Genomic DNA, 72,089 nt, shown 5'->3' with positions numbered 1-72,089 from the left:
ATAGTAAATTTCGAGGACGAAATTTTTATAAGGAGGGGAGAATGAAGAGACCCAAAGAATTATGGTATTTAAATAATAAAAGAGAGAGAAAATGGAAATTGTAAAGGGGGTCACAGCAAGTCCTCGTTGACGAACACTTCGCATTCGTCGACGAAGTGGCTTATTGGGATCATCAACCGGGACACGTGTCTCATTGACGAGAAGTTACCAAGAGGCTATTTTCAGCTTTGAATTTCGTCGACGAGGAATAAGCATTCGTCGACGAACTTCCTTGTGGCCTTGTCGATGAAGTGATGTGGCTTGTCGATGAGTGCAGGTGTATAAATAGTTCAAACTCAGTTTTCAGCGCAGAATTTCCACGGAGAATTTCCCTCTCTCTCTCTCTCTCTCTCTCTCTCTCTCTCTTGTTCGTCCCTTCTCCCTTCTCTTTAACATTCTGGGTCCATTCTTTGCTGAATTGACGATCCGAAACCGCCACAACACTCTTGGGGAAATTCTCTTCAAGTATGTTGGAGTGGATCATTGGTGGGGCTAACTTGGACTCCATCCCAAGTTCAGGGTAAGGCTTTTTATTTAATATTTGGATTTCCTACAGTTATAAAATAGGTAGTACTCGAAGAAATACTGAAGTGTTTTTTGGGACAATGTTGTTTACAAGGTGTTGAATGGCGAATCTTGTGGATGCAGGACTGGTTATTTTAGGGACTTTCCAGAAGTCAAGTAAGGGAATAAACTAAATTAAGATTTCATGAAAATATATTTATTATTTTACAGCATTTAGTTTTAGATAAATATGTATGTTATAGAATTATGTTGAAAATAATGTTGTTGATCAAAAATATGATTAATACCTCTTTTGTGTGGCATGAGTGTAATTTTCCATGGAAAAATTATAATGATGAAATATTATGTTTACAAAATAAGCATGTTTTACTGCTTCCAGGAAATTGTTAAATGATACAGGGATTTTTCAAACTGTGGTTTTTATATGATATGTCGGTATACGGGCCGAGGTTTTTATATGATATGTTGGCGTACGAGTCGAGGATTTTATATGAAACATCGACATAAGGGCTGAAGATTTTTATGATATGTAATGCAAAATTATATGAAGATATTAACTTGACAGTTATTATTATGAAATAGCCATGTATCATTATTTGAAAATATATTATATGTTATCAGAACCTGGTTGGTTTGGTTTAGGCTTTCACGAAGCACGGTACTGTAGCTATATGGTCACGATCATGACTATCTTAGTGCTACCGCTTGCCGTACGGGACAATGGGAGATCTGCAGTTGATGTGATTTATTATAACATAGGCGTCCCTATGGTGTCTAGACTAGGAGGGATAGACCCTTCGTACTTACAGACTTTTGTTTGATCTAGTGTGGTCGGCCAGCCATTACTAGGTTCCGCTGATTACGAGTCAAAACTGCGTAATTGGGCATCTTAACCCGGTCTTTATGGCTTATATTTTTAATTAAATATCTAAATTTATTCAATATTTTAATAAAGTGCCAAAATCATCATTCTTGAACTTTATTGCATTATTTATGAAGTTTTGGTAATTTTTTGTTGCAGGAAAAATCTAGGAAACCAAAACTGATACCTGTTCGTATTTCATGCATAACTTTGTCGTCTGAGCTCTGATCGAGACGATTCAAATTTCTAAAGAAATAGGAGAGGATTATCTACAACTTTCGTGTTTTGAGTTTTATGAGAAACAGGCTCCAAAAGAGTCAGATTTGTGATGAACAGAGAATGAAAAAAATGAAAAAAAAATATAACAATTCGGGTTGAGTCAAGTTGCCGGGTCAGCTCCAATTGGGTCAGGTTGAGCCATCCGGGTCATGGGTTAGGGCAAGCATCCCCTCTCCTTTATTTAAATTTCCCATTCTCCTTCTTTTCCCCTGTTGGGTGCTGCCCCCAGCTGAACCTCTTGCTCTGTTTTTACTTCTTGTCTCCTTTTCTCTTCTTTTAACCTCTTTTCCCTTGCTCCTCCTTCTTCCCTAGCTCTTCCTCTTTATCTCTCACTCAGATCCCCTTCCTCTCTTAATCTCCTTCTTCTTCCTTCCCTCTGTTCTCTTTTCCTTTCAGTTCCCTATCCTCCCTTAGCCCTTTGCAACCCGAAAGCCAGCAGCTCCTTCTAGCTGTCCCAGCCACGCCAGAGTTACAGCACACCAGCAGGCCACCCGAACCACCAAGGCTTCCACCTGAGAGCCCCTTCCAACACATCCCTATTCCAAGCTTCTCCATCCTCTCCACCAACCACTCGAAACCAGCAAGGCTGCTCCAGAATTTCCCTACTGCCACAGCACCACTCTAACAGCAGTCCTCGAGCACAACAGCAGGCCCAAGAGTCTTCCTGCACAGCCAGATATCCGAGTAGCATTAGCAGTAGCTGCATCTGTTGCCATGGCCACCTCTCTCTCTCTCTCTCTCTCTTTCTCTCTCTCTCTCTCTCTCTCTATATATATATATATATATATCTTTTTCTTTAATTTATTTCTTTCTCTTTTCCTTTATTTTAGTTTTTTATTTTCTTTAGTCCTATTACTATTTGCTTGAACAATAGTTTAAATTGCTAAAGTTTCTTTTGTAGTTGACTACCTTTGGGATTTTTATTAAAGTGAGAGTTTTTATAGTAGTGTAATTAGGTTCTTTATTTTTACTATAGTATTCATTTATTTATCTATTTGTCTTTCTCTTAGAAATTAAAGTAGTTACCTTTTAATTCTTGATTGAAGTTCGATTAGTCTAGGGTTTGTCTTACCAAAGTTTTCATTTTTATTGTGTTCCATTACCGTTTGCGTATCTTAAATTGTGATGTTGGTTCGTAATTTTTGGTTCATGTTAAAGATTTGGTTTTTATTGCGTGTGTGTGTGTTTGGATGAGTTTCCTTTCCTACGTGTTTTAATTCCATGTTTAAAGTTCCCATTTTTAGTTAATGTGCTCCGGTGTTTCCTCGAGTAGACTAGGGTTTCCATTTTTGCTCGTTAATTCAGTGCGTGTTAGTTTTAGGATTTAAACTGCATGTTGTTTTAATTGGTCAAAAAGAATCTCAACAATCTCAAAATCCTGAATCTGAACTGAGTTCAGTACATTTTTATTTTCAATTGGGAGAACGTGAAATTGAGATTAAAACGCATTCCCTGACGAGACGATCTAGCCCTTGGGCTTAATATTACACGACGTAACTCCTATACTTGGGATAGCTTTCGAGCTGCTCATTTTTTGAGTGAGTCACCCGCCTTCGGGCCGCACAACCCAATCATGTGGGGGTAAGACGTGAAACCAGTTAGCTATCCATCCAGGATGTTTTCTATGTACAATTATATGAGAATTTATATGTATAGAAATCCAGTATGTTATACCATGATATGATAAAATATGTTTTCCATATATATGATACGGGTAGATTTACTAAGTATGATTTTTATACTGTTATATGTATATCACGTAATTACTCATGTTTCCACACACTGATATTAGTTTATTTTCCTTACTGAGAGGTGTCTCACCCCAGTCATCTAAACATTTCAGGAGTCCCAAATACAAGAGCGGATAAAGCTCCACAACATTAGAGTCTGTTTTACCCTGTCTGAAGGGTAAGTCTTGTTGCTAGAGCCTGATAGATTTTTGGGTGATGACCCTAGGCCACTTTTGGATGTTTTGAGATATGTGTATGTATATGAGAGTTATAGTAAGACTCTAGTATTGTGTTGGTTAGACAATTTGATATGTATATGATTTTACGTTTCCTGTTGCTTAGGAATCTGTGTTGTGTTTCAAGTATTTCCCTGGTACTCATAGGTCTAGGTTGATTATAGTTTGCCAAAATTATTATATTGGATATTATTATGAAAAAAAATGGCAAAATTAGCAGGTCGTTACAGTAGGGTCCCGCCTTCGGGCTGCACAACTCGTCTTGGGGTGTTATACATGACATCAGTTAGCTATTCATCTTGGGTATTTTCAGAATTACTAGTTATATAAGATGTTTTTATGAACAGTGAAATACAGTATGATTTAATAAAACTATGAAATTGTATGTTTACTCAGTTATGATATTGTCAGTGTTTTCAAGCATGTGACATGTACTGTATATTTATTATAGAATATAAATATTCATGTTGTCACACAACTGTATTTAGTTTATTTTTCTTACAGAGAGATATCTCACCCCAGCTTAAACTATTTCAGGAAACCCAGAAAAACAAGTGGATCGAGCCCTGTGTCGTTGAGGTAGCTGTGCTACCCCGCTTAGAGGGTGAGTCCTTTTGTACTAGGGTTAGTAGGGTTTTGATGTAAGATCCTAGTTTTATCATCTGATGTTTTTGAGGATTGTATATATACATTTATAGAAACATGGTGGAATGCAAGTAACACTGGTATATTGTATTTCATGGTTGGGTGGATGAAATTTATGTTTACTGCTACTTAGGTTTCCGCTGTGTATGATAGGTGTGTCCTCGTTACCCATGGGTTTGGGTTGACTTTGTTATGTTTTAAGTTAATTGTAACGACCTGCTATTTATTTTCCAGTTCTGATCTTTTTTCTTTTTTTTTTTTATACTATAAAAATTTATAATGCTCTGATACCTGCTAGATTAAACCAAACCATCAACCTAAGCAGCGAGAAGCTAAATTCATATAAACACAACCATATATAAATATATACAATACTAGAGTGTTAAAATATTCCCCAAAATATACATATATGACCGTTTCCCAAAATACCCTTAACTCGCTAGGGCTATACATAAATACTCCCAAAAAGACTCACTCTACTGATAGGGTGGTACTGAAGCCCCTCTACTTGCGAGCCTGACTTGCTCGTCTACCTAGATCACCTGAAAAATGTTAAAGTAATGGGATGAACCAACGCTCAGTAAGACAAAATATGCTATTGTTAGTGTGTGGCAAATGAGTTACAATACTAAGAAGATCTGTTTCTATATAATCATGTAAAACTGAATCTGTAAATATAGTATAAATAATATAACCACCACCTTTCCTATGTTGCTTAACATATCTATATTTTAGGTTTCTATATACAATACTTTTAATATATATATATATATATATATATATATATATATATTCCCTGTTTTTGTGAAATTGTACATACATAATAATAGTTGAAAACTTCCCTAGATGGATAGCTGTATGTCATGATTTAACCCCTCATGACAAGGTTGTGCGGCCCGTAGGCGGGATCTATCCTGGCGGGCCGACCAGGATAAACTATTATACTCCATCAGTATGATCAGCCCTCCTCAACCCATATCTAATGGGGAGCCTATCCACATGTGGGCATTTGATCGACCTACTTACCATGTATTATCTAAATAGGTAGTTGCAATCTATTCTGTATATAGCAACGGTACCGTGCTCTGTAAACTATATCTATATGTTCCATCAGGGTCTGATACTATATAATACATTTCTATATACAACTATCTATTTTACTATGATTTTGCAATAACCGTATTATCCATGACGCTATGATAAACTGTATCTATATCAACTATATTTCTGAAATGAATTGTAAAATTATATATCATGGTACTGTAATCTGTATTTGTATCAACAGTATTTTTGAAATGAACTATAAAACTGTATGTCATGGTACTATAAACTGTATAATCATGGTATTTTGTAATTACTATAAAACATATCCACTATCTGTATATTTTGTAAAACATAACTTTGAAAAGTATTGTAAAGCATGTTTCTGTACTATATCTTTATTCTCAAGTCATATAGTAATTTAAAACATATTATTCATAATTGATAAACTATATAAATTTCTACTATGAATAATAATCTAGTAAAAACATATAATTTATACTAAAAACATACTAGGATTTCCTAGCATAGCATATTTCCCTTACCTGATTCCAACTAAAAATCACCCTACTATGATGGGTCCTACACCCGTAGGGTTCTCCACTCAACACCATGAAAACCATATATCCTAGAACAAAATATTACTATTTCTACGTCAACAGCATTTTCCTACAACTGCTGGAAAGTCAAATTTCAACAAAAGGGTCTTACCCTGAATCTGGGATGAAATCCAACTTTGTCCCACTGACAATTTGCTCCAGAAGACTTGAAGAGAACTCTCCCACGAGCGTTGTGGTGGCCTCAGATTGTCGATTCGATGACTAACGAGGCCGAAATCGAATAGAGAAGAGGGAATGACTGTATAGGAGAGAGAAGAAAGGGTTTCAGTGAATTTTCTATGCAAGAAAATGAGTTTAGCACTATTTATATTGTAAGATTCGTTGATGAGCCACGCCATCTCATCGACGAGTCCTATAGAAAGTTTGTTGACAAACCTGCACCTTCGTCGAAAAATTTCAGACTTCCAAAAATTTTCTCTCGGTATCTTCTCGTCGACGAGGCCCTCTTGTACTCTCGTTGACGAATCCCCTGTGTTCGCCAACGAGGACCTGATAAATTTTCTTGGATCATTGCATCCCAAAGTGTAACGCCGTCGATGAACGTGAAGCGTTCGTCGACGAAGTCGGCTGCCTCCTTCTATCACTGTTTCCATTTCTCTCTCTTTTTATTATTTAAATACTATTATTCTCCGGGTCGTCACATTCTTTCCTCCTTATAAAATTTCATCCTCAAAATTTACTATTCATATAACTCATCATCCCTTAAAAGCAAAATGGTCTACTTATTTTATTACCTGCCCTCACTTATGGCAGAGGAATACGTGGTTACATAGGTAGTTCTGGGAGATTACAAGTATACAAGAAAATTCCCCCAAAACCAAAATACTACCTATGCTATACTCTACATTACAATTACATTGTACAAAACAAATTTATCACTATTTTAATTACACATCCCTGCTATAACCCACTAAACAGGTGGGGGTATTTCTGTCTAATCTCCTCTTCAAGCTCCCAAGAAGCTTCTTCTATCGTGTGATTCCTCCACAGGACTTTTACTATTGGTATCTTCTTACTGCGCAACTCCTGTTTTTTTTTATTTAAAACCTGTACTCGAGCTTCCTCATGTGCTAGATCACCACTGAGTTCCAATTCTGCATAGCTGATAATATGGGAAGGATCTGAGACGTATTTCCTTAACATAGAAACATGAAACACGTCATGAATCCTGAATAAAAATGGTGGTAAAGTTAGCCGATAGGCAATTGACCCAATCTTCTCGAGTATCTCAAATGATCCAATGAACCTACAGCTCAACTTACCCTTCTTCCCAAACCTTATGATTCCTTTTAATAGTGCGATTTTTAGAAATACATGATCACCCACTTCAAATTTCAGTTCCTAACGGTGAGTATCCGTGTAGCTTTTCTACCGACTCTGTGCTGCACTAAACCTATCTTGAATGAGTCGAACTTTATCGTATGCCTGTTGGACTATTTCTGGCCCCAAAACTCGCCTCTCAGCCAGCTCACTTTAGTATAAAGGGGAACGACACTTACTACCATAAAGTGTCTCATAAGGAGCCATGCCTATGCTAGCCTAGTAGCTGTTGTTGTAGGCAAATTCTATCAATGGGATATACTGAGTCCAGCTGCCCCCAAAATCCAATACACACGCTCTCAACATATCCTCAAGTACCTGAATCGTTCTCTCTATCTAAATGTCCGTATGAGGATGGAAAACGGTGCTGAATGCTGACTGAGTTCCCAATGCCTCCTGTAAACTCTTCCAGAACCGCGATGTAAAACGTGGATCACGGTCTGAGACTATGGATACCAACACTTCATGGGATCGAACAATCTTCTATATGTAAATCTCTGCTAACCTATTCATAGGATAGCTAATCTTAATGGGAAGAAAGTGAGTTGTCTTCGTCAACCTGTCAACAATTACCCAGATGGCATTCTGACCATGCGGCGCCAGCGGTAACCCAGTAACAAAATCCATGGATACATGGTCCCACTTCCATTCAGGAATAAAAAGTGGCTGCAACTGACTTGCCTACCTCTGGTGCTCAGCCTTAACCTGCGGGCACGCCAAGCACTGTTGTACAAACTCTGTTATTTCCTCTTCATGCCACTCCACTAGAAATACTCCCACATATCCCTACACATTTTCGTACTGTCTGGATGAACAGTGTATAGAGATCTGTGTGTCTCTTCTAGAATCGTTTTCCTGATGCTGTCATTCGTAGGCACAAACAATCTGGTGTGAAATCTCAAAGCCCCATCGTTAGAAATACTGAATTCCTCTCCCTGATCATCTTGTATTCTGGCTATCACTTCTGCCAATTCTAGATCATTCCCCTGAGCAGGTTTAATTCTTTCATAAAGTGTAGGCTATACAACCAGAATGACAATAAGCGCCTGAGGATCATCTGCTACCAATTCCACGTCAATCCTTTCCAAGTCCATTTGAATTGGGTGCTGAACTACTGCTGTTAGCTATGCTGTATCTTCTGATTTACGGCTCAAAGCATCAACCACCACATTTGCTCTACCGGGGTGGTAACTGATGGTGCAGTCGTAATCCTTGATGAGTTCCAACCATCTCTTTTGACGCATATTCAACTCTTTCTGTGTAAAGAAGTACTTTAGGCTCTTGTGATTAGAAAATATTTCACATTTCTTACCATATAAGTAATGCCTCTAGATCTTCAGTGCATGTACCACTGCAGCCAATTCCAAATCATGAGTAGGGTAGTTCTTTTCATATTCTTTTAACTTCTTCGACGCATACGCCACCACCCTACCATGTTGCATCAGTACAAACCCGAGTCCTCTCAAGGACGCATCACTGTAAATCACATAACCATCACCTCCTAATGGAATCGTCAGTACTAGTGCAGTAACGAGCCGCTGCATTAATTTTTGAAAACTTTGTTCTCATTCTTCATCCCGCATAAACCTAACATTCTTCCTGGTCAAATGCGTGAGAGGTCCTGACAAGGTTGAAAACCCCTCAACAAACCGACAGTAATAACCTGCCAGTCCTAAGAAACTTTTGACTTCTTGCACATTTTTCGGCATGAGCCAATTAACCACCTCATCAATCTTGCTGGGATCCACTAAAATACCGTCTCCTGAGATCACGTGGCCTAAAAATGCAACTTTTTCAAGCTAGAACTCACATTTGATAAACTTGGCATAGAGTTTCTCTTTCCTAAGTGTCTGCAAAACCTGTCTTAAATGCACTTCATGATCCTCAAAACTCCTCGAGTACACTAGTATATCATCAATAAAGACTACTACAAACTGATCTAGATACTGGTGAAAAATTCTATTCATCAAGTCCATGAATATAATTGGGGCATTCGTCAGACCAAAAGGCATAACGAGAAATTCATAGTGCCCAAACCTGGTTCTGAAGGCTGTCTTTACAACATCCTCTGCTTTTACCCTCACTTGATGATAACCTAATCTAAGGTCGATCTTGGAATACACCCGTGTACCCTGGAGTTGATCAAACAAATCGTCGATACGGGGTAAAAGATATTTATTCTTGATAGTAACCTTGTTTATTTCCTTGTAATCAATACACATCCTTAAAGACCCGTTTTTGTTATTTATGAACAACACTGGAGCTCCCCATGGTGATACACTAGGTCATATAAATCCCCTATTCAACAAGTTTTGCAAATGATTCTTCAATTCTCCTAATTCATCTGGAGCCATATGATAAGGAACCTTAGAAATTGGCGTTATCCCTGGAGGCAAATCTATAGGAAAATCCACCTCGCGTTCGGGAGGCAACCTTGGCTCCTCTGGAAAAACATCTGAAAATTCCCGCACGACTAGGGTATTGTCGAGCTTCAATTAATTTTCTAACGCTTCCTTTATAAAAGCCACGAATCCCTGACTTCCCTTTCGGAGTAATCTGCTTGCCTGTATAGCTGATACTATTTGCAACGGAGCATGTACACGTGAATCAACAAACCTGAATTCTTACTCACCAGGGGGTCTGAAAACTACTTCTTTCTGATGGCAATCAATACTAGCGTAATTAACTGCCAGCCAATTCATACCCAGTATTACATCAAACCCACACATCTCAAACACAATCAGGTCTACTAGTAGCACTTCCCCCTGAATTTCTATAGGATACCCTTGGAGAACCCTCTGACACTGTATCACTAACCCTGACGGTGTAGCTACTGACAATTCCATATCTAATAATTGGGTCTCACTTCCAGATAATTTAACGTAGGATGCAGAGATAAATGAATAAGTTGCAGTTGAATCAAATAAAATAATAATATAATGTGATAAAAAAATAAAAGTACCTATCACCACATCCGTAACAGTCTCAACATCACCCGGCATCAACGCGTAAACCCTTGTCGCGGCCACATTCCTCTACTGACCTCCACGAGGTGCCTGATATCCTCCCCGATAGCGCTTGGGAGCTGGGACCTGATTTGGTGGACCTGGGCATGCAGGTTCCATGTGGCCAGGTCTCCCACAGTGATAGCACACATCTCTCCCTACCCGGCACTCCCCCAAACGACATCTCTCGCACGTCTAACATACCGGGAAAATCGGCGCACCCTGATTCCCACGAGGTCCTACCATTTGCCTCTGATCTCCCCTATCACGACCTCCTCTCCATGGACCCCTAATGGAGTCAGCCTGAAATCTTTGAGGCATAGACCTCTTTCCCTTACTCTGAGCCGCCATACCCCTCTGTATACCACTCTCAATGATCGCAGTTATGTCTACAACCTCCGTAAATGTCTGAGCTCTGAAGCCAATCACCTACTCAAACAAATTCTACCTCAGTCCCCCTTCAAACTTCTTTGCCTTTTTCTATGACAACCTGAATAAAAATGGAATTTAAATAATGAAGAGGAAGGGAAATGAAGACAGTAACAAAAGGAGGAAGTTGACTTCGTTGATGAATACAGGGGATTCGTTGATGAGGGCTTAAGAGAATTCATCGACGAAGAAATACCGAGAGGGGTTTTGAGCCGACTGAATTTCGCCGATGAAGACTGAATTTCATCGACAAAATTATTAAAGGATTCGTTGACGAATGACGTGGCTCGTCGACGAATTCCCTGCTCTATAAATATCAAAATCTAGATTTTTAACTTTCCAAAGAAACTAAAAGTTTTCTCTCTCTCTCTCTCTCTCTCTCTCTCTCTCTCTCTCTCTCTCCTCTTTGGTTTTCTCTCTCTCTCTCTCTCTTTGATTTCGGGCTAAATTTATGCCGAATCGATGATTTGAAGCCACCATGACGCTCCTAGGGAAGTTCTCTCCAAATCTGCCGGAGCGGATCGTTGGTGAAAGCTAGTTGGAAATCATCCTTGAGTTGAGATAAGACTTTTTAAGTCAAATCTAGTCTTACGGTAGTTATAAGAAATGATATACACGTGGAAATATTGAAGTTTAATACTGGGAGTTTTCATTTTCAGGGTTGGTCAGGAAATCCTATGGGTGTTAGACTAGATTATTTTGGGGGCTTTCTCAGTAGCCAGGTAAGGGGATAAATTGAGCTAGTATTTTATAAAAAAATGTATGTATATTATTGTAGAATTTGATTTCAGGGAAATGAATATATTTATATATGATTTATATTTGGAAAAATACGGTTAAAATGATGATATGTTAAATATGCGGAAAATCTGTTCAGTGTGGCATGAGTATAAAATGTCATGAACTACTGTTTTCTGGAATGGGATTATAATACAAAATTTTATGATTGGAAAACCGGCGTACAGACCGAGATTTTTATATATGTTTGCTGGCGTACGGGCCATGCTATGATGTGATTTGCCAGCGTACGGGCTATGCTATGGTTTGCCGGCGTACCGGCCGAGCTATGATAAAATGTGTAATATCGGCGTATGGGCCGATGATTTTCATGATATACGTATATATGCAAAATGATATGATTGACGTGAAAATTTATGATATGAGATATCCATATATCACAGTTTCAGTATATGCTATATAATATTAGAACTTGGTTGACTTGGTTTAGGCTAGCACTTACATGGTACCGTTGCTATGTGTCCATGGTCATCGTGATCATGATATTTGTGTTAATGCCGCTATACAGAATGGTGTGAGATTTGATGGTTGATATGGTTTTTAAGAAGTGTGTGATCGCCCCTGTTGTACGAACTAGGTCAGGCAGACCCATCGGACTTACAGATTGTATTGTTGACTTGGCAGTGGTCGGCCAACCATTGTCAGGTCCCGCCTTCGGGCCACACAACCCAGTCATGTGGGGGTAATACATGACAACAGCCAGCTAACCTACCAAGAATGTTTTGTATTATACTTTATGAGATGAAATATGATTACGAAAATGCAATATGTTTTGGCATGTTTTGATATATATATGTTTTTCCCAGATTGACAAACAGTTACTAAATATGTTCTGTATGATGTATGTATAACACGGAATACTCATGTTGTCACACACTAGTATTAATTTATTTCCCTTACTGAGAGGTGTCTCACCCCAAAATTTTATAAACTTTTCAGGAGCCCTAGATAAGATAGCGGGAAAAGCCCCGTTGATCTAGTGTTGTTTATCTGCCCTTTTTGAAGGGTAAGTTTTTGTAGGGATAGTTAGATTTTGTGGGAAATGTCCCTAGATCTTTTTTTTGGGATGTATATATGGAAATACAGTGGATATAGTGACTCTGGTATTTAAAGTAATGTGATGGATGTTTCCGTATTTATAATATTATGATTGTATGTTTCCTGCTGCTTAGACTTCCGTTTGTGTTCTGATGTATCCCTGGTACCCACGAGTCTAGGTGGATTATGATTTGCTAAGCTGGAACATGTGATATTGATTTTATATATATATATATATATGGAAATTAAGCAGGTCGTCATAATGTGGTATCAGAGCCTAGGTTGTTAGGTTCTGTAGACTCTAGAATGCAGCGGAAACGATACCAGAGTCTAGGAAAAGATTTAAGGTTATTCTATACTCTAGAGGCAGGACTTCTATGGTAGTTTCTATGTTTTTCCTAAGGTGACGATTCCAGGAAAACCATGGTAAGCTATTGTCAGGTTGCGTTCCTAGAATGTAGGACTGGGTATTAGGAATGAGTTAGAAATGTTGAGATAAGTTGTGAGGATAGGTGGGTAAATTATGAGGATAGGATTACTAAGTTACAACTACTATTTTGCAGGATGGATCCAGGAGAATAGTGCCTATGCAAGTGGCAGCGATGGAGCAGGACGATCAGGTGCAGCTGGGACTGACTCTGACGCTGTATTACGTAGCGTGGCTCAGCAGGTTATAGCTGAGATCGCTAGGAGTTTGAAGGAGCAGAGTGGTCCATTTGTAGGCCATGGGTGCACTATAGAAAAGTTTATGAAAATGAATCCTCTGACATTCTCAGGTGGAGTTGATCCTGCAGCCACCAAGAACTGGATATAGGAGATCGAAAAGGTTTTGGCCGTGTTACAGTGTATTGAGGAGCAGAGGGTCCTCTTTTCCGCCTATAGATTGACAGGAGAGGCCGAGAGGTGGTGGACTATGGTGAGGCTATTGGAGCAGCAGAGGGGGACTTCAATAGCCATGACATAGGACCGGTTTAAAGATTTGTTCATATCGAGCTCTCTCATTTAGCCCCGTATATTGCTCTCGATGAGGTGAAGAAGGTGAGGCAGTTTGAGAGAGGCTTGAGACGGAGTATATTCAAGCAAGTGGTAGTGCTGTGGATCCAAAACTTTACTAAGTTAGTCGACAGGGCAGCCTTGGAAGAGATTGGTGAGCGTCTTGATGCAGGGGAGCAGGGACAGAGGAAGAGATCTGCATCTACGGGCTACTAGCAGGGTCATAGGAAGGGCCAGTGGAGGAGAGGTAATCATGGCAGAGGGCGGAGATAGGAAATGGGAGGACGCGAGGTGCAGTCAGGGCAAGGTCCCCTAGTTTGTCAGACTTATGGTAGGAGGCATTGGGGAGACTGTCGAGTCGATGGCGTGGTGTGCTATCGCTACGGTAGATCGGGGCATATGGTGCGAGACTGCCCTACCCCACCAGATGTAGTTCCAGATCCTAGACCATACCGGGGAGGTTATCAGGCGCCACGTAGGGGCTAGCAAAGGAATACAACTCCAGCTAGGGTGTTTACTCTGACGCCAGGTGAGGCTGAGATGGCAGGTGACATGGTGATAGGTATGGTTATTATGTTTTCTTTTAAAGTTATTGCATTGTTTGAATCAGGAGCTACATACTCGTTTGTATCTTCGGGATGTGTTAAATTATGTGGGGCTGAAACACAATCATTAGAGGTTGAATTGCTGGTATCTACACTAACTGGGTTAGTAGTGAGGTGTAATAGGGTGCTCCGAGGTTGTCCAGTTGATATTCAAGGAAAGACTTTATCTGTTGATTTGATAGTGCTGGACATGCACGAGTTTGATGTTATAGTTGGCATAGATTCACTAGCAGCTAATTTTTCCAGCATTGATTGTCGAGCAGGAGAAGTGATGTTCAGACCTTTGGGGAAAGCAAAATTCAAGTTCGTAGGGTTGCGAGTGCAATCCCCGCCTCAGTTAGTTTTAGCTATTCAGGCCAGAAGATTACTGCTGAGTGGTTGTCAGGGATTTGTGGCTATTGTGAAGCAGAAGTCAGAGAATGAACCGAAACTTGCTAGCACGCCGATAGTAAAGGAGTTTATAGATGTTTTCCCAGATGAGTTACCTGGCTTGCCACCCGATCGTAAGGTAGATTTCCCTATTGATCTACTTCCAGGTGCAGCACTGATTTCTAAAGTACCTTACTGGATGGCGCCAACAGAGATGGCAGAATTGAAAAATTAGTTATAAGATCTACTTGATAAAGGCTTCATACGACCCAGTGTATCTCCGTGGGGAGCTCCAGTTTTATTTGTGAAGAAGAAAGACGGGACCATGAGGATGTGTATAGACTATAGGGAGATTAATAAAGTGACAATCAAGAACAAGTATCCTCTACCCCGTATTGATGATTTGTTTGACCAGCTCCACGATACATAGGTTTATTTGAAGATTGACCTCAGATCCGACTACCATCAGGTAAAAGTGAAAGCAGAAGACGTCTCGAAGATGGCCTTCAGGACCAGGTACAAGCATTACGAGTTTCTTGTTATGCCGTTTGGTTTGATGAATGCTTCTACTATATTTATGGACTTGATGAACAGAGTCTTTCACCAATACCTAGACCAGTTTGTTGTTGTGTTTATTGATAATGTACTGGTCTATTCAAGGAGCTATGAGGAGCATGAGACGCACCTGAGGCAGGTTTTGCAGAAACTTCAGAAAAAGGAGTTATACACCAAGTTCAGTAAATGTGAATTTTGATTTGAGAAGGTTGTGTTCTTGGGGCATGTTATCTCTAGAGATGGTATTTCTGTGGATCCTAGCAAGATTGAGGCAGTAGTGAATTAGGCTAGACCGAGAAATGTCCAGGAGTTCAGGAGTTTCTTGGGGCTAGCTAGCTATTATCGCTATTTTGTTGAAGGATTCTCAGCTTTGTCAACACTTTTGACACGATTGATGAGGAAGAATGTTAGATTTGAGTGGGACGACAGCTGTGAGCAGAGTTTCCAAGAACTGAAGCAAATATTAGTCATAGCACCAGTATTGGTTATTCCATCAGGAGATGAGAGGTATGTCATCTACAGTGATGCGTCCTTGAAGGGACTTGGCTGTGTATTAATGCAGCATGGCAGGGTAGTGGCGTATGCATCGAGGTAGTTGAAAGAATATGAAAAGAACTACCCTACACATGATCTTGAATTGGCTGCAGTGGTATACGCGTTGAAAATTTAGAGGCATTACCTGTACGGCAAGCAGTGTGAGATTTTCTTTGACCACAAGAGCTTAAAGTATTTCTTCACGCAGAAGGAACTGAATATGAGGTAGAGAAGGTGGTTGGAACTGATAAAGGATTTTGATTGTACCATCAGTTATCACGCGGGGAAAGAAAACGTGGTAGCTGATGCGTTGAGTAGGAAATCCAGGGAACCAGTATTGGCGACTATGGAGATCTAGTATTCGATTATGATGGATCTGGAGAGACTCGGCATAGAGTTGGTAGAGAGTGATCTTTCAGTGTGTATTGCCAGCCTAGTGGTACAGCCTACTCTGCAAGGAAGAATTAAAGCCGCTCAGAAGGAAGACCTAGAATTAGCGGAGGTGATGAATAGAGTACAGAGTGGTCAAAGGGAGGAATTCAATATTGCAGATGACAGAGCTTTGCGGTTCTGTTCCAGATTATGCGTTCCTGCTGATACTAAGATCAGGAAGACTATTTTAGAAAAGGCTCACAGATCTTTGTATACAATTCATCCCAGTAGTAAGAAGATGTACATGGATCTGCTAGATTCGTACTGGTGGAGTGGTAGGAAAAGAGAGATCGCCGAGTATGTAGCCCAGTGTTTGACGTGCCAGTAGGAAAAGGCTGAGCACTAGAGACCGGCAGGGCAGTTGTAGCCGTTATTTATCCCTGAGTGGAAGTGGGATCATATATCTATGGACTTTGTGTCAGGACTACCGACGGCATTACATGTCCAGAATGCCATTTGGGTGATCGTTGACCGTTTGACTAAAGCCGCCCACTTTATACCTATCAAGATCAGTTATCCAATCAGCCGTTTAGCGAAGATTTACGTCCAAGAGATAGTTCGTTCTCATGGGGTGCCAGTATCCATAGTGTCAGATCGAGGCCCGCGTTTCATGTCACGGTTCTGGAGAAGTTTATAGGAAGCTTTAGGGTCTCAGCTATCTTTCAGCACGGCATTCCATCATCAGTCAGATGGGTAGACTGAGAGAACGATACAGACATTAGAGGATATGCTCCATGCGTGCGTATTGGTTTTTGGGGGTACCTGGACTCAGTTCATGCCACTAGTAGAATTTGTGTATAATAACAGTTATCAGTCCAGCATTGGCATGACACCATTTGAGGCTTTATACGGTAAGAGATGTTGTTCTCCTTTATTTTGGGATGAAGTGGGTGAGCGGCAAGTAGTGGGGCCAGAGCTTGTGCAGCAAGCGCATAATAAGGTTCGGGTTATTAGAGACAAGATCAATGCAGTTCAGAGCCGACAAAAAAGTTATGCTGATAATCGCCGCAGGAATCTGGAATTTGATGTGGGTAATTATGTACTTTTGAAGATAACTCCGATGAAAAGGGTTATGCGATTTGGGAAGAAGGGTAAACTTAGTCCTAAGTTTATCGGTCCATTTGAGATTCTAGATAAAGTAGGACCGGTAGCCTACAGGCTAGCTTTACCACTTGGATTATCCAGGATCCACGACATATTCCATGTTACTATGTTGAGGAAATACGTCCCAGATCCTTCTTATATCATCAATTATGATGAATTAGAACTTAATGATTCACTGGTGTATGAGGAAGTACCAGTACAAATTCTGGATAGGAAAGTACAGGAGCTACGTAACAAGAAGATTCCTCAGGTAAAAATTTTGTGGAGAAATCATGTGGTAGAAGAGGCTTCTTGGGAATCCGAGGAGCAGAGGAGGCAGAGGTATTCGCATCTATTCCAAGAAGTTTAAATAAATAAGATGTAAGTAGTTAGGTAGAATTTCTTTTGCAGGTACATGTAATGGTTTAATTAGTGTAGCATTTTTGTTTTGGGAGAATTTTTCTTTTGTATATGTAATCTCCCAAGACTCAGAATGTAACCACCGTATTCCTCCACCATAAGTGAGGGTAAGTAATAAAATAAGTAGACATTTTTCCTGTTGGGGAATGATTAATTATGTGAATAGTAAATTTCGAGGACGAAATTTTATAAGGAGGGGAGAATGTGACAACTCGAATAAAAATGGAATTTAAATAATGAAGAGGAAGGGAAATGAAGACAGTAACAGAAGGAGGAAGTTGACTTTGTTGATGAATGCTTCGCGTTCGTCTACGACATTGCACTTTAGAAAGAATAACTAAGGGAAATTAGCAGGGCTTCGTCGACGAATACAGGGGATTCGTCGACGAGGGCTTAAGAGAATTCGTCGATGAAGACTGAATTTCATCGATGAAGAAATACCAAGAGGGGTTTTGAGCCGACTGAATTTCGTCGACGAAGACTGAATTTCGTCAACAAAATTATTAAAGGATTCGTCGATGAATGACGTGGCTCGTTGATGAATTCCCTACTTTATAAATATCAAAATCCGGATTGTTAACTTTCCAAAGAAGCTAACACTTTTCTCTCTCTCTCCTCTTCAGTTTTCTCTCTCTCTCTCTCTCTCTCTCTCTCTCTCTTCGATTTCAGGCTAAATTTATGCCGAATCAACGATTTGAAGCCACCACAATGCTCATGGGGAAGTTCTCTCCAAATCTGCCAGAGCAGATCATTGGTGAAAGTTAGTTGGAAATCATCCCTAAGTTGAGGTAAGGCTTTTTAAGCCAAATCTGGTCTTGCGGTAGTTATAAGAAATGATATACATATGGAAATACTGAAGTTTAATACTGGGAGTTTTCATTTTCAGGGTATTGATTAGGAAATCCTACGGGTGTTAGACTAGATTATTTTGGGGGCTTTCTTAGTAGCCAAGTAAGGGGATAAACTAAGCTAGTATTTTATAAAAAATGTATGTATATTATTATAAAATTTGATTTCATGGAAATTAATATATTTATATATGATTTATATTTGGGAAAATATGATTAAAATGATGATATGTTAAATATGTGGAAAATCTGTTCAGTGTGGCATGAGTATAAAATGTTATGAATTACTGTTTTCTGGAATGGGATTATGATACAAATTTTTATAATGGAAAAACCAGCGTACGGGCCGAGATTTTTATATATGTTTGTCGGCGTATGGGCCGTGCTATGATGTGATTTTTCAGCGTACGGGCTATGCTATGGTTTGCTGGCATACGAGCTGAGCTATGATAAAATGTGTAATACTGGCGTACGGGCTGATGATTTTCATGATATACGTATATATGCAAAATGATATGATTGACGTGAAAATTTATGATATGAGATATCCATGTATCACAGTTTCAGTATATGCTATATAATATTAGAACTTGGTTGACTTGGTTTAGGCTAGCACTTGCACGGTACCGTTGGTATGTGTTCATGGTCCTCGTGATCATGTTATTTGTATTAACGCCGCTGTACGGAGTGGTGTGAGATTGGATGGTTGATGTGGTTTTTAAGAAGTGTGTGATCGCCCCTGGTGTACGAACCAGGTCAGGCAGACCCATCGGACTTACAGACTGTACTATTTACTTGGCAGTGGTCGCCCAACCATTGTCAGGTCCCGCTTTCGGGCCATACAACCCAGTCATGTAGGGGTAATACATGACAACAGCCAGCTAACCTACCAAGAATGTTTTGTATTGTACTTTATGAGATGAAATATAATTATGAAAATGCAGTATGTTCTGGCATGTTTTGATATATATATGTTTTTCCCAGATTGACAAACAGTTACTAAATATGTTTTGTATGATGTATGTATAACACGGAATACTTATGTTGCCACACACTAGTTGTTGATTAAGGTGTAATCCCAAGAGGGGGGGGGGTGAATTGGGTATTTTAAAAAATTCTTTAAAACTTATTTACCAATCAATCCCTATTTCTATATTTAATTAATTAATGACTAGAGTTTGATTTTGATTTGAATTACTAAATCAATGAAATCCTTTTTACCCAATTAAGTGCATGTAAAGTTATTCAACATACACAAGTAAGCAGGAAATTAAAATACGATGCGGAAAATAAAAAGGATAAGGGAAGAGAGAATGCAAACGCGATTTTACGAGGTTCAGCAAACCCGACCTACGTCCTCGCCTTGAGCAACCCACTCAAGGATTCCACTATAATCCCTACTTCTTAAATTGGGACTGAGCTTCCCTTACAATCTGCTACTTACAAGAGGTACAACTCCATCCTAATCCGCTGCTTACAAGAGGTACAACTTCCTCTTCACACCCGGTTCACAACCTGAACCATGTTTACAATTTAGGCTCAAATCTGCAAACACTCAATGTTGCTTCTAACAAAAGCTGGTGAGTACAATTGAAAGTCCTAGTACATTAACATATGATAAAACTTGAAGCTCATGAATGTATGAAAACGATACAATCGTTTTATGTATGATATGCTTCAACACACAAATCCCTCTTTAACCAAAACTCCCAAGTAAATAAATATTTGAAATGTTTTGGAGTATATTAGGGTTCTAGTTCACTTTGTAAAGATGCACAAATATGTCTAATATGAACTTGATAAAAGCCTTATCTTGAATATTTTATCAATCTATATCAAAAAGCTTTCTATCAAATATTTAATCACAACTCGATCTTTGTAATATGTAAATGTACATGATATGTAATTCAAAGATCAAAATACTGAGTATAAGGTTTTCCAAACAAAATATCCTTCAATAGGATAAATATTTAAGAATACCAAGGATATATATTCAAGTTCTAATGTATCTAAAGATAGATCCTTTTAGAAACCACACACTTGAATTAAACCTTTCAATCAATCACACACCATAAATCAAATAATGATCTTGTTTAAAATATCTTTGTATATGTATAGGTACTTTCAAGATCACCCTTTTAATCAAAATTAGGTTTTTCAATAATAAGTTCTTTGAGAAAATATATGTATATGTATATTCTCTTGAATCAAAATTTAATCTACCAAGTTAGATAAACTTTCTTAAGTAATGATCTCTTAGAAAATTAATTTTTGTACGAATAGGTACACTCAAGATCAATACTTTTCAATACTAGTCAAGAACAAGCAATGAATGAGATGTAAAGTTCACAAGACTAATAACTTGAAAGATCAAACCTCAATACTAGATTGAACTACAGTAGAGTAAATAAGTTCCCTTTGAAAAAATGATTTGATTTGCCCAAGCTTAAAGATTTGAGATTGATGTATATGCAATCGAATAGCGCTAAGAGTAGATAATCAACAATCTTGCAACAAGGTGTGTTCTTCTCTTTCTTGTGTGTCTAACTTCTTCTTCTAGGGTTTAGATATTCATAGTATATAGTTTATTACCCTAGGATTGATCTCAGCCGTTGGATCAATAAGATACCTCGCGTGTCTTTTTAATAAAGAACTGATTTTTAGGCTTTCCCGCGAGTTCAGGCAACCGAACTCGACTTCAGGCTCCTGAAGTGGCAACTTTAGGTGCCTGAGGTTCCAAGGTCAGGCAACCGAGGTACCTCTGCTAGGTTTTGTCTTTCCCCTTTAATTCTTCAAGCTATCGAACTTAATCTTCAGGCTACCGAAGAAATTCTTCAGGCGCCTAAGGATAACTTTAGGCTACCGAAGTCCCCTTTTTCACACATATTCATTTCTAGTTTAAAATTCTACTTTGATTCTTTGCTTTGGTCTTTTATAAAACAAGTTTTCCATGATTTTAAAAACATTTCTAAGCCCATTTATGTACTCTAATGATCTACATGAAATGTATGAATCCTAAAATCATTCTAAGTTAGATGAGCCTCAAATTAAATCATACGAAAATGTAAGTACATGAGTTCTAAATACCCATTCCCAAGATATTCTTGAACTTTACTGCTTGCATCTTGATTCTTGTACTTTTTGAGTTTCATGGTGCTTTCCAAAATGTATAAGCTTTACTTTATGACTTCCATGACTCGTTATCTTTCTGTGCATGCTTAATATAGGTCTTGTTCACAAACTCAATGCACATATCAAATACCAAGTGATTTGTCATTATCAAAACCGGATTGGACTCGTAGAGTCAACACTAGTATTAGTTTATTTCCCTTACTGAGGGGTGTCTCACCCAAATATTTTATAAACTTTTCAGGAGCCCCAGATAAGAGGGCGGGAAAAGTCCCATTGATCTAGTGCTGTTTATCTGCCCTTTTTAAAGGGTAAGTTTTTGTAGGGACAGTTAGATTTTGTGGGAAATGTTCCTAAATCTTATTTTTGGGATGTATATATGGAAATACAGTGGATATAGTGACTTTGGCATTTAAAGTAATGTGATGGATGTTTCCGTATTTATAATATTGTGATTGTATGTTTCCTGCTGCTTAGACTTCCCTTTGTGTTCTGATGTATCCCTGGTACCCTCGAGTTTAGGTGGATTATGATCTGCTGAGTTGGAACATGTGATATTGATTTTATTAATATATATATATATATATATATATGAAAATTAAGCAGGTCGTCACATTTTCTCTTCATCAGGTGTCAGATGTGGAGCAAAACGCGACAACTCGATAAACCGAGTTGCGTACTAGGATACGGTCATCTGCCCCTGTACCAAATGCATAAATTCTGCCGCCTTCGCGCTCCGAACGATAGAAGGAAAATACTGCTCGAAGGACAACTCCTTGAATCGGTCCCATATCATTGGTACTGGAACCGGCCTCTGTCCTTCTATCAATTGTATTGATCTCTACCAGCGCTTCGCCTCCCCTGTCAGTTTAAATGCTGCAAATACTACCTTCTGCTTATTCGAATAAGGAAGCACAACCAACGTCTCTTTGATGTCTTGAACCCAATTCTCAGCTACAATCGGGTCATCTCCTCCAACAAAGGATTGAGGCTTCATCCGCGTAAACTGCTCGATCGAACAGCCACACTCCCCAGAGCTCCTGGCCATCTCAGCCATCACCTGCTGAGTGATGCTACGTAACACAACATCTGTATCTCCTCCACTTATCCTCCTCAGCATTCATACCACTGCTTCCTTGATCCATCTTGAAGCAAGAAACACACTTAAGCACCTTATCTCCTACACAAACCTATCCTATACCAATTCAAAATTAACTACCTTCCCCGACCTTAACTCAATATCTAGTTCTATCACCTAGACACATGACCCGAAAATAGTTTACTATGGTTTTCCTGAATTTGTCACCGTAGGAAAAATACATAAACCACCACGGTAATCCTGTACCCATACCACAACACAAACCTCAAATCCTTTCGTCTACTTTGGTATTGCTTCCGCTGCACTCTAAAGTCTACAGAACCTAACAACCTAGGCTCTGATACCAAACTGTAACGACCTGCTATTTATTTTCCAATTCTAATCTTTTTTTTATACTATAAAAATTTATAATGCTCTGATACCTACTAGATTAAACCAAATCATCAACCTAAGCAGCAAGAAGCTAAATTCATATAAACACAACCATATATAAATATATACAATACCAGAGTGCTAAAATGTTCCCTAAAATATACATATATGACTATTTCCCGAAATACTCTCAATTGGCTAGGGTTATACATAAATACTCCAAAAAATACTCACTCTACTGACAGGGCGGTACTGAAGCCCCTCTACCTGTGAGCCCGATCTGCTCGCCTACCTAGATCACTTAAAAAATGTTAAAGTAATGGGATGAGCCAACACTCAATAAGACGAAATATGTTATTGCTAGTGTATGGCAAATGAGTTACAATACTAAGAAGATCTGTTTCTATATAATCATGTAAAACTGAATTTGTAAATATAGTACAAATAATATAACCACCACTTTTCCCATGTTGCTTAACATATCTATATTTTAGGTTTCTATATATAATACTTTTAATATATATATATATATATATATATATTCACTATTTCTGTGAAGTTGTACATACATAATAATAGTTGAAAACTTCCTTAGATGGATAACTGTATGTCATGATTTAACCCCTCATGACATGGTTGTGCAGCCCGTAGGCGGGATCTATCCTGGCTGGCCGACCAGGATAAACCACTATACTCCATCAGTCTGACCAGCCCTCCTCAAACCATATCTAATGGGGAGCCTATCCACACGTGGACATTTGATCAACCAACTTACCATGTATTATCTAAATAGGTGATTGCATTCTATTCTGTATATAGCAGCGGTATCGTACTCTATAAACTGTATTTGTATGGTCCATCAGGGTCTGATACTATATAATACATTTTTATATACAACTATCTGTTTTACCATGATTCTGCAATAACTGTATTAACCATGACGCTGTGATAAATTGTATTTGTATCAACTGTATTTCTGAAATGAACTGTAAAACTGTATGTCATGGTACTATAAACTATATTTATATCAACTGTATTTGTGAAATGAACTATAAAATTGTATGTCATGGTACTGTAAACTATATAATCATGGTATTCTTTTATTACTATAAAACATATCCACTGTCTGTATATTCTGTAAAACATAACTTTGAAAAGTATTGTAAAGCATCTTTCTATACTATATCTTTATTCTCAAGTCACACGTAATTTAAAACATATTATTCATAATTGATAAACTGTATAAATTTTTACTGTAAATAATAATCTAGTAAAAACATATAATTTATACTGAAAACATATTAGGATTGCCTAACATAGTATATTTCCCTTACTTGATTATTGCTAAAAATCCCCCTACTATGATGGGTCCTACACCCGCAGGGTTCTTCACTCAACACCCTAAAAACCATATATCCCAGAACAAAATATTACTATTTCTACGTTTACAGCATTTCCTACAACTGCTGGAAAGTCAAATTTCAACAAAAAGGTCTTACCCTAAATTTGTGATGAAATCCAACTTCGTCCCATTGATGATCCGCTTCGATATACTTAAAGAGAACTTCCCCAGGAGCGTCGTGGTGGCCTCAGATCGTCGATCTGGCGACTAACGGGGCCGAAATCGAAGAAGGAAGAGGGAAGGACCGTAAAGAAGAAAGAAGAGAGGGTTTCTGTCATGTTCTGAACCCGCGAGTGGGTCCCAAGTGTGAATTTAGTAACCTAACCTATTTCTGTATCAATTAAAACATACATGATACCACATACAAAGAGGGTCCGACCTCGCGGGGTGAACGAATGCCCTATCTACATACATACATACGTCTATACTCATCAAAATACGCAGCGAAATATGGTCTTTTATACATAACCAGTATCATACCAGAGTCTATACAAGTTAGGATATACCTTCCTATACACAAAACATGCCCTAGGTGTCTACAAAAACCATCCCGACAACCTGGATACCAAAACTCATCCCTAACAGGTACTAGCAGTAGCTAAACAACACCCCTCGCTTCCGGATGCTAGGATGCTAGTTTCAGCTACCTGAAGGACCTAAAAAACATTTATATATATTCAGGGCGAGACACCTCTTAATAAGGGAGAAAACAGGTTATATCAGTGTGTAGCATACCAATGTCATTTTACATACTTCATAACATTATACATACGTTACAGTTTGAAACAATTCGTATAGTTTCATACATTTCCATACAGTTCCAGTATTTTCACAAAAACCATTCCAGTTCATACGATACCCAAATACATACGTACACACATACATACAGTCAATGTCGTCACACTAGTTCGCAACTATACAAGGTCACCTCATCTCACAATGATTACATTGCTACATACGCAACTACGCTGCGATGATCAAGGCCCAATAGTGAATCCATTGCTACATATGAAACTACACAAGGTCACCTAGTCTCACAGCGATTACATTACTACATATGCAACTACGAAAATCTATGACTCAGGCCTAATAGTGATTACATTGCTACATACGCAACTACACAAGGTCACCCAGTCTCACCACGATTACATTGCCATATGCAAAATTACGCTGCGACGATCTTTAGCTTGTAGTGAATCCATTGCTACAAACGGTGTAGAACACACCCTTTGGTGACCAGCTAAAACATACTAGTGATATTTCACACCCCGGATATAGAGCCGGCCACTCTCGCCACGGTAACTACCTGATACCTGGTTGTTTTGCAAATCCTTGGAATCATTTTGGAACTCACATTCCTATACATTTCAGCGTACGGTAATTAGCCGCCACATAGCTGTTTCACAAATATCTGGAACAAAATACATACATACAAACATACCACACTTATTTGGTTTACGGCAAATCATATCGTTTACAAATTCAAGTATACAGTTTATGCAAATATGAATTACGGTTACCTCAATAATACATTTTAAGAAAACGGTTTTCCAAACAAAGTAGAGATGATACCCGAAATCCCTAATTTTCCCGAAAACTATAACCCGAAAGTCCCGCATTTTTACCTGATAGATTTCCCCAAATAAGTAGCCAAAACATACACATGATCGTAGCCTATAAGCTTACTGATCCTGATTTTGAAAATGAATGGATATAAACAGAATCCCCTTACCTTAACTCGAAATCCAACTACTAACTCTATGATCCTCAAAACTACGAACCGAGACTCCGAAACCAACAAACCACAGTACAATACATACTTACAATCTGTATTACTACACATATACCGAATCAGAAATGAAAACCGAGCCTTACCTCGATTTTAGCCCGAAACCTGAAATCTTCCGAAACGAGATTTCAATCCACTAGAAATGTAGAGAATCATTCACTGATCCTCGCAGTAACTTTGGATTTGCGAATCAGGCGACGTACGGCAAAGAAAACTAGAGAGAGAGAGAGTGTGTGTGTAGGGAGAGTTTTAGAGAGAGAGAGAGAGAGAGAGAGAGAGAGAGAGAGAGCTTTTGGGAAACTTAGTCCTAAAGTAATCCCAAAAACACCTTTTATAAGCCTTTGACCCAAGAGGCTTCATTAACGAATTGGTGTCTTCGTCGACTAAGTCTTCAGGGATTTCGTTGACGAGACAGCGATTTTGTCGACGACCCTGATATTTAAATTTTCCAAACCTCTTGGCTTTTCTTTGCCGGTGAATCTTTGAATTTTGTCGATGCAAAGCCTTCTACCTTCGTCGACGAATTATGGCCTCGTCGACGATGTCTGTGCAAATTCCATTTTACCTCTCTTTTACACAATAAACCCATATATCATGGTTCGGGTTCTTATAGTTTCGGTGAATTTTCTACGCAAGAAAATGAGTTTAGCACTATTTTTACTGTGATATTCGTCAACGAGGCACGCCATCTCGTCAACGAGTCCTGTAGAAAATTCATCGACGAACCTGCACCCTCGTCGATAAATTTCAGACTTCCAAAAATTCTCTCTTGGTATCTTCTCATTGATTAGATGGGTCTTCGTCGACGACGCCCTCTTGTACCCTCGTCGACAAATCTCCTGTGTTCGTCGACGAGGACCTGATAACTTTTCTTGGGTCATTGCATCCCAAAGTGCAATGTTGTTGACGAACGCTTCGACTGCCTCCTTCTATTACTGTTTCCATTTCCATCCCTCTTTATTATTTAAATACTATTATTCTTCGGGTCATCATATTAATGATAATTAATATGGTTGATTATGTAACAGATTAGGCAGGTCGTTACATTACTATTATACATCATTTAACAAAGTAGTTGGTATTTCATTTTTAAAATAGGAATTAATTTTCAAATATGCTCAAATTTTAGTATACAAGTCTCAGAATCAAAAATTATAAAATGACATTTGTTATTCGCTTATAGATGCAAAATTAGACCCTATTCATTTTATTTAGTGATTTAGATTTATTTATAATGTATTCTTTCCTTTAACATCGCTACCTTTACTAGAGACAATAATCAATATTTCTACCTAATATAGATGTATTTTATGCTATTATTTTTAGTGACAACAAATAATTGGAGTGGAAAAAATTTAAGGGGGCAATTCTTTAAAATTATTTTTATTTTTCATTTTTCGTTTTCTAAAGAATTATTAAAAGAAAAAAAGTTACCTTATTTTTAAGTTCTATCACATTTGCATAGAAAAAACTTGAAACAAAGTTTTGGCACCATTCTCTTATAGAAAATAATTTTAACTTTAATTTTTATGTTTTTAAATGATTAAAAAAATTGTCGTCTTGTTTTTTATATCATAAATTTCTATAAAAAAGTTGGAAACTATTTTCTTTTGTTTTTTAGATTTCTTATATAATTTTTGAAAAATTGTAAAACAAGGTGTATTTTTTGTAATTGTTTGGCAACCTGAAAATAAAAAATAAAAAATATTTTTCAAATTAAACAAACCCATTGTTTTTTTACTTCTTTAATACAAAACCTGGAAAAATAGACAATAAGTTAATACTTTTATAATTCAAAACTAAAAAAGTAAAAAGAAAATATACTTCCACAACTAAGCATGCTTATGTTTCTTTTTCGCTTTCTCTCATTTGGTTAGTGGAGATAATAAAAGAATAAAACTCAGGAATTGAACTCGTTTGATAATATTATTATCGAACTTATGTTAATCATGATTATATTCTACATAAAGCAAGATGATGAGTAGTAGAATGACTTGCGCTCTCCAAACTAGTTACCCAACATTTGATAGTATGAATTTTGAACCTTAAGTTGGATTTGTATGGATTTTAAAAAAAATATAGTGTAAAATTATATTAATTTTTTTAATCACACAATTCTAAATCAAAATACGAAATAAATGCTTCCAAATACTTATTTAAATTTTTTTATGTTCAGAACACAAATTGAAATTTGTGTGAATTAAAAAAATATGCATTTTAAAATTATATTAATTTTTATCCAAATTCATAAAAATCTAAATTTAAAAATGTATAACTCATATATGTATAAATCCCCAATAATTCAAATTTCATGTTAGGAAGAGTAAAGGTGAGTTAATTTGTAATATCTTTTCATTGATTTAGTCACTGCCTCCATTCACCCCTTAAAGAAAGAGACAAGTGAGGCACTGAAAATAAAAGAGGAATACTTTTCGAGCGTTCACACTTTACAGTGAGGAATACGCATATGATTAAATAGAGGAACCAGTATGAAATTGCGCTAAAACGGTTAAATACCCGGGAAATTTCGTGCCATGTTCCAAGTTAAGAAGTCTACGCCATGGCCGCTGCTCCTTCCTTTCGACCCGAAGACGAAGACCCCCACTTTACCCTTGGAAGATACTTCACTTGCTTATTAGGCTTCACGCCCACCAAACCGAAATACCCAATTGAGGTTTACATGATCTGGAAAGACCCCTTTCACTAGCTGCATCGAAATCAAATCATTCTTCTTCCTTCCCAAATCCCAGATGGATGTGGTTGCAGGTGCGGCTCTGGGAACCGCCTTCAATGAGCTCTACACAGTAGTCGTGGAGGTGGGTAAAGGCGCCATCCGATTCAAACCCACGCTCAAACGCCTTGAATCCACCCTCAGACGCATAGGCCCGACGATCAAGGAGATATCGGAGTACAATCGGCTTCTGGACCGCCCAGAGGAGGAAACGGCGCCTCTAATTTCGCTAATGAAGGAAGGTGAGACCCTTGTGCGCAAGTGCGCCAAAGTCCGGTGGTGGCACTGCTGCAAGAAGCCGCCCAACACCCGGAGGCTGCGCGAATTAGAAGATCGTCTTGAAGAGATTATTCAGGTGGATTTTATGGTCTTTCAGTGCAGAGACAACAAGGAGATTTTGCACAGCGTAAAGGAATTGGACAGGAAAGTGAGTGGCTCCAATTCTCAGAGCTCGTTTTCTACGGCGGCCGGTGGGATTCCAGAGCCGCCGGCGTTTACGGTTGGGTTGGATGTTCCTCGTGAGGAATTGAAGCTGAAACTGCTTAAAGAAGATATGCAAATTATTGTGCTGTCGGCTCCTGGGGGATGTGGGAAGACCACTCTGGCTAAAATGCTATGCGGAGACAAAGACGTTAAAGGTATGGCTGAATATTTGTGCGCCTATTCGTTTTCTCATTGTATAATTTATGCTTTAAACACTCAACCTGCTTTTATTTGATTGCTTAGAAATCGTTTGGGTATGAATTTAACATAAATTGAATTGATACGATTGACCTGTTGATCATCTAACACTCCGTTCACTTCATTAATTTAACAGCAGAATTTTAGAATCTAATAAGTATGGTTTTAATCAGACGCTCCAGTAATGTTTACTTTTATAATTCTAGGCAACTAGATCATATGGACATATTTTATATGCACATTCAAGACATTGGCTTCAGGGAATGAATAAAAGAATCTCATTATCTTCAGATTGGGGGATACTTCATATTTTGGATATCCATTTTGCTGCTTTTCTTTTATGTTGGTTTTCAGGGTAAATGAAGTAATTGTTATGACTTTATGATCAACCACGTCTCTTTTTATCTTTTGCATAGCACAATTTATACATTTCCTCAATGGTGAGCTTTTGATTTTCTATTTTGTTGGGTCCAGCCCACACATAAAAAATAAAAAATAAAAAGAAAAAAGAAGATGCCCATTAGGGCAAATAAAAGGATTCTGCAGAGTGTGTGTGAGGCGCCACACAAGAGAGGAAAATTGGAATGCCGTCCCTGCTACCGCAAAACAGTGTATGCAAAACAGTGTGTACCAGTGTGCGTGGCCGTGGGTTGTCTTCATCAACTGGACGATCGGAATGCCTTGGTGATTCAATTTTGCTGAAATTTGGATAGCACGTTCGGGATTTGTCGACCTTCGATTTGGATGGTGGAGATCTGTTTCAGAGCTTTAGAGGACCTGATTTTGCAGTATTGACATTAACTGCTTTCGGGTGACTTCTTTCTGCTTATTCTTATTTTATCGCGATTCTTTTGAGAATCCTTTTTGTTCTAAGTTTATGAGCATTTTTGATGATTGTACTGCTGTGTTTTCTTGCCTCTATTATAGTGGAAATTTTATTGGGTCTCATATGCCCAGTGGTTTTTACCCTTCACATTGGAGGGGTTTTCGACGTTAAAAATTGTGGGGTTCATTTTGTGGTGTGTGATTTATTATTGTTGGTTGGTTATTTTTGCTCGTTATAGATTTAATTTTTAGGAAAGATTTATCCGTTATGCTAGTTGTCTTGTTACTTTCCCAACAAGTGGTATCAGAGCTTGGTTCATATAAAATATTGAAAACAACGTAGTAAGTACTATGTGCAAGCTCACAGTTTCAAATTATTCAATTTGGAAACCAAAGATGAAGGATATTCTTTATTGTAAAGATTTGTTTGATCTGATTGAGTTGGGTAGTGATAAGACGAAAAAACAAACTGAAATTGACTGAAAGAAAATGCATAGGAAAACAGTTGGTATAATCAGACAGTGGGTGGATAATAGTGTTTTTCATCATGTGGCTTAAGAGACTGATGCCCCAATACTTTGGAAGAAGTTGGAGAGTCTTTATGAGAGAAAGACTGCTCACAACAAAAAATTTACAATTAGAAAGCTTGTAAATTTGTAGCTTAGAGAAGGAAAATCTGTTACTAAGCATTTGAGCGATTTTCAGAATTTGGTAAACCAATTAACCAACATGAAGATATTTTAGATGATGAATTACGAGTTTTGTTGCTATTAAGTTTTTTACTAGATAGTTGGGAGACTCTTGTAGTATCTCTTAGCAACTCAGTACCAAACGGTGTGTTGACCATATCGTTTGTTAAAGATAACTTGTTTAATGAAGAGACCAGAAGGAAAGAAAAGAGAATAGATAATACTCAGGTACTTGTTATAGAAGATAGGGGGAGAAACTAATACAAAAATGAAAGGGGTAGAAGTAAAAGTAGAAGCAAGTTAAGGTCAAGATTTAAAAATCTTGAGTGTCATTATTGTGGTAAAAATGGTCATATCAAAAAGTATTGTTACAAGTGGAAGAGAAAAAACAAAAGTAACAGTGACAAGCAAGAAAAGAAGGATCAGGATAATAATGATTGTGGTGCCACTACTATTGGAAATGATGATTTGGTTCTTACTTATGATGATAATGTAATTGGTGTTGCCTGTAATGAAGTTAGTTGGATGGTTGACAACGGTGCCTCTTTTCACGTGACATCAAGGAAGGATTTCTTCAGTTCATATACTTCCGGTGACTTTGGAGTTTTGAAGATGGGAAACAATGTTGTGGTACCGATAGTTGGCCTTGGAACTGTTTGCTTAAAGACCAACAATGGAACATAATTAGTACTCAATAATTTCAGGCATGCTCGTAGTGTTTGTCTGCATTTGATCTCTACTGGAAGACTTGATGATGATAGATATTGCAACTTCTTTGGTAATGGACAATGGAGAATTACCAGAGGAAATTTAATTGTGGCCCGAGGTAACAAGTTTTCTAAGTTATATTTTATGAATGCTTCTATTTGCTTTAATTCTGTGAATGCAGTTGATAGCGATAGCACATTAGAGTTATGGCACAAATGACTCAGTCACATAAGTGAGAAAGGACTCAATTGCTTGGCCAAGAAGAATTTGTTGTCAGACATAAATGGTGCAGAACTAAAAAGATGTGTTCACTGTTTGGCCAAGAAGCAGAAAAGGGTTTCATTTAAGAGTCGTCCTCCTTCCAGAAAAACAAAGTTACTTGAGTTGATTCACTCAGATGTTTGTGGCCCAATGAAGGCAAGGACATTTCGTGGTGTACTTTATTTTGTTACTTTCATTGATGATCATTTGAGAAAGCTTTGGGTTTATGTTTTGAAATCCAAAGATCAGGTGCTTGATATGTTTAAAGATTTTCAGGCTTTAGTTGAGAGAGAAACAAAAAGGAAGATAAAATGTATTTGCACTGATAATGGTGGCAAGTATTGTGGTCCATTTGATGCGTACTGTAGACAACAAGACATCTAACGTTAGAAGATACCTCCTAAGACTCCTCAGTTGAATGGTTTGGCAGAAAGGATGAATAGAACACTAGCAGAGAGAGTCAGATGTTTGCTTTCAGAAACAAAACTACCTAGATCATTTTGGGGTGAGGCATTATATACTGTTGTTCATGTAATTAACTTGTCTCCTACTTTTGTGCTGCAAACTGATGTCCCTGACAGAATTTGGTATGGGAAGGATGTTTCCTATGACCATCTATGTGTCTTTGGTTGCAAAGCCTTTGTTCATGTGCCTAAAGATGAAAGATTCAAGTTAGATGTCAAGGCAAGACAGTTCATTTTTATTGGGTATGGTCACGGAGTTTGACTACAAGTTTTATGATTTAGTGGAAAAGAAACTTGTAAGAAGCCGTGATGTAGTCTTCATGGAGGATCAAACCATTGAAGACATTGGCAAGACAAAAAATTCTCAGTTTCAAGATAGTGATGATTCAGTTGACTTGGATCCGATTCCTTCTGAAAATTTTCTTGATACAATTGAGATTGGCAATCAGTATGATACAGAGGTAGATGTTCAGAATGATTATATGGTGGAAGATCACAAAACTGTTGATGAGGAAGGTACTTCGACTATAGAACCACCTACATCTTCACTCAGGAGGTCTACTAGAGACTGACAGCTCTCCATAAGATAGCCTATAGATGAGTATGTTCTTCTAATTGATGAGGGGTTCTTCTAACTGATGAGGGAGAACTAGAGTGTTATGAAGAAGCCATTGAAAGTGAGCAGAAGCAACAATGGTTTAGTGCAATGGAAGATGAAATGAAATCTCTGCATGACAACCACACTTTTGAACTAGTAAAAGTACCTAATGGTAAAAGAGTTTTGAAAAATCGGTGGGTCTATAGATTAAAATAGGAAATAATTCTTCATTCCCACAGTACAAAGCTATATTAGTTGTCAAAAGCTTCAATCGGAAAAAAGGGATTAACTTTGGGGAGATCTTCTCACTGACAGTGAAAATGTTGTCAATCCGTGTTGTTTTGGGCTTGGCTGCTAGTCTTGATTTGGAGGTTGAGCAAATGGATGTGAAAAATGCTATCCTCTATGACGATATCGAGGAAGAAATTTACATGAACCAACCCGAGGGTTTTTTGGTGAAAGGTAAGGAGAATTATGTTTGCAGATTGAAGAAGAGTTTATATGGCCTGAAACAAGCTCCTAGACAGTGGTATAAGAAGTTTGAGTCTATCATGATTCAACAAGGCTACAGGAAAACGAATTCAGACCATTGTGTATTTGTTCAAAAATTCTCTAATGATGATTTCATTATTTTGTTGCTTTATGTTGATGACATGCTCATTATTGGTCACAATGCTTCTAGAATTGACAGCTTAAAACATGTGTTGAGCAAGTATTTTTTCCACGAAAGACTTGGAACCAACGAAAACAGATTCTTGGCATGAGAATCTCACATGACAGAAGTGCTAAGAAGTTATGGCTATCTCAGGAAAACTATATTAAGAAGGTACTTCAACGGTTTCACATGGAGAAAGCCAAAGTGGTAAGTACTCCTCTTGCTACACATTTCAAGTTAAGTAGTAAACAGTCTCCTTTTAATGATGAAGAAAAGAGAGACATGGAAAGTGTTTCATATGCATCTGCAGTTTGTAGCTTAATGTATGTCATGGTTTGCACAAGCCAAGATTTAGCTCATGCAGTTGGTATAGTTAGTAGATTTCTTTCTAATCCAAGTAGAGAGCATTGGAATGCTGTGAAATGGATTATGAGGTATCTCCGTGATACAACTGATTTGAAACTATGTGTTGGTTCTGACAAACCTGTTTTGGTTAGCTATACAAATTCAAACATGGCTAGAGATTCAGACTCAAGGAAATCTACTTCAGGTTATTTGATTACCTTTGTAGGGGGAGCTGTGTTTTTGCAATCCAGTTTGCAGAAATGTGTTGCTTTGTCCACTACAGAAGTTGAGTTCATTGCAGCTACTGAGGTATGTAAAGATTTGTTGTGGATGAAAAAATTGGTTCGTGAACTTGGATTCACTCAGAAGAGGTATGTGTTATTTTGTGATAACCAAAGTGCTATTCATTTCAGTAAGAATTCAACCTTTCATGGTAAATCAAAGCATATTGATGTGAGATATCATCGTATTCGAGATGTTTTGGATTCTAAGTTGCTTGAACTTGAGAATATCCACACTGATAAGAATGCTACTGATATGATGACAAAGGTGGTGCCTTGTGCGAAACTTGAGTTGTGTGTTGAGGCAGCCTATATCAAAATTGTTTGATAATCTTAACGGATGTCTCCTTCCTCTTATGGGCTAGAGGGGGAGATTTGTTGGGTCCAGCCTACACATTAAAAAAAAAAAAAAGAGGCTCATGTGGGCTAAAGCCCATTAGGGCAATTAAAAGGATTTTGCAGAGTGTGTGTGAGGCGCCGCACAAGAGAGGAAAATTGGAGCGTCATCCCTACTACCGCAAAACAGTGTGTGCAAAACAGTGTGTGTACCAGTGTGTGTGGCAGTGGGTTGTCTTCATCAACTCGACGATCGGAATGCCTTTTGTGATCTAATTTTGCTGAAATTTGGAGAGCATGTTCGGGATTCGTTGACTTTCGATCTGGATAGTAGAGATCTGTTTCAAAGCTTTGGAGGACCTAGTTTTGCAGTACTGACAGTAACTACGTTTGGGTGACTTCTTTCTGCTCATTCTTATTTTATCGCGATTCTTTTGGGAATCATTTTTGCTCTAAATTTGTGAACATTTTTTGTGATTGTACTGTTGTGATTTTTTGTCTCTATTATAGTGAAAATTTTATTGGGTCTCATAGGTCCCGTGATTTTTTCCCTTCACATTGGAGGGGTTTTTCACGTTAAAAATTGTGGTATTCATTTTATGGTGTGTTATTCATTATTGTTGGTTGGTTATTTTTGCTCGTCACGAATTTAATTTTTGGGAAAGATTTATCCACTGTGTTAATTGCCTTGTTACTTTCCCAACATATTTGTCAACAGAAAAATTCAAAGACAACATCTTCTTTGTCACCGTCTCAAATACACCCAATGTGAAGGTCATTGTACAAAAAATTTATCAACATAAAGGCTATCCAGTGCCATATTTTCAAAATGATGAAGATGCAATCAACCAAATGGAACAACTTTTCAAGGCAATAAGAGCAGTTCCTGTACTAGTAGTTTTGGATGATGTTTGGTCTGGATCAGAAGACCTTCTTCAGAAGTTTGAGTCTAGAATTCCTGAACACAAGATTTTGGTTACATCAAGATTTTCATTTCCTAGATTTAATTCTACATATAAGTTGAAATTGTTGAATGATCAAGATGCTATGACTCTTTTCACTTCCACAGCGTTACAGCATGTTGGGAATTCTTACACTCCCGATGATGAGCTTGTGAACAAGGTATTTCGTCATTCTACAACATACATGCGCATATATATGAAAGTAATAAAAAAAATGAAATAAAATAAAGAAAGAAATAAAAATAGAGAGAAAATAATAGAAGATTTGCGCAGTTTGGCAATGCACCTATATCTATGGGGGGGAGAGGTATTAAATCCTCAATAAACCAAATAACAAATGAATTGAGGTTACAAAAGCGCTCCATCTTTGTACTATGAACAAAATGCACCTAAAGAATCACATAAGCAAGCTGTGCTCCAAGAGGAAGTTTCTATACATGACCCAGCGGCCAGAATACCCAAAAAGAAAAAAGAAAAAAAAAAAAATGCCACAGGAGCATTACTCCTAAAATACATGAATATTTCATTGGTTCTTCTTGAAACTCAAAAATCCTCTAGGCCTATCAGCCTGCAGCCTCCAAGAGGTTGCTTTTGCAATACATTTTAGGGTGGGGTATGAAATCATCAAATGCAAGACATCATATTGAATGAGTCCATTTTTTTGTAACTGTGTTGTTGTAGCTGTCATTTAAACATGCCTTCGTCTTCCATCAACAAACAGTAAATTTGGATGACTAAGGTATTCAAATACATGACTAATATTTTATTTTATTTTATTTTTTTTTAAAAAGAGGGCGGCACCTCCTATCTTTATTAGAAAACGCCTCACTTATGACGAAGGAATACTATGGTTCCAACCTTGAGACTGGGGAAAATCAAACCCCAAGAATCTAAAACTAACTTAACCAACTTATTCAAAACCAATAAACCATTGATCAACAACCAAACAAATGACTAATATACTCACAAGCATTTGGTTAAAGATTAGATAGTCCTTTTATTAGAAATCTGCAATTTTTCCATATCCAAGCCGTTTGCAATTGTATGTGGTCGTGTTCATTTCAGATGGTGAAGGGCTGCAGGGGATTCCCGCTAGCCATTAAGGTGATTGGTAGTGCACTTTGTGGACAACCTGAGGAGATCTGGAAAACCAGAATGATGGAATTGTCTGATGGTCAATCCATTTTTGAATCTGACAGTAATCTACTTGATTGTCTCCAAATCAGCTTGGATGTTTTGGACAGAAGAACTATACTAAGAGAGTGCTTCCTTGACTTGGGTTCATTTCCTGAAGATCAAAGAATCCATGTCCCCGCCCTTATTGATATGTGGACTGAATTGTATGAACTAGATGATGATGGGGTGCAGACTGTTGCAAACATCCATAAACTCTCTGCCCGGAATCTGGCTAATCTTGTAGTCACAGGGTTTGCTTGCTTCCCATCTATCTGTTTATTACAAAGCTGCCATTTATTCTGATAGATCTTCTCAAATTCTATTATGTGCTTTATTGTAACCACCTTAAATCAAATGGGTAAGAATATCATTAAATATTCCTTTCTCTCATTGATGAACCAATTTCTTCTCATTTATAGTGAGGCCGATGGCTGCTACAATGAGTACTATGTGACACAGCACGATCTTCTAAGAGAGCTGGCAATTCATCTGAGCAGCCAGGAGCCAATAGAGCTGAGGAAAAGATTAATTATGGACCTAAGCGGAAACAATCTTCCTAAGTGGTGGAAGGAGCAAAAACAGCAACCCATCAGTGCTCGTCTCTTGTCCATCTCTACAGGTTTCACCCACAAATTATATGGCATTTCTTTGTTAACCTATATTTTCTCACTTGATATAGAAAATTGTTTGTAGATGAAACATTCTCAGGCTGGTATGACCTGCAACTACCCGAAGTTGAGGTTCTAGTCCTGAATTTCTGTACAAAGAGTTACACATTGCCCGACTTCATGTTGAAAATAGGCAAACTGAAGGTTCTGGTCATAACAAATTATGGCTTCTGGCCTGCCAAACTAATTAAGTTTCCACTTCTTTGTTCTTTATCAAACCTAAAGAGTATCAGATTGGAGCATGTCTTAATTCCTTCCCTGAGGGAAACCACTGTACAGCTGATGAACTTGAAAAAAGTATCCTTGGTGATGTGTGAGATTGGTGAGGCTTTTGAGAACTATGGCATCCAGATCCATGACATGTTCCCAAATCTTGTGGAAATCAACATTGACTACTGCAAGGATCTAGTGAAGTTGCCTGCGCAGCTTTGTGATATTTTTCACCTAAAGAAGCTTAGTATCACCAATTGTCACATGTTGTCTGAACTCCCTGAAGAATTTGGGAAACTTGCCAATTTGGAAATGCTCAGATTGCGTGCTTGCGCAGGATTGTTGGAGCTGCCGGGCTCAATTGGCAACCTCCACAAGCTGAGCTTTCTTGATTTGTCTGAGTGTTTTAGCATCGGGACTGTGCCAGAGGAGATGGGGGAGTTGTGTAACTTGAGAATGCTGCACATGAGAGGGTGCTCAAGTTTGTGTGAATTGCCACCCTCGTTTGAGAAGCTTGTCAGCCTAAAGGGCGTGATTTGCGATGAGGAGACAGCTAGTCTTTGGGATTCAATCCATATCCCTGGCCTACAGATAACAGTGAGTAAAGAAAATGTCAACTTGAATTTTCTGCACAATCCTCAGTTTTAGTAGCGTTTATAATGGAAAATCTTGAAGATTCATTTGGATGAAGAATTTTATTTTAAGAAATGAGAAAAAAAAAATGAAAAAAATTTATTTTTGGTTATATTTCCTTTTTATATCCAATATTGTTAAAAAAATTGTGTTTTTTTACAATTAAAAAACAAAAGAAATCAAATGATAATCAAGTGCGAAATTAAAGTTATCATTTCATGGATTTACTATATTTTTTCATTGCTCTTGATAAATGTTATGAAAACACGCCCTATGTGCAATTATGTGCGTATAGAACAATTGAAAAAGAAATAAGAAAAAATAGATAACACCCATAGTGCGCCAGCGAGGAAGAGTTAGTTAGTTATTATGGAGGGTAGTAGAAGGGATATGGATGAACATAAAATAACTTAGAATAAGATAGAGTAAGAATTGAATAACCCTGAGTTTGTTGAATGAAATTGTCCATGATCCCTTAACCCTGAATAAGGGATAAGGTTAAAAAGAAAGTCGACATAGGATTTCTAGAAGTCTCTCATTATTTCTACAAGGTGGCAAACATCATCTCGGTACCTAAGAAGGATGGGAAGGTTCGAATGTGTGTTGACGATAGGGACCTTAACCGAGCGAGCCCTAAAGACAATTTCCCTTTTGCACATATATCTTAGTAGAAGATAAATCGAGGCACGAAATGTTTTCATTCATGGATGGACTTTTGGGATATATAATCAAATTAAAATGGCTAAAGAGGACAAAGGGAAAACAACGTTCATAACACAATGGGGGAGTTTATGTTATAGGGCAATGCCATTTGGGTTAAAATATGTTGAGGCCACATATCCGAGAGCAATGATTACTTTGTTTCATGACATGATTCATAAAGAATTAGAAGTATATGTAGATGTCATGATTGAAAAGTCAAGAGATGGGGAAGAGCACATAGTGGCTCTAAGGAAGTTATTCGAATGATTGAGGAAATACAAATAACACCACAAAAAATACGGTTATTGGTGACGATTTGAAATTAGTTGTCATATCTATGGCTATTACTACTCATTAGTGACGAATTTATCAATCATCACTAAAAGTCTAGTATTAGTGACGATTCTATGCCGTCACAAAAATACTAACACTGTCACTATATAATCAACATTTTCTCGGCTCAAAATCGTCACTAAAGCCCAAGTATTAGTGATGATTTAATAACCGTCACTAATGTTACACTTTTAGTGACGGTCATTAAAACCGTAACTAATAATGTACTTTTTGTAATGACTTGAAGAATAATAGTATTTAAATAATAAAGAAAATTGGTAAATGGGAAACATAACAGAAGGAGCGTTCGTCGACAACGTTGCATACTGAGCTGGTCGATGAAGATATGCCTCGTCGACGAGAAGATACCGAGAGGACTTTTTGGGTGACTCTAAATTTCGTCGACGAAGGGGAGAGTTCATCGAGGAATTTCCTCTTGACCTTGTCGACGAGGTGACGTGACTTGTCGACGAATCTCATTGTATAAATAGTGTTAAACATGGATTTTACGCAAAAATTTTCAGCAGAAAAACCCTCTCTCTCTCCTCTACGATTCCTCTCTCATCTCTCTTCGATTTCGACCTCATTAGTAGCTGGATCGACAATCTGAGGCCACCACAACGCTCCTGGAAAGTTCTCTCCAAGTCTGCTAGAGCGGATCGTTGGTGGGACGGAGTTGAATTTCATCCCAAATTCAGGGTAAGGTCTTTTATGCATTATTTGACTTTTTAGCAGTTGTAGGAAATGTAGTAGTCGAAGAAATAATGATATTTTGTTCTAGTAAATGCTGTTTTTAGGGTGTTGAGTGGGGAACCCTGCAAGTGTAGGACCTGTCACAGTAGGAGACTTTAGTAGGAATCAAGTAAGGGAAATATGCTATGCTAGGCAATTTTATGATTAAGTACAAATCATATGTTTTTTTTAGCAAATTATTATTCAGACCACATATACAGTTTTTAGAACCTGATAATATTGATATTTAAGTTGTGTGGCGTGAGTTTAATATTGGATCAGTACAGGGTTTATATAATTTTCAGAATACCATGATTTACAGTATTCGTACAGAAACTTTACAGTATTTTCAGAATACTATGTTGTGCAAACCTCAAAACCATTACATTCAGCTACTACAGTTAATCAGATATTTCAGTTATTCAGTTACGTAGATATCTCAGATATTCAGTTATTACAGTTTATTCAGATCAATTTTTATAATGTTATGGTTATTTTAGTTATTACAAAATCATGCTAAAAGCAGTATTTTAGAAATAACAGTTATTTATATATATAGTATCAGACCCTGATGGATCATATTCAGCTAGTAGAGCACGGTATCGTAGCTATATTCAGTTCAGAGTGCAATCACTACTCAGATAGTATATGGTATTCAGAAGTCGATCGTGCCTATGTTGTGGATAGGATTCCCATCAAATATGGGTTGAGGGGGCCGATCTAACTGTCAGTGTTTCAGTTGACTTACCCTGGTCGGTCAGCCAGGTTAGGTCCCGCCTTCGGGACGTACAACCCTGTCATGAGGTGTCACGCCCCGAACCCCGAAATGGGACCCAAAGGTGAAAATGTAACTAAACTGTCCCTGTATCTGATAAAACATCCAAAGATACTGAATAATGGATGAGGGTCTGACCCCGTGGGGTTCCTAGGCACCCTAAACACATCCAAACACAATCATATACGCAGTGGAAAAAGGTCATTCTATATGAACATATACAGTACCATACTAGAGTCTATACAAGAACAGAACATGGCTCTATGAAAAACGTACAAATTGGGTGCCCAACACATCCCAAAAAGGCAACCCATCAAAATACAGTCCTAACACTTACCCAAACGCTGGCCACTACGCTCTCTACACAAGGACGCTAGTTCTGGTTACTCGAAGGACCTGTAAAAATGCACGTACAGCAGGGGTGAGACACCTCTCAGTAAGGAAGAACACATGTTATATCGGTGTGTGGCATATGAGTGTTATCATGATTCACTAACATGCATAGATCAATAGTCAAAACAATCAAAACAGTTCCAGTATTTTCACAAACCAAGCAATACAATCTGGTGTCATCACATCCTTCGGCTCAAATTTAGACTATCTAGTGGTATTTCACACCCTTCGGTAAAATCTGGTGATCTGGTGGTATTTCACACCCTTCGGCTTGAAGCCAGATTGTCTGGTGGTATTTCACAACCTTCGGCAAATGCCGGTGCCCCGAATAACCTGGCATAGCATCAGCGTTGAACCAGTGCAGATCTGGTGTTCTCATACCCTTCAGCTCAAAAGCCAGCCAATCAAGTGGTATTGCGTACTCTTCAGAAAAAACTGGATTTTCAAACCTGAAACAATTCGGAACCCCATTCCTATTTCACCAAGATACAATGTATGCATGCTGGATGCAGCCCGTCGCCCCCTTTTTCCAAAATTGTAATAATGAAAAACTCATAGTTTTCTCTGTTAGATCCCCTCAAATGAGTAGCCAAAACACATATAAGACCGTGGACCACAATTCCACCGAGTCTGATTTCAAAAATAACCGATATAAACACAGTTCCCCTTACCTTTTCCCCGAATAGCAAATCTCGAACTCCAAGGCTCCTAAACAACGAACCGAGTTCCAAAACCTACATATCACAGTACAGAATATATTCTCAAAATATTTTCCTACAAAACCATAGGATCAGAATTGAAAACCGAGCCTTACCTCGATTTTACGTCGAAACCCAAAAATCATCGAAACGAGATTCCGATCCGTAGAAATTATAGAGAATCCTTCCACAATCCTCATGGTAACTTCAGATTTTCGATTCCATTAATGATCGGAGAAAAAATCTAGAGAGAGAGAGTAGGGAGAGGTTTAGAGAGAGAGAGAGAGATATGTTTGAAGTTTCTTAGCTTGGAAGTAAAGAATATTCTATTTATAGCCCTTAGACCTCGGGCAATTTCGTCAACGAAATGGTGTTCTCATCGACGAATCTTTCACTGACTTCGTCGACGAATCGGTAGCCTCGTCGACGAATTTGGGATCTTCGGTTTTTCCGAGACTCCTCGGCTTCTCCTCATTAACGAGTCTCTGAATTTCGTCAATGAGAAGAACAAAGGCTTCGTCGACGAAATCTGGTTTCGTCAACGAAATCTGTCAAATTCCCATTTTGCCCCTCTCTTATTTATTTAAATCTTGTTATCATGGTTTGGGTTCTTACATGAGGGGTCAAATCATGATTTTCAGTTATCCATCTAGGGAATCTTTTCAGTTATTATATATATGTACGACCAGATTTACAGAAAATAGTCATACCTATAGATATTAGCAGTATTATGAGTAAATATTCAGGAAAATCAGTTTATGTTAAGCAACATAGGTATGATTTATATTGTAATAGGTATACAGGTTTGACTTAACTTTGTTATTTATGGTATTTTCTAAGTCAGATTTTACAAGCATGTAGCTCACTTGCCACACACTAGCAATAACATATTTCGTTTTATTGAACATCAACTCACCCTATTATTTTAACATTTTTCAGGTGAGCCAGTTAGGTAAGTGGATCAGGTCCGCAGGTAGAGGGGCTACTGTACTGCCCTTTCAGTAGGGTGAGTATTTTTGGGAGATTGTTTTGTATAGCCCCAGTTTCAGTTGAGGGTATATTTGAGAATAGTGTATATATATATTTTGGGGATATTTTGACACTCTGGTATTTTATATATATAATTTCAGTTGTATGAATTTAGCTTCTCGTTGCTTAGGTTGATAATTTTGTTTGAATTAAATGGTATCAGAGCAGTATAAATTTCAGTATATATATAAGTAGGAAGCAGGACGTTACACTTTTAGTAACGGTCATAAATCCGTTACTAATATTTAGCCTTTAGTGACAAATTTGGGCCGAGAAAATGTTAATTTTATAGTAACGGTGTTAGTCTTTTAGCGACGGTTTTAAAACTGTCACTAATACTTCATCCTGCTACTAGTAGTGATGGTTTTTCAAACCGTCACTAATACTTTGAAATAATTAATTTTTTTTTTAAAATTCCCATAAAAACCTGTAATTACATTTTAGCATACATAAAATTAAACCAAAATTACTAAAACAATCATAAATTCAAAATTAAAATACAAATTATTCAAAATTCAAATACATACAAATACAAATTGAAATTAAAAAATAAAAAATAATTTTTTCTCAGATAACAAAGAATACAGGAAAAGTCAAAAGTTGCGCGCATCTGACTTGACTATAGTGCCTGTCATCATTGTAATTTGTGACAGTCGCAAACCCTACTAAATAATAATTATACAAAAAATTAGTATACGATGTTTGAATATATATTTATATACTATAATTAAAAATGATTTGATAGTAAAATGATCGAACATTCGGACATGGTGTAAAAAAATGATACAATTAGTTTGATCAATCGAAATTCATCCCACTCAGTTTGGACCTCGTATGCCCGAATTGTAAGTTAAGTGCTTAAAATGAACGAAGTTTAATTACTAAGTTTATTTGTATTCTAACTTTACTTTTAAGTAAGGACAAAGCTCCCGGGGAGGAGTTTTTAAGCACTGTCAACTCCGACATGTCCAGGTCAATGTGATGGACATGTCGAGATGAACCGCATTCAGTTTGGACCTCGTATGCCCGAATTGGACACATGTGTGGAACACCATGAACTAAGGTTACTATGTTTGTATTCTAACTTTACTTTTAAGTGGGAAAAAAGCTCCTGATGAGGAGTTTTTGGGCACCATCAGATTTGACATGTCTAGGTCATTGTGATGGACATGTTGGGACTGACCAAACTCGGTTTGGAGCTCGTATGCCCGAATTGTAAGTTAAGTGCTTAAAATGAATTAAGCTTAATTATTAAGTTTGTTTGTATTCTAACATTGCTTCTAAGTGGGGAAAAGCTCTCGAGGAGGAGTTTTTATGCACTGTTAGCTCCGACATGTTCAGGTCAATGTGATGAACATGTCGGGACTGACCGCATTCAGTTTGAACTTCGTATGCCTGAATTGGACATTTGGGTGCAAAACCGTGAACTAAGTTTACTATGTTTGTATTTTAACTTCGCTTCTAAGTGGGAAAAAAGGTCGCAGGAAGGAGTTTTTGGACACCATTATATCCGGCACGTCCAAGTCAATGTGATGGATATGTCGGGACTGACTTCACTCGGTTTGGACCTTGTATGCCCGATTTGGACACCTAAGTGCTTAAAATGAACTAAGTTTACTAAATTTGTTTGTATTCTAACTTTACTTCTAAGGTGGGGAAAAGGCTCCCGAGGAAGAGTTTTAGGTACCGTCAGCTTCGACATGTTCAGTTCGATGTGATGGATGTGTTGGGACTAACCCAACTCAGTTTGGACCTTGTATGCCCGAATTGGACACTTAGGTGGTTAAATTCAACTAAGTGTACTAAGTTTGCCTTTAAGGGCATAATTTTCAATTGGCATGAAATTTTTGGGCACCGTTAGCTCCAGCATGTCAAGCTCAATGTTATGGACGTGTCGGGACTGACCACACTCGGTTTGGACCTCGTATGCCTGACTTGGATACCTGTGTGCTTAAAATAAACTACGTTTACTAAGTTCGTTTGTATTCTAACTTTACTTTTAAGTGGGGAAAAAGTTCCTAGGGAGGAGTTATTAGGCATCGTCAGCTCTGGTTTGTCTAATGCAATGTGATGGACGTGTTGGGCCCGATTTAACTCAATTTGGACCTCGTATGCCCATTTTGGACTTGTTTTGTAGGTCATACCATTTAAACTTGAGAACCGATAGCTCATTTTATGTAGCTTTCGTAAACGCTGGTCATTTTACTTACTAGTATGGTGGTGGTAGTTGGTTTGTGAAAAAAACAAGCATATTTTACATTTTTGGCACCTTGAACTCCATTTTTGACTTGTTTTGTAGGTCATAGGGAACCGTTGCCTCAATTAATGTAGGTTTAGTTCTTATGGATCTTTTTCTTAATGAAATGGTAGCGGTAGTTAGTTTGTGTAAAAAATATGCATATTTCACGTTTTGGGCACCTTGAACCCCATTTTTGACTTATTTTTAGGTCTTGTAGTTTAAACTTGGGAACTGTTGGCTCATTTGATGCAGGACTAGTTCCCATTGATCATTTTACTCACGATCACGGTGGCGGTAGTTGGGTTGTAGCAAAAACATCTAGATTCCATGTTTTGGGCACCTGAACCTCGATTTTGACTTGTTTTGCAGATTATATGGTTCAAACTTGGGAATTGTCATACCATTTGACATAAGTTTAGTTTCCACGAGTCATTTTACTTACAATTGCGGTACCAGCAGTTGGTTTGTGACAAGAACAAGCATAAATCATGTTTTGGGCACCTTGAACCCCATTTTTGATTTGTTTTGTAGGTTATACATTTCAAACTTAGGAATCGTCGGCTAGATATAGATATAGTTCCCAAAGGTCATTTTACTTACGAGCATGGTGGTGGTAATTGGGTTGCGACAAAAACATGCATATTCTAGGTAGGCGAGTAGATTGGGCTCGCAGATAGAGGGGCTTCAGTACTGCCCTGTTAGTAGAGTGAGTATTTCTGAGAGTATTTATATATAACCCTAACCCAGTTGAGGGTATTTTGGGAAACAATTATATATGTATATTTTGGAGAATATTTTAGCACTCTGATATTATATATTTTCTTAATTGTGTTTATATGAAATTCACTTCTCGCTGCCTAGGTTGATGGTTTGGTTTAATCTAGTAGGCATCAGAGCATTATAAATTTTATAGTATAAAAAGGAAAAATCAGAACTGGAAAATAAATAGCTGGTCGTTACACCCTAACACTAGAGTGTAAACATATATAGTCTTGAATGTCCTTACTCTTCTAAGAGGATAGCTTGAATATCTCTCCCACTATTTCCTAAATACAATACCTATAAAAGACAACTCTATACTCTTTCAACTCTTTCAACAATTTTTTCTTATGGAGTTCCATCATACTCCGTTCACTTATATGCCCCAAGCACATATGCTAGAGCATACTATTAACTGTGTCGATATCCAGTGAAAAGCTTTGCTGCACTATCCACAAATGTACTGCCTAATAATACATACTCAATTGATTTATACTTTATAAAAAACATAGAACCCTTTAACACCTTCAAAATTCCACTGCCTAAATTTAGTATTGTGCATGACTCCATTAATTGAACATATCCCTCAAATTGCTAATAAAATGAAGCTTTATTTTGCTAGAAAATTTGAAATAAAATCGAATAGTTTCAAATGATTAACTGAATTTTGATTAATCAAATTTTAAGTGAATATCAACATTTAACCAAACCGAACCATTGGATCCAATTTAAAATTTTAAAAAGTTACTACCAATTCATATATTTTTTCCTTTATTATAATCGACATCTAGATTTTAAATTTTAAAATTAAAATTCAAACATAAAAAATTCATAGAAATTTATACATTTTAAATTAGTATTCAACATAAACTTAAAGACATCCACTCATGAATTGAACTAAACAAAACCATAATCAAAGTCCTAACCCTACAAAATAATATAAAAGTGTCAATTCAAGTTCTAAATAGTTGAAAAAATTATTATTGAAAAATATTTTTTTATTTAAAGTACTAATATATTTATAATTTTATTGGTTCAATTCGGTTGATTGTGATTATTGAGTTGGGCTGATCCAAAACCAAATTGTTAATTGAAATATTAAAAAAATTCTAAACCAAAATTAAATAGAAAAAAAAATGATTAAATGACTTTTTTGTTGAATTTAGTTTAGTTTTATAGTTTGGCTTGCTTTTTTTTTTTTTTTTTAATTTTTTCTTACCACCCCTACTTGGAATTGTTGAAACTCAACCATGCAAAGTCTTTTCTGTAGCCTCTTAAGTAGGTTCTTCTTCGATTTTGGGACACATCTAATATTATGTAATGTTTTAACAATGTCATCAAATATTCTAACTTTTATAATACTAACTCCAATTATAGGACAAAGATGATCATTCACAAAAATTACTAATCTATCAGCACACTCCATATAGCTACTAAACTATTCTCTAAATGGACAATAATAAAAAAGAGCAATTATATTTCATTAATTTTCTAAGCATCATGAAAAGAATTGTTAGTTAAAACAACTAACAAAACTTCATCATTTGAACTATTTGTCACCAAACTTGCAAAACTTGATGGTCAGTCTTTCTTATCTTCCTCTTTCTTCCAAAGAAGACAATCCCGCTTACAATGTCTCTTTCAGTTTGCACTTAAAATATTTAACGTTTTTGGTCATTGATTTAGACTTTGATTTACCACTCTTCTCATCATTCTCCTTGAATCTCCCTCCCCTATGCTTAACCTTGGCAGCCAAGTCCTCCAGTTTATAGTTCTCCTTGTTAAGTCTCTTTTTGGTTTAATTTGACCTATAAGAGTCTCAAAAACATGTTAATAGTAAACTTAGGGTAGACTTTCAAAAACAGTGTCATAATTAATTGTTCAAAAAGTAAAAAATAAAAAAGATAGAGAAGATAACAATAACAATGTTTTATCTTCGCCTTAAATCCTCGCTTCACTTTGAGCAAATTGTTGAGAATTTGGTTAAATGGATTCATTTACTGATTTAGATCCCCATGCTAAGGCATATAAAGAAACATCGGTGACTTTTTCAAGAGCAGTTTATTGGTATTGCCTTTCACCATATGCAGATTGTTCAATTTTGTCTATAGATCTGTGCCAGTTTTCTTCTCCATTTTATAAAATATAGTAAAATTTATCTAATAAGACCGAATAATACTAAAAACAATTTGTTCTACCTTCATCATATCTTCATGATATTTTGAGCATTTATGAGCCCAAAAGGTGATTTATTTGTTTTGTTTTTGTTTTTGTTTTTGGTTTTTTTTTGTTTTTATAGTTTGGACGATAAGATATTTTGAACATTTATGAGCCCTCAAAGTGATTTTCTCAAAAAAAAGAAAAAAAAAATTGTGGTGTTTATATTTTGAAAACATATGGATATCTATTATTCCTCCAATTTAGGTCCCTGCTCTAAAGGTAATAACTTAGGTGGACCAAGTCTTTCCATGTACCTCACAATTGACCATTTAATTGGATTAACTAAAACTAATATTCTTCTAATTAAATAAGAAATTTTAAGGGTTTTGACGATATCTTTAGTATTGTTAGTAAATATGTTATGTGCACTATACATGAACAATAGAAGATGTACGCATGCACATAGTCTTGTTTAGTAGTAATTATACCGCTTTCATTTTTTTTTAAGTTGAAAAAATGCACTTTTGTAAAAAAATTTGTACCTATATAAAAGGCTAAAAAAATATGTTTTATTATTTTTGAAGTATATATATAAATCTTAAAGCAATCAAATAAATATTTTGTGTTAGAAATTAGTTCCTCGATCATGTTGATCTCTCTCTGTCTCTTTGCTCATTTGATTCACAAAATAATTAGTCCTTGAAATAAATGACAAGCAGTGAAAATTTGAGAAATGTAAGTAATAGTTATTCTTTGTATGCTCGTTATTGGTTTATTAATATCTAATTAAAAAAGAATAGACAATATATGAAAAAATTTGAGAATATATATTTATTATCTCTTTCTTATTAACTCATAAAAAATTTTACATTATTATTTGTTTTATGGTATCAACAAAATTTTTTATATATAACTAATTGAAACAAATATCTTATAACTAATATGTTTTTAAAAATATGCATTTTACGAACACGACATAGAGTTAGTTCTTAAGTTTTTAAACTTTCAAATAAGTAATAATTTATGAAATACTTTATAAGAAATTAGAGTTGGTTGAGTAGTAGGTTTGATTTGAATGAGAGATAAATATTATTTTAGGAAGTAATTTTTTCATTTTTAATGTTTGATGTAATCCACAAATAAAATAATGACAAAATCCCTAAAGGATTATTTTACCTTTTTTTTTTTGAAAAATAATGCTTTAGATTTTCATTAAAAAATATATGTATTTCCTTCCAATTAAACATCCAAAAATGAGAAAAATATTCCCTTTTTCGAAGTCATGCGAAGTCAAACATGCCTGAACGCATCCCCACAGCCAACAACTTCAATAAAAACAGGTTTGAGTTGTCTCTCACGAGATCAAGTGTTTAAATTCTCTCGGATTCGTTTCTGTCCCTAGATTCTTGAAATTTACCTCTCTTTAGAGTTGTGAGATCGACTTCAAGGGGTGCGAGATTAGTCAAGTGGACTGTAAAATGGATACGTGAAAACTTAGTGTATAATCCAAAAAAAAAAACCCCAAATAAGAGAGAGAGAGAGAGAGAGAGAGTCAAACAAAAACAAACAAAAACTTTTTAATTGTTTTTCAAAAAAGATTTTGACATTTTGCCCATGAATTAAGTCAACAAAAAAAAAAAATCTGCGATCATGATTTTGACATTGTCCCCGTCTGAATGCTTCTTTAAATAATTAGTCAAATGAGAATCCAAAACAGAAAACGCAGATGAGACCTCGCCAGTGCATTATTGAACTTTATTATTCTATTTTCTTTCTCACCGATCTTTAATTTTAAATGCTTTGTCCTCGGTCCACGCCGGAAAAAAAAAAATATAAATTCCTGCGGCCCTTCCCACGGCGGAGTCACCTTCTTTAAATAATTACTCAGAAAACGCAGATGAGACCTCGCCGGTGCATTATTAAATTTTATTATTCTATTTTCTTTCTATATTTAATTTTAAATGCTTTGTCCTGGGTCTCGCCGGGAAAAAAGAAAAAGGAAATTCCTTCGGTCCTTCCCAAGGCGGAGTCATCTTGACTCAGTATACGAGTACTGATTCGCAGGAGCTGGTAAGGATAGGTACAGATTCCTAGCTTGATTAGTAGCAAAAATTAAAAAAAAAAAGTTGAAGATAGAGATTCCTCACAAGGCAACGAGTACCACCATTTCCACTTCTGTGGGGGGCTTTGAGGAAGAAGAAGAACCCACATGGCGGATCTCGTCGCCGGCGCCGTGGTGGGTGCGGTGGTTGGCGAGCTCCTGAAAGCCCTTCTCGACGCCAAAGACAGCGCGGTAAACTTTAAGTCCGACTTCGAACGCCTCCAATGCACCCTCGAGTACGTAATCCCACTGGTCAGCGAGATCGAGCGGCTCAACGACGAACTGGACCGCCCCAGGTCGGAGACCCAGAGACTGATTCTTAAATTGGACGAAGGGAAGGGGATCGTGCGCGAGTGCTCGAAAGTTCAGTGGTGGGAATATTACAGGAAGTACCGGTACTCGAAGAAGATCCTGAAATTGGATCAGTCACTGCAGAGATTTTTCAATGTGGAGTTGAGAGTTGGAGAAGCGAGAGATGTGAAGCAGCTGTTGGTGGAGATGCAGGAGGCGAGCCGGAAGCTGGACCGACTGTGCGAGAGGAGCAGCAGCGGGGGAGGGAGTTGGTGTGGATTCGAGGGGTGGTGCGCGGCGCCGGAGCTTCCGAATCTTACTGTTGGATTGGAAGTGCCGTTGGGGGATTTGAAGAGTTTGATGGTGCGCAGAGATGGGGTGTCGCTGTTGGTGTTGTCCGGCGCCGGAGGATGCGGGAAGACGACGCTCGCTTCTAAGTTCTGTCAAGATGAGGAAGTCAAAGGTCTTGGATTTAAACTCTCCCTCTATTTCTGTTTTTCTACTAATTCGGTAATTTCCGTGATTTATTTGGTAAATGAGAAATTGAGAATGTAGGAGATTTAAGTTCAATAAGCGATTATTTAAACCGAAATTAGTGATTCTCAACTTCAATCTTTACTTTTTAAATATAATTTGATCTTGAATATGGTTGGATTCAACTTATTTTAACTCTTACATAGTTACAAAACTAGTTGACATCATTCTTGAATTAGGTTTATTTATGAATTTATTTGATGAGGTTGTAGTAGATTTAATGAACTATAGTAGAGATAAGAAGTAGACACTATCTAGCTAGATGTAAGTTTGGTTAATTCAAACTTCATAATTTGAATTTAGTGATACGGTTAATGCTCAATGTATCAATATGTTAGCTTAGGAGGGGTAAAAAAGTCTCCAAGCATTATTAATAAAAAGCTCATTTTCACTTTTTTTGGCTAATAAATCTTAAGAATCTCTCATATTTCATGAAAGAGGTTCTAAAAAAACTAATCACTCGTGAAAGTAGTTCGGTTTAGTAAGGGCTTGTCAGCGATTTGTTTGCATAAATGAACATGTTAAAACAAGTATATTTAAGGTTGGTTTGAATTTAGCTCAAACTAGAGTTTGGTTAAAATTTTAATGAATCAAAGTATGGTAAGGCTCGACTCTACTTAGCTCATAAATTTATAACCTTAGGAGAGAGAATGAGAGGAGTCTAGTCTCCTCTCTCTTGTAAATAAGAAAGACCTGCATTGCGTTGTGTGCTTATGGTATTTTGAATTAAGCCATAATGTTGTTATGCAATTATACAAATTTATATGAGTATATATAAATGTAGTAAAAAGTTAAAGCTTTAATATTGTATTTTGGAGTATGAACTTTGAGTTTTGGATTTGAAGAACTCAATACATATAGGTTTGTAATATGTTTTGTTCAAATCTATATGGATCCAAATTTTAAAACCTAAAATCCAAATTGTTAAACACATAGTAGCTCTATGTTTGAGAGCTTGAATTTCAAGTTTGAAATTTAGAATTTTTGTGTATTTGGATAAAATGTAATACAAATTTTGTCGATGAAATTTCATCTAAATCAAAGTAAATCTAAATTCAACTTTCCAAATGTCGTACTTCTAACCATAATGTTAAAAGTTTTGTTGTTAAGAACAGAGAGTGAGTTTTTCTAGAAACTTTAACGAATATAGACATACTATCAAACTATATTCTTTTAATTTTCTTTTGACACATTTTTTTTTTTTGGAAAGAGTCAGAAGTCACCCATATAGCGACTCCGTCCCAAGTTTATAATTTTCTTTTGGCTTCTTAATTTTCCTTTTGTATAACCTTAGTGCATGTTTTACAAAGTACAGATTTGTTGAATAAAAAAATTAATAAAAATTCAATGCTTAAATAGGATTGTGCACAAAGAAAGAACAAGCAAAAATAGGAATGTGCACACAAATGAGAAACAAAAATAATTAAATAATAATCTTATATTATGTTTATATCTGAGAATTCTTACAAAATTTGCATGGGCGGCCACCGACCATGAAACGGATTTGGAAGGTCACCAACCACCTTAGTTTGTGTCTCTTTAGATGACCATCTAACCTACCGTTGTTCCTGATATCCAAAAGTACATTTTCACATATGTACAATCAACTTCTGTCTCTTTTGTGCTGTCTAGTTCAAAAACATTTTTTTTTTTTCTCAACAAATTTTAAAAAAATCAGGCTATTCTTCAGTTTTTTAACATTTGTAAAAAAAAAAAAATTAAAATAATAAATTTATTTGACATTATTCACTTGAGAAAAAAATAATTTTATTTTTCAGTTATAATTTTTTAAGTGATTATAAAAAATGCCATATTCTTTTCTAATTTTCTGAAATTTTATAGAAAAATTAATATGTACACATCTTTTTAAAAATATGCCTTTGATTTTTTATTTCTTATGCAATTTTTAGAAAATTAAAAATAAGGTGTGATAAAATCTAAAAGGAAAAATAAAATGATTTTTTTACAATTATCAAAATTTTATTTTTAAACTTTTCAGTATAAAGTTTAAGAAAGCTAGCATTTTTATAACTCTTTGGAAAATAAAAATTAAAAATTAGAAATCATTTTTCACAATTAAATGAGACCTTACAAAGTGTTTTGCAGGCATAAATTTCAGAATATGAATTTAGAGTTTTACGAATTTGGACAAAATGTGATACAAAATTGTATTAAGTTTCTTCCAAACTCACACAAATCCAAATAAAAGAGCTTTGGAATCAATACCCTTATTTTTCAAGCATTGAGGGTAGCGCCCTTCCATAAATTGTTGGATAACCTAAACACCCATTAAAGAGTCTCATATTTTATAATAGTATGAAATAATTTATGGACTTAAGAACAAAATATGGTACCAACGATTGCGATTTTTGAGCAGGCATGTTCAAGGAGAACATTTTCTTTGTCACGGTCTCAAATGCACCCAACTTGAAGGGCATTGTGCAGGGGCTGTTTCAGCAGATGGGGTTTGAAGTCCCTGAGTTTCAGGATGATGAGTCTGCAATTAGTGGATTGGGAAAATTGCTGAGGCAGTGTAAAAACCAGAAGCCTGTGTTGCTGGTCTTGGATGATGTTTGGAAGGATTCGGGACTTCTTCTACTGAATAAACTATTGGAGCCACCACTGCCAGGGGACTGCAAAATTTTGGTTACCTCAAGGTTTGATTTCCCGACACTGGGTTGGACATATCGCATGGAATTGTTGAATGATAAAGATGCCATGACTCTTTTCGAGCACTTGGCATTCCCAGAAGATGACGAGAACAGTAACAAGCTGGATGAAGATCTTGTTCAAAAGGTTGATAAGTTGGCCCATTGTTTGATTATCTGCATTATGTTGTTTCCTTGCATGTTTTAGCTCTGAATGTTTTTATGTTGGTGGGGTTGATTGCAGATTGTGAGTTATTGTGAAGGACTCCCTCTAGCTCTGGTGACGATTGCTTATTCGCTCCGTCGGCAATCTAAAGTGGTGTGGCAAAATACGGAGAAGAAGTGGTCAGAAGGTCAATCAATATTTGATTCTGATCCCACGCACCATTTGCTCAATCGTCTCGAAATCAGCTTAGACTTCTTGGATGATTCAGTTAAAGAGTGCTTCCTAGACTTGGGTTTGTTCCTTGAAGACCAAAGGATCCCTTTCTCTGCTCTTCTTGATATGTGGATTGAATTGTATAAACTAGACCAAGATGACGCGTACGTGAACCTACTTGAACTCTACTCGAGAAATTTGGTGAATCTTGTTGTGAGCACTGGGTATGCTGGTTTCTTGCTACATATTTATGCTGACTAGTTTTTATTGTCAAGCTTGTGTTAGGATCCTTGTTTTTTTAGGTTTAGGTTGTTTCTGGGATGAACCGGTTTTTGATCATTTTTCAGGAAAGATGTAACTGAGATTGATGGGTATTACAACGAGCTCTTCGTTGTGCAGCATGACCTGCTGAGAGAACTGGCCATATATAGGAGTAGTCAGCAGAGTATAGAGCAGAGGGAAAGAATTTTCACAAAAGGAAACAAATTTCCCGAGTGCTGGAAGGAAAATGGGAAGCAGCCTCTCAGTGCACGACTATTATCTATTTACACAGGTTTGTTTGCTCTTTTTATTTTCAAACTCTTCTTGTTTATTTCATCTCTGGCCTGTTATTGCTACTTATAATGAAACCTTATGTAGATAGCACGATTTCCTCAAGCTGGAACGAGATGGAACTTCCAACAGTTGAGGTTCTAATCCTGAATTTTCAGACGGGAAACTACAAGCTACCCCAATTCATGGAAAAAATGACCAAATTAAAAGTTCTGATCATGACAAACTGTGGGCTTTATCCGGCAGAATTGAAAAATTTCTCGTGGCTGAATTCTCTCACCAATCTAAGGAGAATTAGATTGGAGAAGGTTTCAATTCCTTCCCTAGAGAAAATCAGCGCAACTCAAATGAAAAATCTGCAGAAGATATCACTGATCATGTGCGAAGTTGGTCAGGCTTTAAGGAACTGTTCCATTGAACTCTCCAGAGCTTTGCCAAAACTAGTAGAAATTGAGATTGACTACTGCAATGATCTAGAGGAGCTGCCTGTGGGACTCCTTAACATTATCTGGCTAAAGAAGCTGAGCATCACCAATTGTCATAAACTGCATGCATTGCCTGAAGAAATTGGAAAGATGAAAAATTTAGAAGTGCTCAGGCTTCATGCCTGCACAGGATTATCAGAGTTACCAGACTCCATAGGAAGCCTAAGTAAGTTGACTTTTCTTGATATTTCTTACTGCCTAAGCATAGTGAAGTTGCCGAATGGGATGGGTGAGTTATGCAGCCTAAAGAAGATTGACATGAGAGGGTGCTCAAGCTTGGATGAGCTGCCAAGAACCGTTGCTAATCTCATGCAATTAAAGCATGTGATTTGCGATGAAGAAATAGCTGAACTTTGGAAATGTTTCCAGACCCATATCAGAAAGGTAAAGGTGCCCAAGGAGATCAACAACTTGGATTGGCTGCAGATTTGATCTTAATAGCCACAATATGCATTTTGAGAAGAGTTTATATCCCTAAGACGGTTGCAAGAATGGTTTTGTTAATGGAGTGTCTGTCGGAGCTATTAGAAGCTTATATGTTATGCATTTTTTCTTCATTCATCTTTCATGCCATCAAATATTAAAAGATGTATAGGAGGCAACTTAAAAAAAGAGTGTTTGCTCCTTCTTCTGTGTTCAAATAGAGTTGTGGTATCAAGTTTTTTAGCCATTGTGATTTTTTTCTTTTTTTTTTGGATAATAAAAGAAGGTATATAAGATAGGAAGAAAAGGTACAACGGGTGGGGGCAAGGAATCCACCATAAAAAAACACTAACCATAGTGGGGAAAAAAAAGATCCCAATACAAAATTAAAACAAAATCAACCGATAAACCCCCTTTTCAAATCCTTTCCATCATAATTTACTCAACTCTTCAAATTTTCTAATTCCCTTTTGCACTTCTTTCGCACTTTACCACCATCCAAACCCACTTCTGTTGACTTGTTGAGTCCGATCCCTATTTTGATAATGACAAAACACAAGTATCTTATGTGTGTATTTTGTTCTTGAGCATGTTTACAATTTAGCACACATAAGATAAAGGAGAAATGGAAGCCAGGAGGAACTTAAAAACTTATACAATCTGGTGTATTCCATGGAAAAGTGAAGAGCAAAAGAAGAAAAAGACGTAGGCTTTTACTTATAATGCATTTAGTTTAGATTTAATTGTAATATGTATGTTTTGCATGATGGGATTGAATGTTTAAACACAAGACCATAGACTGACGTTAGGGAACCACAATTTTTCATGGAAAACCTTCTTATCAAAATTCCTAACTCATACACATAGGTTTGAAAAGCTTTAAGGTCAAAACAGGGTCAAAATACTATTTTTAACCAAGTCCAATGAACCGACCATTACACGCTTTAAAAGCCCCAGTCGATCGACTAGATGTTTTAACCTGTTTTCAAAAGCCTTAGTCGACCGGTCCATTTTACTCATGAAAACCCCATCCTACCAAACCACTTTTTTTTTTTTTGAGGCAAAATTCAAAGGCCTAGCTAACCTCAGCCAATCGGCCCAAAACGTACTTAAAAAAGGCCAGTCAACCGGCCCTAAGATCTGGAAGACTAGATCTTGAGCCCAGCTGATCGAACCATTGAAGCACTGGAATTCGCCTAATGCCAATCAACCGGTGTCGTCTTCAGTTGACCAGACCCCTCGATGCTTTTGAAAAAACACTAAGGCCAGTCGACCGGCGTTGTTCCTAGTCGATCGGACCTCTCGGGTTAAGTAATTTTTAAGCCAAAAAGCAGTCACTAATTTTAAATTAAACTTTTTAATAATGCCCAATAGGTCCTTAATAGCCATTTTTTTTTAGAGACTCTATAAATACCCCACTCAAAACTCTTTTATCAACTTTTGATTATCTTTAAAATCCTTTTAAATATTTTGTGCTTTATTTCTCTCATATACAAGCAAGCATTACTCTCTCTTATTCCTTTGAAAAATCATTTGTGAAAGAGAGCTTTGATTCCTTTTCTTCATTTGCAAATATTATTGCTCTTGAAAATTGTTGAAGATTCATTTTTGTGGGCATTTATCATATCTTCATACAGCATTTACTCTTGAAAAGTAAGGTGAATTCTTAAAAGAGGGGGGATGAATTGGGTTTTTAAAATTTCTTTCCTTGATTTAAATTCCTTAGTTGAATTTTACTTTCAGCAGTGTTTACTTTTAGCAAGAAATCAACGTTTAACAATCAAGTAATTTATATACTATTAATCAAGTTGAATCAATATTTAATCTCAAGTTCAAATCTTTGATGGGAAGGGACAACTAATCAATTTCAAGAATCAATTTTAAGATAGTTTAGAAATCAATATCAAAATTTAAGCTTTCAATTTTAAGATAGTTTAGAAATCAATATCAAAATTTAAGCTTTCAATTTTAAGATAGTTTAGAAATCAATATCAAAATTTAAGCTTAACTCAGAATTTATTCCTTTACTGTATCAATGAAATATGATTCTCAAAGATTTCATTTTTAAAAACAATTCAAAGTACCTTTTTGATGTTTCAATATTCAAAAAATCAAAGCTTTGATGAATTTATCAAATCAACCAATAAATTATTTTATGTTGAGTTTAGATATGCTTCAAAATCAAGATTCCAACAATCCCCAAAGTTTAGCAAGATATAAAAATCATACACACATATAATATCTTTTACGAAAATTTAAAGAGAGTAGGGAGAAAAGCTGGGAACCAAATTTTTTATAAGATTTGGCCTGCAGCCTACGTCCTTGCTTTGAGCAACCGTTGTGAGGATTTTCCTTTACAACTTTCTTACTAGGCAAAGTTACAACCTCTCCTTATTAGGTGGAGACCCCTCTCTAACAGGAATTCCCCTTCTTGTTAGCCAACGATTCAACAACCCTGAATCATCAAACAAAATAACAAGAGAAAACAAGAAACAATCTTGTGTACAAGAAGAACTCTCAACAAGAGCAAATTAGTACAATTGAATATCAATATACTTCAATCAAAATCAATATATAAAGATGAAGTTCAAGTAATAATCACCGGTATTCTTTCTTTGATTGAGTAACTCGGAAAAAGAGCAAAGAACCGTAAGTTTTTTTTTAGCAAAAACATAGCAGGTATTTCATCAAGAGTATTAACAAGATAGTTTTGAAGAATAGAAAGAATTTAGCTTGATTGCTGCATGTAGGTATGTTTAATCTTTAAGTTTAACATGTATTTATAGATAGAAAAAGTTAATTTTCAAATTCCTTAAGTTTCTTGCAGTGTTTCCCAAGTTTTCACAAAGTTTGGAGACCAAGTAATCAAATTTGGAAACTTTCCCTCACTGTTCTAAATTTAAAATCACGAAAGTCAGTCGACTAAAGTATCGGGGTCAGTCACTTGTGCCTTTTAAGTACAACGTATTTTCAAACACAGAATGGGGTTAGACGCCTGATCCTGAGAGGTCAGTCACCTGATTCTATTCTGTCTATTTATTTTTCATTAGTATAAAATGTTAGTCACCTAATCGTGAAAAACATATGTTTTTTTAAAAAAAAAAATTGTTTCCAAAACTCTTTTTAGATTTTATATTTGTTATATTGAATTAAGACTTTTGAAAATATTTTCTGAAATTTTCAAGCATAGGTCTCTAAGTCAATATTAATTCCTAAGGGCTTTATGCATCAATATTGAATTGTTTGAAGCACTTACATGAGACTTCGTAACGACTATGACTTTCTAATCACTAAGTCTTCATGTATTTGCTTTGCTCTCAATGTCTTCATGTATTTGCTTTGTTTTCCTTCATATCTCATTGACTTAAGTACATACTTCATCAAGTTCTTCTAGCTTTAAGTACAAGCTTTCAATAGACTTTTCAAGCACTTGATATTGTATTCACACAACTAAATAATATTAGGATTGAATAGTCTTAAAAAGACTCTCTTTTACAATAAGCATCAACTTTCATATATCATGAAGGCATACTAAGTCAATGTATATGTCAAAGATCAATATCATGCTTAGTTATCAAGATCAATTTTAATAGTATGCTCAGATTTTTCAATGCATTGTTGAGCCAATATTTAGCAAGTTATAGTCAGATTTATATGCTCAATCAATTTCAGATTTAATGCTCTGTTTTTCTTGTCTCAGTTTTGCTTAAAAAATTCTCCCCCTTTTGACATCAATCAAAAAGAGGGGTGTGACAATAAATACATAGAATCCAAAACATAAAGTAGTGATCAGCACAAAAACATAAAATAACATTCATCATGTTGGAATCAAGGAGTCCAAAAGTAATATGAGAAACATCCAAGAATTACAAAGCAAATGTCTAACATACACATTTCAACAAAAATATCTAAGGATTTGCAACTGTATCTTCTTCTTCTTCTTCATCATCATCGTCATTTTCTTCTTCATCTCCTTCTTCTTTAGTGCTTGCTTCACTTATCTTCATTGGATCTTTTCCGTGTGAAGAACCAGCTATATGTTGTTCAATATGACCAAGCTGTTGATCCAGTGAAGAATAGTTAACTTGAAGAATAGTAAAGTTGTCCTGAAGAGTTCGAAAGCCAACTCTCATTTCACCACTAAAATTGGTGAATTGTTGGTGGTATTATCTCATTTCTTGTTCAATACGACCAAGTCGTTGATCCAGAAGGGAATATTCCATTCAAGTTGACTGAGGTTTGACCATAACTTTGACTGGGCTTTTCGGAGCCATTTCGGATCTATTTTTCGAACGACTTTAAACATTTCTAAGGTTTTTGGTCATTTCGGATCCAACTGTACTATCTGTTTGAGCTAATACCATCTCTAGATTAGAAAATCAAGATGTAAAATGAAAAGAGCTCATAAATCGAGATGTTTGATGGCACGAACTTCGGTTTCTAGAAAATGCAGATTGAGAACTACTTGTTTGATAAGGAGTTGCATTTACCATTAAAGAGAAGCCAAAATCCATGAAGGAGAGCGAGTGGAAGTTGCTTGACCGAAAAGCTCTTAGAGCTAGTAGAATGATGTTTGCAAAGTTGGTTGCCTTCAATTTCAAGCACTTGATAACCACCAAGTCCCTTATGGATGCACTATCCAATATGTACGAGCAGCCATAGGCCACAAATAAAGCACATCTAATGAAAAGGTTGTTTACCATGAGCATGTCTGCATGTGAAAGTTTTAGCAGACACCTGAATAATTTCAACAAGCTGTAGGATCAACTCGCCTTGGTTGGAATTACATTTAACAGTGAGATTTGTGCCCTACTGATTCTTAGTCAGCTGCTTAAAAGTTGGAAAGGTATTGTTACTACAATCAGTAGCTCCGCCGAAAAATTGAAGCTGAAGTACGACGAGGTCTTCAGCATGATTTTGACGGAAGAGAACAGAATGCAGTTGAACAATGCCTCCACTTCAAGTTAGAATAGGGGTAGAGTATAGTAGTTTCAGTTAGTGTGTGGAGGTCCTAGAAATGGAATATCTTCTTACCAAACTAGAACTGAAGAATGCAGTCGAACAATGCCTCCACTTCAAGTTAAGGAGCCTGAGGAACATGTGGATGTCCTAGAAAATGAAATGCTATGTGATTCTAATCCGAGCACTAAAACGAAATATCTTCTCACCAAGGTAGAACTAGAAATATGGGAACAAAGTGAGGAGACTAGATTGGCGCAACAAGCAAAAAATCTTGGCTTAAAGAAGGGGACCAAAATTCTAAATTTTTTCATGCGATGGTAAAGCAAAAAAAGAAGAATTATGTGATTTCTAAAATGAATCTTGTCGATGGGAGTGTGTTAAACTCACCAAAGAGCATTCATCTAGCGTCAACTTCTTACTTTTAGGATTTTTTAACATAAACAAGAACGCATGAAGTGGCCGACTTATCAACCATTCTAGAGAAGGTTATTACTAAAGAGGAAAATGAGCTACTTTGTCAAGATCTATCATAGGAAGAGGTAAAAAATGCTCTTTTTTTCCATTCCTAAAAATAGTAGCCCAGATCCTAATGGTTTCGGCTCAGCTTTTTATATTTCATGTTCGGATGTGGTTAAAGAAGACTTATTAGAGGCTGCGAAGGATTTCTTTAATGGCACTAAACTACCAAGATTTTATTCCTCTTCGTATATAGTGCTTATTACGAAGGTGCAGGATCCAAAAAGTTTTGATAAGTTCCACCCCATTAGCCTTTGTTTTGTTGCTTACAAAATTTTTTCTAAGATTATTGTACAACGCATGACTGGTTTACTTAGCCGAATAATATCGCCAGTGCAAGGGGCGTTCATTCTAGGTTGAAGTATATTTGAAAATATTACTCTAGCTTAGGAGATATCCACTCATTGAACAAAAAAAAAAAATGTAGGTGGTAATATTATGCTGAAAATTATTATGGCAAAGGCTTATGACCGGGTCAACTGGGATTTTTTGCTTAGAGTAATAGAGGGTTCTTGTAGTAACCAGAAAAAAATAAAAAAATAAAAAAAAAATATTATTAATTAATTAATTAATTAAACATTATTAAATTAACTATTGAAATAAACAACTAAAAGAATAGTGTGGAAAAAGTTTGAAATAAAGATATATGTTAAGTTATATATATATATATATATATATATATATATGTATGTATGTATATATTAAAGCTTCTTTAAGAAGCTTCATCCCAAATTCAATTTTGGGATTCCAAGTCTGTGCATCTCTCTCGTGCACTCGTCTCTCTCCTCTGCCTATCTCTCTCTCTCTCTCTCTCTCTCTCTCTCTCTCTCTCTCTCTCTCTCTCTCTCTCTCTCCTAAATTTCTTGGTAAATACTCGGCCGATCGAGAAATGCAAAATACTGCTGGGTTCCTATCTTTGCCACTGACATTCCTATCAGAATGGATTTTTAGTAGAAGCGTCGTAGGCACCACTCTTGGGATAAGCTAAACCCACTCTTTCTCCTCAATTTCTCTCAAATCTTTAGTCTAATTGACAATCTGAAACCACCACGTGGTTCTAGGAGCGTTTCTTTACAAGTCTAGCGGAACAGATTTTTGAATTGGCTTTTCCAGGCACCAATCCAAGGCTAGGGTAAGATTTAGGAAATTGAGCAAATTTGTGGTTTTTGGCAATTCAATTATTTATTTGAAGTTTATGAGTTTAGAAAATATTAAAATAATATTTTATTTGGGGTGGAATTGATAAATTAGGATTTATGAATTCAAGGTTCAGGTGAATGCCGTGAGTATAATTCCGGGATCCCTACTGGCATAGTTTTTAGAAACTAGGTAAGGGGAATAGATTAAGCCAGTAGTTTTTGTGAATTCAACGGTTAAAATGGAAATTTTATGTGTTTATAAATATATATGATCAACATCTGAGTTTTAAAAGAAAAGCCAACCGTTTGAACTGTGGTTTTTGAGACTAGGGCTATAGATATTATTTTTGAAAATGGAATGATTACAGTAATGAGTTTTCTGGAAGTTGTGGGGATAATTCGATGTGTATCTTTAGTAAAATGGATGATAAGTATGGGTTGACTTACTATTTTAACGATATATAATTATGTGTATTATTTGAAATGTGTGGCATAAGTAAAATGAAAATATTGAGGTAAGTTGTGATATATATATATATATATATATATGTATGACATGTTGGAAATATTGAAATGTATTGGGATTATATTGCATATGTATTGTTAATCAGAGCAAAATATGAATGTTAAATTGTAATGTATGATTTAAGAATTCCGGTGGACCATAGTAAGGCACAGTTCTGTTGCGTATGATTTTTGGCAGAGATTAGTGCACCCACACGTCTTAGAGAGAGTGTGGAGATAGGATGGTTGATTATGCTGTGTAGGGTAGAGATTCTCCCTGGAGTCTAGATCAGTGTGGGAAAACCAATTTGACTTACAGATTGAAGAGATTGTTTTCTAATTTAACTCTAGTGGGTCGACCAGGGTTAAGTCCAGCCTTCAGGTCGCACAACCCATCATGAGGGGAAGCATGATAGTGATTATCCATCTGGTAGTGAGTTCTAAATGTATAATTATTTAATTTAACCAGTGACTAATATGAGAACAAAACATGTGAGTGCGGACATGAATACAAAGTAGCATGAAATTAGAGTAATGTGAAATGTGAATATGAATTGTGGATGATATGAAATGTGGAAGTGTGAAATTAGAGTAGCACAAAATCAGAGTAGTGTGAAATGTGGAAGTGAACCATGTGATGTGAAATACTGAAAACATGAAAAGATGAGTAATATAGAGATAACAGATACAGAGTAAAGTAAATATGTATTATATGTTGTAGTATTATATGATTTGGGGCAAAGTATACTCTCCGCCTGAGGGCTTGCTGAGAAAGGTGAGTGCCCTGATTAGTATCTGATAGCTTTACCGTGATCCCAAGAGGGGGGTTGATGGGGATCAACATGCCTTATGTATCCCTTTTACTGATATGATGACACATGGACGACCTCTCGATCTCCACTCCTTTGCTGACATGGTGACACGTGGACGACCTCCAGATGTCCACTATTGTTTATATCTATTTTGCAGGAACACATGGGATTAATTGAAGATCATCTACTTCTTTGATGGAAGACTTTTTTATGTGAAGACTTTGCTATTGTGTTAATTTATATTTTTTGTGGATATGTTATTTCAAGATTATTAGGTGCTTGAATACCGTGCTTGAAGACCCAAGTGAAGTATTGAAGCAAAGTCCAACTCAAAATCCATGTGGCCCTCACATGGCTCCAATGGGTCCCACACGGTTTTGGCCCTCCTTTTGGAATGTGTTTAAATTTCAAATTTGAATTGTAATAATGCAAGACAACTAAGCTTGACTTGTGTGCTTATGAGTTGGAGTTCCTTGTTTTTTTAGTAAGTATTAATTGTGTTAGGTTAATAGTTGTTGAAAGTTGTTGAGAGTTGTTGTTGAGAGTTGTTGAGAGTTGTTGTTAAAAATTGTTGAGAGTTGTTGAGTGTTTAAAGCTATGTCTTCTAGGCTATGCCTATAAATAGCTTTCTTATTGTAAGAACAAGGAGGAAGTTGAAGTTGAATATTGAAGAAGCATCTCTTTGCTTGAGCTTTTAAAGCTTGTTCTTCTCCTTGTGAGTGAGTAGTGTGAGGCTACGACGTTCTCTCCGGAGATCAAGTGGTGAGAGACCACTAAACTATCCAACGACTCCATCAACCCCTCCTCCATCTAATATTCTCACGGCCCCCATCAACACCACACGGCCAGCATCTTCATACACCCACACGACGATCATCATCTACACTTCATTGCTGTGTTCATCTTGTCATTCAAAGCTTGTACAAAGGACCAACGGTATGACCTAACTACGTGTGGAACAACGTCAAGTCATCCAAACCAATATCTCGGTAACTTCAATACTTGTGTTTGAATTTTTTTTTTATATTTTGTGAACCCTTGCTAGTAGATTAAAATCACATTTTGAATAGCCCATTTGATCCATAGATTGCAATATTAGTACTTGCTAGTTAAAATCACTTGTATGAATATTAGTTTGCTAACATAGAACTTTTATTCTTGAATCTTTGAAATAACAAATTTTCAGTATATAACTTGATTCCTTTGTGAAAGAATCAATCGGGACTTAATTGTTGGACAAGTCATACACCTTTTCAAAATCCTTGAACATGTGAAATAAAACATGATTTATTGTGTTTATGTTCGGATAATTAAATTCTTAAATTAAAGTGTTTAAGTGTATGTGCTTGTGTGAGGGTTGAATCGTACGACATAGGTCGACCATTCCCGTCCTACATCAGGGGTGAATTGGTGTTTTAAAAATTTATGTCCTAGGTAAGTATCCTAACAGCAGAATATTCACAACCCTATGGTTAATCTAGTGCAAGTAAAGTAAATCAATTATAATATCTAGTGGAAATTAAATCATGCACTTTAATTAACTACACATGCACCAGAAAGCAGTAAGGAAAGTGACACGCAGAAATGTTATCGAGGTTCAGCCAATTGCCTACGTCCCTACCTTGGTTAAGAAGTACAAGGATTACCACTATAATTGCTCACTTAAACGGGTGGAGCGACACCTAAACAAATCAGGTCAATTAGCACAGGGCTGACATCAACTTTTACAACCAATCCTTATTGGACTGGATTATCACCCCCTCAGGCCACACCTAAAAATACAACAACATTATCTCAATCAGACGATACAGTGATTATGCTTTCACGTAAAGCAGATATGTACCCAATACGTGCATTCACATACACATCAATGATATGGATATAGTGTAAGCTCAGTGATGCAAATTATTGTGCTATCAAAACTCAGTATAATATAATCAGTGATATTGTTGACCCCATGGATCATACCTTATTTTGATTATGATAATACTCCGGTATTTAACGTTGTCAAGTTTGTGTGCAGGACCATAATAGGAAAATCATATTGATGGAACATGACAACTTGAAGAAAATAAAGACTCATAATGTTTACTAATTATTGTAATGTTATTGGGTCTGTAATAGTTGTAGACACCCTATTTTTACCCTAACGAAATAGAACAAGGGGTTCCCTTTTATTATTTTATTATCATTATTAGTATTTTTATTATAATTATTATTATTTTATTATTATTATTATTAGTATTTTTATTATCGTTATTTCATTATTACTTTCTTATAATTATTTTTATTATTTATTAGTATTATTATTATTATTATTAATTTACTATAATTATTCTAGATTATTATTACTATTATTTTTAGTTATTTCTATTACCTTATTATTATTATTATTATTATTATTATTATTATTATTATTAGCATTAGTATCTTATTTTGGGTATTATTATTTTTATTATCTGTATCTTTATTAGTAATGTTATCATTATTATTATTAATTTTTATTAGTATTATTATTATTATTATTATTTTACTACTAATATCTTTATTATTTTTATTTTTACTATAATTATTTATTATTCTTTACTATAAGTAGTAGTATTATTATTATTATTACCTTATTGATACTTATATTATTATGATAATTAGTATTATTATTATTTCTATTTTCATTATTATCATAAGAATAAAAGTATAAAAAAAATAAAATAAAATAAAAAAGGAAATTTTTTTAGGATTTTTCCAATTTTTTTTTTATATAAGGGGGGCGCACGAGGCCAAGCGCACAGCACAGGGGCGGAGGCCAAAAGAAAAAAAGAAAAAAGTTTTCTCCTTCCTTCTCTTTCTTCTTCTTCTTCTTCTTCTGCTTCCCGAGGACTGCAGCTCCAGCCCACCTTCCCTTTCCTTGGTTCTCCTCCGTTGCAGATCACCCGCAGCCACCAACTTCCCAGCCTCCATCTTCTTCTTCAACCTCACTCTGCTCCACGCTCCTCTGGCCACCCTACACGACGACAGCAGCAGCCAGCGACCATCACAGCAGCTTCCTCCGTTCAACCCCCCTGCATCATCCTCCACCACAGCCAACCGTGAGCAGACCAGGCAGCCGGCCATCGCAGCAGCTACCAGTTGCACCAGCCAGCAAACCACCAGCAACAGCCCCAGATGCCCCTCTGCAACAGGTCGCCGGCCACCATCGCCTTCTCCATCGCCCGTTCTCTGCTAGCCACCGATGCCGTCGCCGTCGCCGCCCATTAACTCCGGCGGTAACCCCCATGGTAAGTCCCCGGTGAGTCCCTCTGTAAACTCTCTACCCACACACACATCACTCACACACCACTCACGCACAACACATACATGCACTGTACTTATAAACACAGTGCACACACACACACACACACACAATATATATATATATATAAAAGTTCAAGTTTTTAGTTTTTTTTTCTTTTCTTTTTCTTTTATTCGTATGTGTGTGTATCCTAATATAGTATTGTTGTTGTATTATGTATATATATGTATATTAATTTGTTGTAATATTTAGTTAATATTTATATCTAGGCTGTGTATATGTGTATGTTGATATATTATTTGTTGTAATATTTATGGTATAATTTATATCTATGCTATGTATGTGTGTATATTAATACATTATTTGTTATAGCATTTAATTAATATCTGTATATAGGCTATGTATACATGTATATTAATATATTATTTGTTGTAATATTTAGGTAATATTTATATCGATGCTATGTATGTGTGTATATTAGTACATTGTTTGTTGTAGCATTTAATTAATAATTGTATCTATGTTATTGTTGTATAGTGGTATGTTATTTATTTTGGTATATATTGTATATTTAGGGTTTAAATTATTACGTGTTGTATTTAGGGTTTTAATGGTATATTTAGGGTTTTGTTTATCATATGCTTTATTTAGGGTTCGATTGGTCTCTCATATTGTCATAATATATTAATGGTAAGGTTTTAAAATTATTTCCATAATTATTGTTGCGTGTTTTATTTGTTAACTCTAGGGTTTAAATTGTTTCCCATAATATTACTTGTGTAATAGTTTCCATTATTGTATATATTGCATGTGTATTATAGGGTTTAATTTGTTTCCACATTGTTATTGTACATTAATTGTAAGGCTCTAATTATTTCCAAGCTATTATTATTATTATACATATTGCCTATTATATTTAGGGTTTTGATTGGTTTCCATGTTATTAATATTTTTAGGGTTTAATTGCCTCTATATAGATTGTTTATTAATTTTAGGGTTATGAGTGTTTTCATATTATTATCACATTTCAACTTTAGGGTTTCATATGTTTCTAAATTATTAGTACATATTTTTTAGGATTTTTGATTTATTTTCATATTATTACATGTTTGATTATTTTCATATTATTGTATATATTATTGCGGGTCTGATTGACATTGTATATTTATTTTAGGGTTTGTCTAATTCCATAATCTCGTCTTATTTGTTTCCATGTTTGTTATATTATCTTTAACTTTTAGGGTTTGATTTATTGTCATGTTCTTAAATGTTTCCTTTATTGTTAACATTAGAATCTTATTAGTGTTATGTTAAAGTTTTGATTATTTATAGTTAGGGTTTTTGCATATATTTGTTAAGATATATTATCATATTGTACAGTTATTAAAATTATGATATATATGTATTATTAGTCTAGTAGCATTATTATGGTATAATATTAATATTTACGTGTTATGATATATATGTATATATATATATATATATATATATATAAAGTGGTATTCTAATATCGTATTGGTATTTATGTGTTATTAATATTATGAGATATATATGTGTTATTATTATAGTAGTATTATTATTACAGGTAATGTATTATCATTATAATATATTAGGGCTATTATTTTCACATATTTATAGAATTTTCAATTATATCCTATGTTTATATTTTGTATTGAGATATCCATTATTTCTAATATTTTGGTATTATTTTAGTAAGTATTTTTGTGTGGGTATATCACTATGATTTTAATGCTAGAGTATTAGCCTTTGGGCTTCACGTACCTTTAAGCTCTGAGGGAATATATATGTATATATTATATTTATTTAGTTATTTATTTATTTTCCATGTGTATTTATAAATTCATAAAAGAAGTAATTTAAAGACTTACTAGATTAACTTAGGGATAATTCCAAATTAGTTAGGTACCGTTCGTAAGAACGGGCGTGTAGGGGATGCTCGTACCTTCCCCTTACGTAACCGAACTCCCGACCTCAGCTCTGGTAACGTAGACCGATTCTAACCCTAACGGGATAGTAATCATGTGTTCTAACCACACTAAAAGGTTAGTGGCGACTTCGACATTCCCTATTTTTCCTTGAAAATTAAAATTGATTTTTATTTTGCGGCTCGGGGCACACGCGCTCCCGGGACGTCGAGACAATAGTAATTATGATATGGTATGTAATAATCTTTACATGTCATACATGTAGGTTTCTGTAAGCTCAAAATGACCATAGAATGACCATAGGAATGAATGACCTTAGGGCACCCTTCGGTCGACCGACGCCGAAATTTTGGGACTATCTCAAAACGGCCTCAGTAGGATCCTAGTATGACTATAGGTCCCAACACTCACACACATATCATATAATATATATGAGTGTTTAATCTATGCTGAAATTGAACTTAATTGAAAATATTGAGAGTGTTCGGGCGACCGAACCCTGGACAAGTCAACTTGTTGACTTTTGTTCAGGCACCCGAACCATTTTGAGCGTATCTTCCTCGGGCACCCGAACCCTTGTCAGAGTGTTTTTCACCAACCCGGGCGACCGAACTGTTTAGTTCAAAATGAGCCCCGGGCAACCGAACACACAGATTCGGGCCACCGAACATATGACTAGGCACTCGAAGTCACGAAGCAATGCTACTGACTTTGATTCGGGCTGCTGAAGCATGGCACGGGCAACCGAAATCATTTAAATTAATTTTATCCCTATGTATGTTCGGGCGACTGAACCAAAGTTTAGCCACTCGAACCTTGCCAGGTCAAAATTAATTTAACTGAGGTAAAAATGGGTTAAGTTGGGTTAAGTGTGTTTAAACATTTTGAATTTTTTCTAATAATTTCCAACAAGTCTCAAACGGTTATATTTTTACCTCTGCCTATAAATATGGGTACATTTGCAAGATTAGAAGTAGATTAGTCAAAATTATTAGCAAAAATCCTCTCTATCTCAAAATCTCATTTTACTCAAAATACTCTCAAATATTTATTCCTTTGATACATATTAATATTGTGAGTGTTTATTGAGTGGTCTTGTGTTTATTAGACAGTATTAATACTCCCATTTGATTGGTTGATTGTCATATTATTTTTGGGGAGTTTGGCTTAGTTTTATCCCACAGATTTCAATATTATAAATTTTCTATTTGGATAAACTAGAGAGCTTAGAATATTTGCATTGTCATTGCAAGTGTCCCATAACTTTGATTTTGTTGTGCAAAAATATTTTTCTACATGCTATATTATTCTTTCAAACAACTCTGGTTGTTCTGATTATTTGCATATTTCATTGAAGAAAATATTTTTGAGTTGTTCTGAGTATATGCAGCATCTTTGAAACCCTGATTATTATTGAGATTTGATATATACTATTTCAAAGAAATAGTTTGATTAGAAAACTCTTAAGCACTGATCATATCTTATTGAGTGGAGCTTGCACAAAAATACACATCATTGAGCTTACATTTACCTATATTGTTGATGTGTGGTTGATTGAGTATACTACGCGTATTTGGGTACATATATGCTTTACATGAAAGCATAATAATTGTACTAGTTGATTGTGATAAACACTGTTGTATTTCTAGGCGTGGCTTGAGGGGGTTTGATATAGCCCAGAAGGATCAGGTTGGGGTCAGCCCTTTCTCCGCTTGGCAAGGAGAGTTTATAAAGGTTGAAGTCAGCCCTGTGCTAATTGACCTGGCTATAATCAGTGCCGCTTCACCCGTTAAGTGAGCCTTTAGTGAAATTCTTAGGCTTGTGAGCTAGAGGCGGGGACTTAGGCACAGTTGGTCGAACCTCGATAACATATCTTGTGTGCACCGTTTATCTTTCTGCAATTTACATTCCTGCACATGTATGTTATAGTTGATGAATGTTGCGCAAGATTTTAATTTCCGCACATTATATTTATCTACGCATTTGGAACTGTACAGACAGACCCTAGGTTGTGAATGTACTATTGTTGAACTAGCTGAACCTAGGAATAAATTTTAAATTTCAATTCACCCCCACCTCTCTCTTGGGAATACACCAAAGCTAATAGATATGCTCAAAAGTGTTCAAAACAAGCAGTATCTTGTAATCTAAGCAATGCACAGTTCAGTAGCAAATCAATATTCCAAAGATACGAATCAAATAATCATACTAGTTCAAAAAGATTTTCCTCAATGAAATATGCACAATACTAGTTTGAAAATGTTTTGCTTGTTTGAAAAATATTTGCACAACAAAAATCAAGCTATTGGACACTTGCAACAAAGATGCAAATATCCTAAGCTCACTTAGTTTATCCAAGCACGAGATTTATAATCAAAATATGTGGGATAAAACTTAAGCTAAAACTCCCCAATAAAAATATTGCAAACAAACAATTAAATGGGAGTTTCTAGTAATCCTAGCAATCATAAGCACTCTAGAAATGTTCTCACAATCTCAGAATATATCAAGGAGGTGAAGATTTGAGAGTATTTGGCCAAAAAGTGTATTTTGAAAAGAGAGAATTTTGGCTAATGTAAATTTCTAATGCTTTTCTAATCTTTGCAAATGAGCCTATATTTATAGGCAAGGGTAAAATTTTAACCGTTTGGGATATGTTGGGAATAATTAAAAAGTATCAAATAGTTAAAACATCATTAGCCCAATTTAACCTAGTTTTATTGCAGTTAAAATTATTTTAACCCGCCAAGGTTCGGGTGGCTAAACCGAGGTTCAGTCACTCGAACAGACACAGTAATAAAAGTAATTTAAATAAGTTCGATCGCTCGTGTCATGGTTCGGCAGCTCGAATCAAAGTCCATAGCATTGCTTCGTAACTTCGGGTGCCCGGTCCTATATTCGGTGGCCCAAACTCATGTGTTCGACCGCCTGGGTCACTTTTTGAACTAAACTACTCGGTAGCCCAAGTTGGCGGATTGTCCCTTTCGAAGGGTTTGGGCGCCCGTGGAAGATATGCACATTATTGGATGGTCGCCCGAGAGCCCAAGTCAACTGTTGACTCTTCAATAGTTCGGGCGCCAAGGAGTTTTGAACTCCAAGAGTTCGGTCGCCCGAACCCTATCAAATTCCTGATAATTGTTCAATTTAAAGCACATACTTAACACTCCTATATATTATATGATATGCGTGTGAGGGTTGGGACCTAGAGTCTTGCTATGGTCTTATTGAGCTTACCATATATACAATATGCATGATGTGTAGGTAAGAT

At 36.3% G+C, this 72,089-nt stretch overlaps 2 protein-coding genes across 3 annotated transcripts; both read left to right on the top strand.

Annotated features, from left to right (window-relative positions):
* Positions 1 to 28,641: 28,641 nt before the first annotated feature.
* LOC131163043 (probable disease resistance protein At5g66900) lies at positions 28,642 to 38,532 on the top strand. 2 transcript variants are annotated; one of them, XM_058119747.1, is made up of 5 exons: positions 28,642 to 29,566; positions 35,490 to 35,893; positions 36,799 to 37,160; positions 37,329 to 37,528; positions 37,603 to 38,532. In XM_058119747.1, exons 1-5 carry the CDS (start codon positions 28,948 to 28,950, stop codon positions 38,433 to 38,435), a joined length of 2,418 nt encoding a protein of 805 aa, XP_057975730.1. In that variant the 5' UTR covers positions 28,642 to 28,947; the 3' UTR covers positions 38,436 to 38,532. The 2 variants fall into 2 exon arrangements, with proteins under 2 accessions (XP_057975730.1, XP_057975738.1); XM_058119755.1 differs by having other exon boundaries at positions 28,721 to 29,566; positions 35,841 to 35,893.
* An 11,869-nt stretch (positions 38,533 to 50,401) lies between these two features.
* LOC131163033 (probable disease resistance protein At5g66900) lies at positions 50,402 to 55,854 on the top strand. Its single transcript, XM_058119736.1, has 5 exons — positions 50,402 to 51,095; positions 53,544 to 53,962; positions 54,059 to 54,417; positions 54,541 to 54,746; positions 54,833 to 55,854. Exons 1-5 carry the CDS (start codon positions 50,450 to 50,452, stop codon positions 55,660 to 55,662), a joined length of 2,460 nt encoding a protein of 819 aa, XP_057975719.1. The 5' UTR covers positions 50,402 to 50,449; the 3' UTR covers positions 55,663 to 55,854.
* The last annotated feature ends 16,235 nt before the right edge of the window (positions 55,855 to 72,089 follow it).

This window comes from Malania oleifera, chromosome 1 (genome assembly GCF_029873635.1).
Source record: "Malania oleifera isolate guangnan ecotype guangnan chromosome 1, ASM2987363v1, whole genome shotgun sequence".
NCBI lineage: Eukaryota > Viridiplantae > Streptophyta > Magnoliopsida > Santalales > Ximeniaceae > Malania > Malania oleifera.
Note: the sequence above shows the minus strand (reverse complement) of the source record. Positions and strands in the feature narration are given on the sequence as shown.

Excerpts from the sequence above, each read along its gene's own strand:
- LOC131163033 (XM_058119736.1), top strand. The coding sequence starts at position 50,450 with ATGGCGGATCTCGTCGCCGGCGCCGTGGTGGGTGCGGTGGTTGGCGAG. Across the intron at positions 53,963-54,058 it reads ATGAAGATCTTGTTCAAAAG|ATTGTGAGTTATTGTGAAGG; the intron begins GTTGATAAGTTG and ends GGTTGATTGCAG. Across the intron at positions 54,747-54,832 it reads ACTATTATCTATTTACACAG|ATAGCACGATTTCCTCAAGC; the intron begins GTTTGTTTGCTC and ends AACCTTATGTAG.
- LOC131163043 (XM_058119747.1), top strand. The coding sequence starts at position 28,948 with ATGGATGTGGTTGCAGGTGCGGCTCTGGGAACCGCCTTCAATGAGCTC. Across the intron at positions 29,567-35,489 it reads CGGAGACAAAGACGTTAAAG|AAAAATTCAAAGACAACATC; the intron begins GTATGGCTGAAT and ends ATTTGTCAACAG. Across the intron at positions 35,894-36,798 it reads ATGATGAGCTTGTGAACAAG|ATGGTGAAGGGCTGCAGGGG; the intron begins GTATTTCGTCAT and ends TGTTCATTTCAG.